The sequence below is a fragment of the Opisthocomus hoazin genome, chromosome 1 (assembly GCF_030867145.1).
Source record: "Opisthocomus hoazin isolate bOpiHoa1 chromosome 1, bOpiHoa1.hap1, whole genome shotgun sequence".
Taxonomy (NCBI): Eukaryota; Metazoa; Chordata; class Aves; order Opisthocomiformes; family Opisthocomidae; genus Opisthocomus; species Opisthocomus hoazin.
In genome coordinates this window covers 85,985,625-86,047,053 of record NC_134414.1, presented here as the reverse complement: position 1 = coordinate 86,047,053, position 61,429 = coordinate 85,985,625, and the positions used below count along the sequence as shown (strand labels likewise).

The following is a 61,429-nucleotide window of genomic DNA, read 5'->3' as shown; positions in this document are numbered from 1 at the left end:
GTTGGTGTGTTAAATACTTCTACAGTAAGTGGGCACACTACCTCTGCTTCTCATGCTTGAAGATAAACCCTCCATAAGTTTTTGAAAATGCGCCCCTCCAAAGAAGAGAAGCAATGACCTGTATTCTTCAGCTCAATGCCAGCTGAGGATACGAGGAATTCAAAATCAAGTCCACCCTGGCTGGATGTTCCCACACATGTGTGTCACATAGATGCGAGCCAAGAAAGTGATCTACCATCTAGTGAGGCAGCCTTGTGAAGTAGGATAGCTCTATTCCTGTAATGTGTGTCTCATTTCCATACGTCTATTTATTCCTCCTGTTAGCTCTAATATGTACAGGCAGCTGTAAACTGTCAGACTAGGAATCCAAACAGAGAAGACTTTATTTAGACAATACTATTTGTACCTTAGAAATGATTATCCTGCATTGAAAACCTGATTTATATGATTTTATGTAAGCTGATGACCATCAGATTATTGCTGCAATCACATGTCAAATTTACACGTGTATTTAGGTATGTATTTTTGGTAGGCAAGGTACCTAGCAAGATAATACAGTCAGAAGGAGGTAGGCACAGCACCCACTGAGATTTCTGTCTGAATTTCACTAAGCACATATGTACCTTAGGCAACACTGTAAATCCTTTCCCTGACCTGTTCTTAACCATTAAGAGAAAGGATGTTTCCCCTTAGGAACTTAAAGTCTGTATTAACAGACATTCCTGAAGGTGTAGAAAACTGTTGAGATTTCTTCCTACAAAGTCACCAAAATGAAGGGTGGGTTGCTGGGGGCAGGGAGGAAACTCAAAGAAGCATCTTCTCCTTTGTTCTCTTGTTCCAGCATGGCTGAGCAGTTGACTTGGTTTCCTTAACCAGCCCTGCTTCAATTTCCAGCTTGCATGATGTGGTGAAAGTTTCCTTTTATTTTTATAAATATTTTCTTTGAGAAAAATGACTCTTGGCTCAAATTCCAGTCCTCTGCATTCTGAAGCAGCAATTAAGCAATTAAATTACAGCCTGTAAATAGCAAATGTTTCCATCATAAAACCACTAGCAGCTCCACCTCTTTAAAAAGTCGTGCGATAAAAATGCCTCAGAAATTCTTTGAAAACAGATCTCTGACAAGTATCTAATCTTCATCTTTAAGATAATGGGAAGAACAGAGGTTATGCAAAATCCACGTATTCCTTCCAAACCAGAAAACACTCTGGTTTCTCAGCTACCTAAATTACCTTTGCAAAGTTTTATTTAGTATTGCCGTACTTAAGGCAGCACTAATATTCAGATGCTTCAGTGCCATCAACCTTGGTTTTGGTCACTTGAAGAAGACACATGTTAGTTCTTCTTTTTTCATCCCATCTACTTTGTGGTCTTTTCCATCTCTTTCATTACACTCCAGATGTAAACAGATTGTAGCTGCACAGCTTCTCTTCTTTTGGTTCTGCTTTTTTAAAACGGCAGCATTTTTGGCTTTGGCATCGACAGGAGGATAATTACCATGTGGTCTCCATTTGCTTGTAGGTTGAAGACCCCCACCCTAGATCAAAACCAATTTCAGTTGACTGAAACAGCATTTCCCAGCAAATGGAAATGATGCGTATCTGGCAACTTGTCAGTGTAAAATGAGTCATCAAAACACACTGAGTGTAAGCATCTTCACCCTTCCTTCCCCCAGCTCTTAATCCAATAATGGCTAAGCACGGAATAAAGCTTCATCTTCAGTATGTATACAAAATACTTAGGGGTACAGAGATAAACACTTGATTGCGAGGCAGTCATATAATGAAAAAGCATATAATTTGAGTCAGACTGGGCTGAAATTAAAATTGCAACAAACTGTTTGCTACAGATTCAAACTGTGGAGAGAAAATTCATTCTGTTCCTAAATTCTTTCCCATCCTCTCTCCCTCTCTCCCCTCCTCCCTCCTCTCAGTGTAGGAGTTCTGCATTGCCGCTTGTTTATTTGTTTATTTACTTTATTTACTTGATAAAAAAATAGATTGAAGAAATCCACTGCCACTCATTCTTCAAATGAAAAGCAAAATTTTAAAAAGAAAATGCTGTCAATGTTTCTTTAAAAACCTGAATGCTTAAATACAATCTGCTCTAGAATGGAAGTCAAAGTCGTTCTGTATCTGCAAAGTAATGGGGCAATACATGGAATCATTATATGGAAGAGGGAAGGGAAGGGAATGGTGCAAAAAGCTTTAAGGTTTAGGAAGAGAAATCAGGAACGTGCATATGCCACTTAAAAAAACTGAAATTTATATAAAAAAAGAATTCTTGGCATGGGTGCCTTAGTCTCTGGGCAAGTAAATGGCTACTGCTACTGTGTTAGACTCACACAGCAGTTCATTAGTTCGTTAGCCAGCAGAGCAGTGCCATCCCTGTAGATGACTCTCAGTTCCTAAGGAAGGACTGGGTGGGTGTCAGCTAGTGGTAGAAAAAGTGACCATTGGAGCCATACACAGCAAACAGGACACAGCAATGGGTGATGTTTCCAGCTCACCCCTGTTTCTAGCTTCCAGCTTTGGATGAGTTCATTATCAAGTTTGTGATAAATCAGTTCTGTAACTCTTCAGATTCCTGAAAGCTCTGATAGCAACTCAGGCAGAGAGGAGTGAGAAACCTGCAGTGGCTGTGGTGCAGGGAGGAGAACCGAGGGTCCTGGCTGATCCTTAGCCCCGTCAGGCACACTTACACCTTTGGTCTATTTGACATGCCTGCTGACTTTAGCCTTTTATAAAGAGGTCTGTGACGCACTCATCCTGCTCTGCATCAGAAGCCCTGTTGCCTTATTCGATGAGGACATCAACCTGCAGCGATGTCCAAAAGGAAGGTAGAGTCCTTGGCATGTGATTTTTTTGGCATTTTGTATTTGCCTTTTTACACTCGATCAACATAGTAATACAACTTACTAAAACTCAGTAATGATTGGGGAAAGCAGAAAAAAGGCTTTGCTGTATAATTTGGTCACTCCTTTAGAGCACATTAGCAAGTGCAGGGAAACTATTTGGCAAGAGATAAATAGACCTCATTATGCCACATACACATACACACGTACTTCGGTATCATCCAGTATCCTCAGCAGCAGCATGCACCCAAAAGCTTGCGGTGGTGGACAAGGAGTATAAGAATGCTGAGGCTGCTGCTTCCCTGCCTCTGACTCGCACCCTCTTCCGCAGACTGAGGTGCGGTTCCTTGGCGCGGGCTCCGAGGTGAAGAGAAGCTGTGTAGCTGCCGTAGCGCGGTGCCAGCCGCGGGCTGGTGGGCTTGCACTCTGCCTCCCAGCTGGATCTTCAGATGGCGTCCCTTGGCCCGCTGCCACCGAAGCCAGCAGAGCACTGCCAGCAAGCAGAGCACGGGATTTGGCCTTGCATTTTTAATGCGTGTAATTGGTTTAGACTACGAGACAGAAGCTGATGATCATCTGAACGCAGAAGCTGAGCATCTTAAAAGACGCCAGAGTGCAGAAAGTGTATCTGTAGAATTTTTAAGAAAGAGAGAGGATTGTTTTATTCTTTAATTCCCTCTTATCTTCCCTCTTTCCCAATCTGTAAACTTCTTTCAATTTAGCTGGCAAATCTGAGTTTACGGGCACTTTCATTTTTTTATTTAAATCTCTGTGCTTAGTTTTTAAATTACATATATATTTTTAAAATGTGTATCTCTTTGCAAGGCATAACTTTGCCTCAGACTACACTGGCATTTCGTGTTTTTTCTTGTTATGCCTCACACTCAGTGTCAGAACTACAAAAGCCGCTACTGTTAATTCACTTTTGAGGAAGGAACAAAGGGAGCTTTCTGCAGCCTGTGCACCTGGAATGTGAAGTGAGAATGGTGGCTTCTGCAGCCTGCTTCTGCCAGGTGGCAGTCCCTCACGACATCGCAAAACCAAGAAAAAAATCGTGAAAATGTTAAAGAGTTTGCTACAATCTATTTCAAGGCACTAACCTTGTTTCATGTTGATTGTATGTTTCGTTTTTAGATTTAGAACCCATACTGTTTGGAATTGCTGAGCCATCCATCAACACGAAGCAGCAGAACTGTCAGCTCCTGCAGGATTTCGCAGCAATGGTAAGCTAACACTAATTGTAAAGTTTCTGTAGAATTTGTGTTGTCGTGATGCAAAATGCAGACTGTACTTTTAACAGACAGAAAAGGAAAAGCTCCCTTAATAGGCTTAGATGAAACAAAAAGATATTAAAAATGCATTTGTGTTTCTGCCAAAGCTAAATACAAGAGTTACTTGTTTCCTCGAACAATACTTAACATTCATCTTTTTTCAAGGACTTTACGATAGTACGCAGCTATCACTTAGACAGTACTCAGAGCAGATTAGGTAAAAGGAATATGTAGAGACCCGTTGCCCTTGCTTATCCCCAAGAAGTAGTGCGATAGTAAAACCCAAGGGTACAATGTTTTCAAATGTGTTTACATTTATCCAAGTCTTATCTTCTCTTACAAAAGCATTGTACACTTGAGCTGACGGTTTTACACTACAATATTGGAAATAGCATCTAGCTCACCTTTCTGTTGAATGGGTACTGAAAAGAGCCTGCATGCCCCAAAAAGGCCAGAAAAACCCACTATGTGGTTTTAGAAAGCATGGTTGAGATCTGGCAGAAACAACGATCTAAGAACAGTCCTGGAAGCACTAGCAAAAGATTTTTACTTCAGTTCTGAGGAGACTGATGACTACAGAAAAATTAGAAAATACAGTATTTGGATAAATACAACTTCAGAATTGGTTCCCCAACAGCTTCTTGGGACCAAAGACAGAGAAACCTCTCCTGAATTCCCAAGATTAACATTTCATGTTACATTTAAAAAGTTCTGCCAGTGACTTTTATGCCTTCATGATCTAATTGGGTTTTTTTAATATTCTAAATCCCCTTTCAGGGAATAAGACTCTCCCAGTACTTCAAGTGGAAGCAAAATTTGCCTAAAACTGAATACATCTCATCAGTATCTTAAGCTTTATTTCCCCCAAATCAGCAGATAAATATCATCTTTCTCTGTTTACGTACTGTACTTGAATATCTGGAGTTGCTTAGATCTCCTACCAAGGCTTGATTCTGATTGCTTTTGAAAGACGGATTAAGGCTTTCCTCATTGTCTTCTGCTTGACAGAAACACAGATGTGTTATTTTAACAGCCTTTTGTGCCCTTCTGGACAGATAAAGCCCACCTGGTCTTCTGGGACTCTTCTTTTTCAGAGACTTTAATTTGCACCTGGGCTGAAATAGTCCCTGGGGGATAATCAGGTGTCTGGGAGCAGATCAAGTACCATGTGCTTTGGCTGCACCTATTCATGAGCATCTTCATCTCCAACAGCCGAGTGAATATGGGATAACTAGCCTTGTTCAAACACACTGTCCTCGTGCAGATGGGAAATCTGTCCAGGAGACCTGCCTGTCACCTTATCCTTTTATAGAGCTGGGACGATGTAAAGGGTGTGAAACTCCATATGCCACTGGTTAATATATTTCAAAACAGTCTGAGCAACATACAGTTTCTACCACAGCGATTTACAAGATTCCCTTTACAAGCCAGTTTATTTCCCCCCCCCCCTCCATCTACTTGTGTCTCTTTGAAAATGTCAGTCTTCACATTTAGCTGCTAAATTTTGTAGCTCCAGTGTGGTTTGGTCAAATCTGATTAGATGTGATGTGATGTTCAGATTCCCTCTGGATTCATATACTTTTATTTCTCCTATTTTCTTTGTCTCACTGCATGCATTTATAGTACGTAAAAAAAATTTTCCAGTGAACTCATTACTTCAGATTTTTTCAAACATTCTCCCATCTACTTCCCTTTTGACCACACACTGCCTGTTTCACCACTTCAAATTACTTCCCGCTTATCTCCTAATTTTAGCAACTGTTTCTTTTCTGCCTTTTGTTCACTTCTCTGTGACATGCCTCATACTCCACAGTGACCACGTTCACCTTTGTCTCAAATCTAAGTAAAGCTCCATGGCTTAGTCAACCTGTCCAGCTACGGTCAGGCAGTCCTTTAATTCAGCATAGTAATTCCTGTGGGAAAAGACATAGCCCACTGTGGAAATGGTCCTCTGCCACATGGTCCATCCCAGCACCACTCTTTGATTGCCATTACATTGGTTACATATTTTTCTCTTTGTCAGTTCAGATTTCACCACAATTTCTTGAATATGTTTTCATGTAATTCCAGTTGACTGTCTTCTCATTATCACGATTTTGATTTTCTATGCCCTGGACACTTTTGCTCATCCCCATCCCTTACTTCTACCCCGCTTCTTCGTTTACACACGTTTGTCTCCTCAACATCCGTATTTCATGCACTGCCCCTGAAAAGATTTTGCCTCAAGCAAAAAGCTTGAGCCGTGATCACAAGAAGCCTAAGTATGCTCATGGTCTGGCTGTTATTATTTTTATATCACCATCCCTTCAGTGCAAATCCTATTGGTTATGCAATGTTTATATCTATTTCGTGTATTCTTTCTGGGAAGTGTCTACAGAGTACCCAGCGTACCTTCAGGCACTGTGTAATTTACAGATCAGTACAAATGAGAACAAGCTAAAAAGTAATACCGTGTTGCCTTCTATTCCTCCTTAGTGATTATACCATCTTGCTTTTCTTGTCACCAGTAGCTCATCTATTCTTGCTAATCTTTCCTCTCTGCTATGCACAGCAGAGGCTCTCCCACTGTGAGGCTACTTTTCTAACAAATAATGGTCACAAAACATCTCAGGGATGAGCATTTCACCCTCTACGTTCTGCTCTTGCAATTTACCGTACCACTTTCCAAGCCCTACACAAATTCAGTGTACGCATGCATGTTTTATACATACATATGTGCATATGTATGTAAAGACAGATGCGTGTGTGTACACACACACACATACACACACAAAAGAAGGATGGAAGGTGTGAAATAAAGAGCTTGGAAGCCAGACCTGTCAGGCACCTGACACAAAGAGACACAGACATCTACTCTGTTTCAGTCCGCAGCACAGGAGGCATCTGTGCAGCACCACAAGGCACCTACTGGGTAAAAGGAGGGAACCGTAATAGAAAAAGAACAGGTGACACAACTTTCACCAGCTACTTCTCACCACGTTCCAATCCAGCCATTGTCTAAAAAGTCAGGCAACAAAAGCAGATTACAAAACAATAAACATAATTTACCCATTAATCCAGTCCTTCCCCTACCAAAGGTCCATGCAGCTTTAGCACAGAAACATATTTCTTTGGTTGCCAGACATATTAAATCACACTTTTTCATGCAAGTGACCACATTTACAACCGCCACATAATTAAATCACAAAAGGATAATGATTTATTTTGGTCTTGAAAAAAAAATTTTGGAACCTGTTTATAGAGAAAATGGATTTGATTTTTTGATCTTTGTTTTAAAGCCAACAGAAACCAGTGCCTTTAATTTTAGGTCTAGTCAGAATTGTGGAAACCAGCATCAGACTGGACTACAGCTTTATTACATTTAGTCGGAAAATATTGATATTTGTATTAACATTTTTTTCAGCAAATCATGCATTTTAATTTAAAAATGTTTTACTCTTTGGACTAAAAATGTATTATGTAGAACTACAGAATAGCTCAATCCACCAACACAACAGTCAGCAAGCTAAAATAGACTGGCACAAAATTAGAGTAAGAGACAGAAAGTAATAATTGCTTGACCTGTAGGTTAAAGAATAAAGAGTAAGAGATCAGCTCCAGTTATATGCTGTAAAGCTTCAAAAGCTTCCAATTGAATCTTAAGATTCGTAGGTTATTTTAAAAAATCAAATTTGGTTTATAAGACTTATTAGCTTGGAAACAGAGCAGTAATAAATAAAGACTTGCAGTAGACCAGAGGTGAACCAGGACTGAATACATTTCCCTTAATTTATATCAGTCAAAGCTGGTATTAAGCAGAGCTTTTGTCACCTCTGTGATTATTAAGATACAGGAGGAACTTTCAGGGGAAGCAGAGGAAGCTGTAAGCTTCCGGAGTTTAAAGTGGGAATGCGTGTACATCTGGCTATATACTGGTTTTCTCGGCTCATCTGCTGAGAGGAAGGTCAGCTCTAAGTCCTGCTGAAGGACAGAGGGCAGGTTAATACGCTGCAGGCTTCCTACATCCACCTCCTCAGCCCCTTTAAATGTTGCTCAAAATATTCAGTTGATTTGCCTTCTACTCTTTTGCCTGAAAAATATTCTGCTCCCAAAGGTGAGCACATTCAAACCAAAGACATGCTTTCATTTTTGCTACTGAACATAAATTTACTTCATTTACAAATACCGGTGATAGATGTGAAATTTTAGTCGAGATTTATCCCGTGAATAACATGGACAACTTGTGGTGTTATTCTATCTCCTCTGCCTTGGCAACCTGAGAAGGATCATGACTAAACGATGTATTTGTGCAATAAATTCCCCTTAAAAAGCAGAGAGCTCAAACAGCTGAGGAGGAAGAGGGAACAAAGGAAAACCAATACCGAACATTTATGAAATAAAGACATTTTTCCCCCTCTTCAACCCTCCTTCCTAACACTGGCTCTTAAGGGCTGTTTTCTTCGCAGATGCCAGGGCACAAACCTCTTCCTGGGCACCCTCCGTGGGCCGGAGAAGCCAGCTCAGGGCTTTCCAGGAGGCCGGGACACCGCGCTGCCGTGCAGTGCTGGCCCTCTGCACCAGGGCCACCCGCAGCCCCAGCCCCCATTTCGTGTCTCAGCCCCACTTGGGCACGTCCCGAGGCACCCCATCTCTCAGCACCACGAAGAAGCGCACCAAAGGCCATGCCCCATGCCACTGCAATCTGCAGCTCTGCCATCAGCTTACGCGGTGGTAGGGTCATTTCCACAGCAGGCATTTTCAAAAGGAAAGCCACTCATTTAAAGGTATGATAATCTTAATTCTGGAACACGGACACAGTTAACAGTCCTCCTATATCACCCCACAGAAGAACTGGACTGAAGATTGATAGTAACCTAGGTGGAAGAACAGCCTACTAAATTATACTCCTGGCATCTCTCTAGCAGCAAATTTCAAAACACTCTTCAGAGACTGTAGCAGGCTGCCCAGCACCAGCTCTTTAGTTAGGGCATGCAGTTGTGTGGCTACTCTTTAGTCAGGAAAAAACAACCCAGATCCAGACTGCAAAGAGTTTCTCCAGACCTTGCCAAGGTTCCAGATACGTCTCATCTTCTGCTCTTCTGCATGATATACCCTGCACAATTCCAGCCCCTCAGAAGTGCCTGCAGGCTGTACTCGTGACGGTGGTGTGCAAGCCACTGATGACACGCTGTTTTCCTACAAGCAGATTTCTGTAAAAATCCAGTAGTTCTGTAGCAGTTGTTCTAGAGATAGGAAACTCTCCAGACCATGGCTACAGCGGTGCTCGGTTAGGAAAATAGCTTTTTCCTAGGAAGCCTTCAGGTTAGGAAAAAGAGGTTACTGAGCTCATGCATCTGGAGCTCATTTACAGCTCAGCTGCAAGGTATATGAAGGAAGAAGGGAAGAGGGGTGTCTTACAGGGTGGGAGAAGGAAATGGAAATACAGGTGTGAAAGTAGGAGGCTAAGCTTTCATCTGGGTAAGAGGAGAGCTTTGTAGTGTTTTTGTTTGAATGCTGAAGAAAGGGAAAAGCGCAGGTTGCCTTTTTTTTTTTTTTCATATTTTATTCCAGTAAATAGAAGAAAGACACTGTACTAAACCAAGAAAACATTCAGGGTAACATTAAACCGCACAAGAGGAAAGCAAATGCTTTTTTCTATTTCTGAGTAAAGAGCTCAACCAGTGCCATTATACGTTTTTTTTTGGATCAAAGATACATGTATTGTCTGGAGTCATGCAATATATTACTAAGAGTTTGGCTCTGTTGGTAGTGTACTTTTAGAATGGAAAGATTGAGACAGTTTTCAAAGACACCAGAGCTGGGTGAAGTAAAGTTGAATTTGCTTTCAGTTGAATGAAATGTTCAAGTGAGACTTGTGAAGCGCTGCACTGGACCTTTACAAAAAGAATGAAAGATAAAAATAATGTACCCCCTCTATTTCTTCTTCATATACAAAATAATCTATAGGTTGGAATTTTTAGTGTAATCTTAGTTTCCATCTGCATGTTTCTACACCTCTTTTCCATCTAATGTATGGGAATCTGTTTCACTTCTATGCTTTGATGTGCACAGACAAACCCCGTCTGCTCTTGTTCTCTGCGCTGACGAGGGGTTTAGTTGCTGCATTCTGCTGTATCAAGTAACACGCCAGGAAAAGGAAATCTGAGGGAATAAATTTATGTGCAAAGTGCATATTCAGAAATAACTTGAGATTGAAATGTTACCCTCAGATCACCAAGATAAAATAAACAGTATTTATTGATGTGGTCTAATTACAGATCCGAATCATCCCTTAGAAAAATGTTTGGGTCGTGCTTACGCTTGGTGGCCAGAGACATGCTCAGGTTCTGTGGCTCTAGGCATCTGAGACGCTTCTCTCCCTTCCCCTTAGCCCCTGCCCACCCCCTCACCCCCCCGCTTTCTCTTCTGCCCCCTGCCTCAGGCTATGACATACACCTGCCCTTCATTTTTCCCTTTTTTGCCCATTTTTACCTGGTTTGTGCATCCAGCTACCCATCCTTCAGTTACATCTCCACTTGCTATCCGCCTATTCCTGTTCCTGGTGTCTCCACAGAGTTTTTTTCTTCTTGCCCCACATCCTTCTTTTTCTTTGTTCTTAACTATCTGCGTTTCTCACCCTCTGCATTTAATCAAGTTTCCACCTTCCTCCACCAAGTTAGTTACCGGAAGCACAGAGGTATGATAAGCACAAGAGACAACTCTTACTCTTAGTTTCAACATTAAGCATCACAGCAGTGGTAGTAGGTGTTGACAGCGGAAAAACCCGAGTTGCTGGGAAGGTACTTATGCTACACTCCTCTGTACATGCATATTCTACAGTGAAGGTCTGTGAGTTTTCAAGTAGCCAAGCTGGATCAGCATCTTGTTGGAATAATCAGAGAGGTCTCCTAGGCCCGTCTCCATGACACATTTTTAAGCCACTTCTCCACAGCATGGAATTGCAATGGACTTCAAGGAAACTCAGATAAGAACATATCTAAAATGGAAAAAACGAAGAGATCCCTTCATATTTCACTCTTGGGAAAGAAGAAGTTATGTTAGGTGAAACATCCCAAGAAAATTCCACTGAAATAAAGTTCAGCTAATGTTTTTGGTAAAAATTTTAACAAGTGAAAATAAAATCTTGACATGTGAAATGATGCATTACTTCTGTGCACATTCTGCAATAAAAGGCACACTGGTGCTGCACAGTGCAGTATGACATAGGTAGAAGACAGCTCAGAGCAGGTTTGGGTGGCAGAAGCAGAACAGCCACAGACGCGTTTCTCCCTCCCCTGCCTTACACTCCTTGCTTCCTGATGTTGTGAGTCCCGAAGAACAAACAGATTTTGCTCAAATGAACATTGTTTCTGTGTCAACATTGTGCAGTATAGAAACAGGACACTGTGGGTGAGATTTATTTGACCAAATGCAGGTATTTATGACTGAGCCGCTGTACGGATTTCCTTTATGGTTAGCGAGAAATATTATCATTTCGAGAGTGTGACTCACCTCATCCTAGTGTAGGTATCAACATTATTGTCTAGAACTGCCTCTCTTTTTGCACTGACTTTAAAGGAAGCTTATGGTGACTAGCTCAGACGTAGACACCTGAAGTGAAAAGAGACAGACCCCACCTTCTACCCACAGCATAGCAGTTCATACTGGAAGATGATTTTTACTCTCTGCAAACACACAGGAATCATGAAACGGTGCTGAGCCACCCTTGTGCAATAGAAGCTGGCTACAACCTTTGAGCATTCAAGTATCACAGATACACTTCACAAGAGCCCCCAAAACGCTGAAGAATGAAAAGAGTTGTGTCCTGAAATGAAAGAGCACAACTGCAATGCCAGCGTCCCCTCTTCCTTGTGTGAAATCACCAACACTTCTTAACGAAGAGAAAAAACAAACTATCCTTTACATGATGGCCATAGATGTCCAGACTTCAGGGGGACCAGCTTTCAAGGCCAGTTCACACAGAGCAGCAGCAGAATTTTAGAGTTTGGTTCTGCATAGCTCTCAGCTCCGAGCTGTGACCTCTGGGGAAACACAGCGGGAGGAGCTTCCCGTGGTATCTCTTGGTGTGTCTAATACCTTGGCTTGCTGCATTTTGTATATGCAAGTACTACATAAAAACAAATCACATTCTTACTCTTTATTTTTTTCTCCTTAGTGCAAGAGCATTCTTACTGGCTCTGGTAAAAAGGTTCTCAAGTGCATTGTAGGCAGAAGCAGGAAATCTGCTCTCACAGATCAAACAGAGTTAGCACTAATGATACAGCACAGGGAAAGGAGGAAGAAAGAAAAGAGAAAAAGAAACGTTTAACACTCAGCACTAGAGGAGAGTGAAAACAGAGCACACTTTGAAGCATTTCCTTGCTTCAGCATAGCCCTGCGTACGAGAGGCTCCACAGTCAGACTCGACATGTTTTGAAGTTTCTCTGTTTGCCTAATCTCCGGGTCAGGTTTTGGCACTGTGCTATGATTGACACAATGGAAAAGAATAAAGGCCCAAACAAGGCAAGGGGGAAAAAAATCCTTAAGAAAGTGTACTTAGTAAATCAAACCGTCTAAGAAGCAGAGCAAGGTAGGTGCTCTAAGGACTGGTGCAAAGTTGTGTCTTGGACCAGGAGAGCCGCATCTAGAGATAGTTCCTTTTCTAATAACCAAATGTCACGGCCTAGCTGGGAGCTAAGAAATGATCTCCTTAAAATCAATCCTAATTGCAGGGCTTGTGCGATGTGAGAAAACATTATTTTCCATAAAAAACAGAATAGAGCTAGAATGCTAAATGTTGCACAAACAGTCAGTGTAAACTCTCATTCTGAAAGTTTGTTACCACAATAATAATTTAATTAATGTGGTTATGTCACTGCAAATGCCTCTCTCCCAATTATGACTGAGGAGGATGTGAAAAACTGTGAAAATCCAAAATCTTCTCCCTTTCTTGGTAACAGAGACTCCCTTTATTGCCATTTTGGACTGCACATAGCCTGACAACTTGTGAACAAGTTCTAAGGAAAACTTGGACAAAACAAAGAGCGCTTCCCTACAAAAGCACAGATGTGCATTATAAGTGGAGCCCAAGCCCATGGTGTAAGGTGAACAATCCACCCCTTGTGAGCGCAAGGCATGAGCGCCCCAGAAGTGCATGGTCTCCCTGCAGAGACGTCGCAGTGCTCGCTCCAAGGCGGATTGCCAGGTATTCTCTCTTGTTTAAAAGCAGAGGGTGTGAGAGAAGATAAGAATGCGAAGTCCGGATCAGATGGAAACCTCACTGCGTCCAGTGACAGCAGCCTACTGCAGATGCCTAGGGAAGAATATATATGCAGCCAAAATATGCTAATATTTTGGCATAATGCAGACTGGCCCACAGATGTGTCATTTGAACCTGCTTTAGATAGAGGGGCAGGGCAGCTCAGGGAAGCGTAAAGCACAGAAGACAAAATTTTATTCATTAAGCAACAGGCTGAGTCACGATATATCACTAACATCCCATATCCTAAATCGGAAAGCAAATATCCAATACTAGCATTATCAAAGAGAATAGGAAACCTCCCATTGTCTTCAGAGTATACGAAATTTTATTGCAAGCCTAAAGTAAATAATAATAATAAAAAGTAAGCCTGCTTCATCTAGAGCATTTAATATACCTTGTTTCACCAGTGCAAAGAATTCTGGCTTTAGCTAAAGGCCATTCTTTGTCAATAATTATTTTTGACTATTGCATTACTCACTAAATTTAGTTACTGCATTTTTAAACTATATCAAAAAGGCAGTGCAGCAGATAAAATATAAGGAGATGGAACCTGTTAAACAGATATGTAATCAGTTTTTTACAAGGAAACACTTTGAATCAAGTACTATTAGGGTTTTTCACTTCACAAAGAATGTTAAAGTAAATGAAAAGTGAGGGTCAGCTCTGTTCATGTTTTTTTTTTTTTTTTTTTTTTTTTTTCAAATGGGACTGACTTAGTTTCTATTGTATCCAGGATATTACATTTCAAAGTTTAATAAAATAGAGTTTACATTTTATTTAAATCGCTATATGCTATTTTTACTCTCACTGTATATTTCTGACCTTGTCAGACCAGAAATACTTTTTAAAAATCAAAATACCATTACAGAGTCCAGAAGCTGTAATAAAGCTGCTGAACTCTGAAGTCACTACTGACATAACTAGAGCTACTATGAATTTACGTCAGTGTGGCATTGGGATTCGGCCCAACGCGTACATGTGGGAACTTTATTCTCTAACGCGAGCATTCAAAGAATCGATACGTTGTAAAAACCCAGATTCCAGATTCCAGACTGAAAAGATTGGAATGAATTACAACCACATTAGGACACTCAAAACCTTATTAGCGTGGTTCCAGGCAGTAGCAGGTTCTTTTCTCAGCCAATTCGCAGAACGACCCTCACCTTTTTACGGCTCAGTTGCAGCTCAGCCGGGGATTTGCACACAGTCAGGCTGTTTCCACCAACAGGGTGATGGCTTTCCACATCTCTGTTGTGTCAGCCTTGAGGTGATGACTAGCTGTGAGGAAATTATTATCTTAAGGTGGGGTAGGTTTGACGGATTTCCTTCCAGCAAAACAAAATCATATGGCGGCGCAGCTTTTGCTTAGGAGGAGGTACGCCAGGTAACAAGGGCAGCACCAGGAAACGGTGACAGAGAAACTTCCCCAGACCCCTGGCTTGGCTGTTCGCGCTGCCCCAGCCGACACGGCAGCAACCTCGCCGGGGCCTACTCGCTCCTCGGGGGCACAAAGCGAGGCAGAATTATTCGTTTATCTGACGATCCTCAGTGAAGGATGGCTGCGCAACAGTTGAGCACGTCACTCTTGGCCCAGAAAAAGGTCAAGCTGAACCTTTTGCACTCTTGGTGGCTCAGACAAAAGCAAAATTCCCAGCTAGAACCATTTTACGAAACTGTGTGTTTTGGAGGACAGGGCAGTCCTGGTTTCCACGTGATCTCACGCATACTGCTAGGACCAAAACCTACCCCTGGAACTAATTCACCACCACAGCAAAAATGTGTGGCAATGGCAAGAGCTGAAGCAGTTTCTATGAATTAAGAAAGCAATTTAATGTGCAGGTCATAATATTTTATATCACAAGATACACTTTATACCGTACAAATTAAATAAGCCATCTTTTCATAATTACAGACAATAAATGTTACATGCCAGTCAGAAGTTTTCATCCACCACTAAAAAGGGTAGTAACTCTTTTCAAATCCTAAATCTTCTACTTTTTACCTGATGACTGCATGTAACCAAACTACAGAAATAACGTTTTTATATTGTCCCCTTGGGTGATAGCTGCTTATGTCCATTTGTCTTTAGATTCACACCACCTTTTCTTTTTGACATGAGCCAATGGAGAGTATATTCCTCGGTCTGTTTTGGTTTCTACTGCAGGTTATAGTATAGTCACCCCATGACAGGGTGATCATGCAAGATACGTGTCTTATGCATCTGCTTGAAAGGGTGAATGAACGTGATCTACCAGGAAGCTGATCCTCAGCCATAATTCTACTGAAATAAACAGATTGCAGTTGAAATTTATGCTAGCAAAGGATTTTTATTCTGCATGCCTTCTCATTTCTGCCTAAAATGATCTTCTGCAAACTTTCCTTGACTCGTTTTTAAGGTAGGAATGAGCAAGACAGAGAGGAATGGTGTTTGTACGGCTGGGGTTTGTAATTTAGGCTCTAAAACAGATTATGAAGTTCAGAGAAATACAGACAATGCAATCAGAAATGTATCAGAGAGGGGAGACTGTCAAAAGAGAGAGAGAAAGAGAGGAGTCATTTAGTCACATCATCTACTCCAGCTGGATTACCACAAAGCTGGCAAAAGAGGTGGTAAAAAAATCTGTGTATAATAGAATATGAATTTACGATTCCTTACCTCACAGCTTAAAGTACAGGCCCACAGCTACTGCTTCAGGGGACTGCAGAAAGAGAAATAGCTGTGGTACCTACGAAACATTGCCTGCCTTTTTGGAGCAGCCAGCTGGAATTGGCTAAAACACAGAATGTCACATCAAATCTCACACAGATGAGAGGTTTGCTTGCTTTCCAGTAGAGATAACAATCGTGATGAGCCAGCAGAACTTCGTCTGCAGCAATATGAAAGACTCGACGCATGAACATTTACTAACTCTGAGTAACAGGATGAGCCAACCTGCAAGTGCGCCACACCTTTGCAGGGCCATGAATTCATTCATTCATTCATTTGAATTTTTTTTCATTTATAAAACAACACTAGGAGCAGGGCCTCTTTCTTCTCATCTTTTGTGGACCCAGTTCCCGGTCTGGGTCCTAACAACCACAGTTTCCAGAGAATATGGTGCGCTGGCACCATGACAGTTTGTTTTTTTTTTCTCTACAGCCTTGGAGAGCCTGAAAATTCCTTTCTTTTTTTTTTTTTTCTGAAACAGCTAGCTGGAGTGCAAGCAAAATCCTCCACAGATGGGGGACAAGCTTGAGAAACAGCAGTACATGAGGTAATATTTTATAAAGAAAATGATGAATGATTCCAAGAAAGAAATTAGGAAACAGAAGTCATCTCAGGCGTACGTGGAACAACACTGTGATGTAATGGAAAATTAACTGTATTACGACCGGTGGTTTGCTAACAAAGGGAAAGCTGTAAAGCTCATTTGTGACAATGCAAAAAAAATAAAAAAGACAGAGCGTGTTGATAATGAGCCCTGAATATTCTTTCTTTTCTCTTTCCCCCTATTTTGTCACCTTTCGTCTGCTTGGCATTCACCCAAACTAAAAGACTGACAGTTATTTCTCTTTAATAATCACTCTTGGAAACTCAAGAAGCACTCCTTTTTCAGCTCTGTCAACAGGGAATCATTAACACTGAAAAAAATATATATACACTTAATTGTTTTTACTGAAATAAACACTCTGGGTACCCCCTGCCGTTTAATGAACACGCGCTGGGTTAACTACAAGGGCTGCTACCACTGCCATCTTTGATTACTTGCTAGTGGCAGATGAAAGCTTAAAATACACATACTTTTTTGACAGTAAATATGATTTCACTTTTTTGGCTTCCACATCAACCCACCCCTTTCAAAGTAGGGCAGATTAGCAAAGCCTGTCAAAATAAGGCTAGCAAGTAAGTGGAGTAGCAGCTCTCCACAGAGTTTGATTATTCTTCTGTGAAAAAGCCTGTAAACAAAACCTTTAGGCTTTTGTCTACTAAACGGTGCTTAGAAATTCTTCCAGCCTAGCATTTTTAATATGTGGGAACATGACTGTAGTAGGATTCAAGAGCACTCAACATTTTTGAAAGGAAAGCAATTTATTTTTGTAACTATATGTGGTCTCAGAAGCCAAAATGCAGTCAAAAGGCCACTTTTTTTAAGGAAAAGAAATGCTTTGTGTGCATAGATCCTCTCAGCTGTCTGAAAGGCATCTTTCCCACGACTCCACTAAATGTACCGAGACAATAACAGAGCAAAAATTACTTTTGAGTATGAAAAAGTTTTAGTAGTTTAGTAATTTTGAATTTGGAAGTGAAATTTAACTGAAAACATGTATTCAGGTCTTATTTTTCACTTCCATTCTTTGTGCAGTGACAACAAGCCAGCTAGTCTGAGGCCCAATGTCCCTTCAACTAACAATCAGTTCTTTGAGACGGCTGGAACCTTTGGAACAAGCTACGCGCATTACAGGGCACGAAGACTCAAGTCTTCTCCACTCCTGGGAAAATATTTGGTCTAGGGTTGGGGGACGCTTCTCTTCACCAGATCAATCCACCAGTTTCTGAACACAGCCAGGAACTGGGTGCAAATTTCTGCATGCTTCAAAGCAGAAACCGATGCGATATTTCCATTGGAATTTCCCTCCCATATACCTAGGCCATGTCTATAAAAGTAAGTTAAATGTTCCCTGAACCATCCTTTGACCCTGCGGCCATACCCAAATCCATACCATTAAGCTCTTTTGGCCTCCAAGGCGTGTATCCACACCAATGCTGTCATGTGGAGACAGTCTCTGGTTTGTGCAAAGTCCTGAACTAAGCAAGGGAATTGTTTGGGATGGCGATGGTGGATCCAGACCCAAACCAAGCCAAAGACCACTCTGACTGTGTAAGAGAACAGATGATTTGAGTTCCAGTGCCTGGGAACTTCTCCTGACACAGTTAAAGTTATTAGTATGGATGTAGCCGTATGGATGTAGCCATATATGTGAAGGCAATTTAGACAGCAGCTGAGCCTGGAGTTTTTAACTGCTAGCTTTGCCTAAATATCAGCCTTAGGTGTGTAAAAGAGAAACCAGTTGCTTAACCGCACTTCTCAAATTTAGCTCCGAACGGCTGAGTAGTGGATATCGATCCTACAAGTTTTTTTGATAGGTTTTTGCTTGAGGTTGTAAAAGTTATTGCCAGTGTGATTTTGGTTTGCCTCCTACTATCTGAGGTCTGCTGATCACTTTGTCTCTAACATTGATGGCTATTTTTCAATCATCCTTTTTTTAAAAAAATTTTCCTTTAATTATTACACTACTAAGTGCAAGATACGCAATTACCAAAAGCAAGGCATAATGAAATCTTTAAAAAGTACGCACATTTGGATTCTTAGAAGGGACCAAATTTTATAATCTGGTTAGCTCTTCTTCACTTCAGAGACTTGGTGAAAATTAAGGATTACTGCATCGTCCTAGTGTTAGTCATCAATCCTATACACATCACTACTGTTACACCCACCTAGTAGGGACAGATTTAAGTCTCTCTCATAAAAATGTAAATATCAGCCAAACAATTTTCGCAGACCACAAATGCTGGTGACAATGAGCCCCCTCCCCGCCTCAGCTGTTTCTCCCAACCTTTTCAATGCTGCCAGACTGCTTCTGGCTTTGAATATGAGTAATTCTAGAGAGATGTTGGTATGATCAAAGAAACTTGCATAAGGCAGGAAGGACTAGAGCAATACATGTGTGTTGCTTATGGCCATGGCAACGCTGAAGTCTTAGCTGCCTTGCCACCTACTACAAGTGACTTCAACTAGTGTGACCGGGCAGCGGATGACTCTATGTTCACACCCACGTACACACGCACACCGCCCCCCTCATCCATTCCCCATCACTGGGAAAGAAGGACTTGTAAGACAAAACACAACTAACAACGCACATCTACATTAAGAAAACTCTTGGAAAGTAAAGATTAATATCATAGCTACCTTCTGCGGTCAATAAGTAAAAAGTAAAGTATACAGTTTTTGAAATATTCTTTAGCTGTCTATTATTTTTTAAAAATCTTACATATTTGCCTTTTAAATATGCAGGGGATAAATCTCTTAGATTTTATTGAAAGGACCAGGATTTTCCTTTGAGATTTTCCATACAAACATTCATGAAGCACAATTCTGTGTGATCTGAAGAGAAGGCATATGTTACTAACAGAATTGTTTGGAAATACTTTTTTGATGTAAAGTGAAATTTTCGTGGTTTTTATCATGTGATTTTTCATTGGAAAATCAAATGGACTCAAATTTTCCTGTTTTTTTCCCCAAATTTTCCCATTTCAACATCTTTTTGAGCAGTGTAAGCAAATGAAGACTGTACTTCACTCATATAGTTAAATGCCTTAAAGATCTCATACTTTAAAATAATGATTAGAGAAGATTACTATAAATTTTTGTGAGGGTATCAGGAGCTCACTATTGGAGAAATAATATCAAAATGGAGGCTGAAGCAAAAACCCTCCCTTGGCAAAAGGAGAGTAAACTGCAGGAGACTCCACCAGAGTCAGAAGAGCAGGTCTGCAGTCTGCAGTGCTCCTCGAAGCAGTGCAACAGTCTGCAGTCTCCCTGCCAGATGGGAAGATCTCTAGGGTGAAAGAAGACATTTCCAAGACTATCTTGCGGATGAGACGCTTATTTCACCATTAATAAAATAAAAATTTTTGCAAAAGCTGCGTCATGTTATTTGAATATTCTCTATGCTCTTATTCAATTCAGGACAAAAACATTTTATTGGAACAAGCAGAGGGGAGTTACATGAACACTAAGCAGTTCCTTCCTTCCTTCCATCTCCTAGTACGATGTGCATCTCAGGTATGTTCCACATACTGTATTGTGGCAGAAAGTGGATTTCTTTTGAAGATCCATTTCTTGGGCATATTGTTAGAGATCTAAAATCTCATCTGAAACATCCTTTGTCTTATTTTATTGCGATAGAACCTGAATCCTATTGCCAGCTGAGGCTCCTTTGCGTCATGCAGATGTTTTAACCAGGTGTTTTGAAAAGGATTCCTTATTCTCTTATTCTGTATCTGCTTTGTGTTATTTAGACATAGCACAATTAAGAGTTAGAAAGAGAGATGTTTTACATTTCCAGTTTCCAGCTGCAAGGCTTAGTATATAGAGACACTAACTGTGAGATCATGCAACCTTTGTCTTAATTGGGTAAACAGGGTGTTTGGAGTATCACACAGCAGGACTGGGCTAATTAAATATTGTTCAGATTTCTCACTGGGGAGTTTATGCAACCATTGAACTACACTCTGTAGTGTTGCAGCTCAGAAAATACGTAATTAAGGTAGATATTTTGGGGAATGTCTGCCCTGCCTTTCCTAAAGAAACGTTGTAATCAACCTGCAGTGTTTTGTTGAGATGGAGTAAAGACAATCTGACTGATCTGAGCTGTTTGTAGTATTATTTTGAAAACATCCTACATATTTCCCTTTTAAATATGCAGGGGATATATCTCTTGGATTTTATTGAAAGGACCAGGATTTTCCTTTGAGATTTTCCACGTAAATATTTTACAGATGTAAATACAGATGTTTCTGAACAAGCAAGTGAACTTTTAACTTACTAGGTTTTCAAGTGACAGCCTTTGAATAAGCACATTTGAAATTGTTATTTGGGGCTAAATTGCCATAGGTGAGTGAATTTTGTCATTTCAGTTGAATTTCTGTATGCTTGTGCTAGGAACCCTGAATGCCACCTTCCGGCTGGAGAACCCCAGGAAGATTCACAGCAGTATTATCACGCAGGGGCAGGCACGTCTGTGCTAGATGTTCATGCAGGAGGACAGAGACAATGGCAGAGAGCAACTCCCTCCTGCAAGACAGAAAATGGGAAACCAGAGGGCCACCGAAGGTAAGGCTGAGAGAATGAGCTCTTCTAGTGACACGTGGTTCTTCATTGCCTCACATGTCATTCTGCAGGTTTCTCCTGGCCTTATTACTTCAGGTAAGATAACATACAGGAGGAGGACCAAGAATACCAAGACCTTGACAAGAAACCCTCCTAAGTTGAGACATTTAGGCTACAAGTGAACTATGGACCTCATAAAACCACCCCAACTGCTCTGGTACATGAGTATCCTCCAGCTGCATTCCATCTGTGTACTCGGAGAGATGGGCGTGCTCACCATCCCGCTCTGCTTCCCAGGTCTCCCCTTCTGCGTTTAAAATCAGCTGTGCACACCCCAGCAGGTTCTCCAGATGGCATGATCTAGGAATGCAGATACACAGTAGAATGTACCTGCAGTGCAGTTTAGGTGGAGCTTTACAGACTGACTTGGCCCTTGGGGGTTCCCATGGGCCTCAACTGGGGTGCAGAGCTTCCTGATCCATGAGTGGACAATATCTTAATAGCAAATCTGAATCAAAAGATACAATGATGAACAAAGACATAATCCCACCAACGTGAGGACGTCTCTCCCACTCCTGTTCTCTTACTCCTGTGCTGAATGTTACACATGGACAGCAGAAACAAATTTAACTTACCAGCTAGAGTAACTCCCAAGTAACTAGATATAAGATCTGAAAGAAACATCTGGATGTACAGGTATTTGTTCGCCTTTGCACATGGCTCTCTCCAGAGCTCTGTGATAGCTTTATCTTAGATCAGGCACGTAGGAAAAAAGCAGGACAAGAGGCCATCCATTTCACATTTAAGCTGTCAAAGCTGGATATGGCACTCGAGGCTAAGTCATAGAGGCCAAGCTCAAAGCACTTGAATTTCTTGCAGTATTCATTGGAATTATCCTCATGTCACAAATACGATAAATTTCTGTTTGAATATACTGAAAGTTGCTATTTTCTTGATTTCAGCAACAGAAAACAGAGATAGGATGCATATCTAAATATCTAGAATAACTTCTCAGTTTTCACATTCAGATGCCTCCCAAAAGCATATTGCCATGAGACCTAAAAGCATATTATTCTCCCTTCCCCCAACCAGATATCCAATTAGAAAAAAACCTGAGTCGTTGGCTGGGGAGACAGCCATGGAGTGCTCTAACAGATCCACTGGTCTGGATGCTGTGCAGGGCAGGACTGTGGGTCATATCATAAGGCATGTATCTGCTCGAGAGTTTAGATGCACCCTAGAGATGGTCAACTCAGCTCTCAAAGGGGCTTAATCACGACGATGCTCGGGTGACTCTTAGAATATAAACAAAAAGCCAAAAATTTTATGCTGAAGTTTCACAGTACTTAGGAACAGCTAAGGGCCTGGGAGTGGGAATCACCCAGACAACGGGGTAGGTGCAAGGATGCTTAAGCTGCCAAACAGGACATGCTGAAGTCCTGCCTCTCTCCAAGTTTAGGTATCTCTGTAGAGGTCTGAGTTAGGTGCCAGTGTAGCATTAGCGTTCACAGCCTGTGCTTTGGTGTCTGAATGTCCCTTTGGGAATTTCTATTTTGTTCTTCTGTTTTAACACACGCCCTGCAAGAAACGAAAGGTAGATGCCTAATGAGTACTGGAAGCTGAGCTTAAATCCTTTACAGGTCTCACCGGCAATGAGCAGCAGTGGAAGTCCTTGATCTGTCTTCTGTGCATGCAGGAGTGCATCTTAACTAACCTGTGAATACTTTACCTTTGCTCACTGAGGATGATGATCTAATGAGATGGCCATTGGAATAGAGAACTGCTGTTCTGGAGTGCAGGAAGGACTGACTATCTTGTCCTCAGTTCCTTAGTGTTGCCATCTGTTTCTGGAGGCTCCTAAACAGAAAATGGGAAAAAAGCAATAGGATATTTTCCCTGCAGCAACTTCAGAACTGTCAATGATCAATTCTATGGCTGCAAGAGGACATCTAGAAAAGAGAAGACATCTCTTGCCGTGATAGCTGAACAGACCAAACGTGATGATAGTACCAAATTCATGTCACAGAAATCAAAGGTTTTTAACAAAGGTGGATCTTCATCTGCACTTGAAATGACTAGCAAATATTAAGTAAATATTTACTTGCAAGTGAAAACATTAACCCAAACTTTTGCTTTTATGCATTTTTAATAACCACTACAAGTTCAGATCTTTAGAGATTTGCCTTTGGCCTAGCTGAGATACTGCTATTTCCTCAAATACAAAGCTGCTTAAGAAATGGTATCAGGTACAGACTATGGATGGCTGATCCATAGTCCAGATGACTGACAGAGCAGTGTGGATGCTATTTATTTCTTTGCAAAATATTATTCATATGCAGATATATAACTTCATCATTTAAACTCCAGGACTGTGGACACTGCAAACTTCTCTGTTTCCTAAAAAAATAGTATTTTTTGTTATGGTTATTGTTAATTATGTTTTTGTTCTCCTTAATAATTTCTCGGTTCTTTTTATTCAAAGCAAACCTCCAGGCTAGTCTAAATAGGAGACCACAAGCCAAATTATGATCTCAGTCCAATGTAAGTCTGCTTTATTTGCCTCTGGTAGAGAGACTTCATGTTAATTGTGAGACAACTATATGAGTGAATCTGAGCCAAAACTACAATTTAAACTCTTTCTGTGAGATCTACAGTACCCTGTTAACCCTCAAGTACAGATTCATCTGGAAAAGTTGCTTTGCCTGGTGATCTCTTGTGCATTTAGATCATCATAAAAACCTGCTCTTTGCAAACCTAAGCCTAGATAATGCAGTCTGGTAGTTGAGGGAAGATTTTCCTCTGTGTATTTTACTTTTAGAACATATCTGTCTGCCCTTGAATTAGTTTGCTCTCTGAACCGTAATCTCTCTTATATCTGGCGAATACCTGAAATGTTGTTCAGTTTTAGCAGTGTATCCTGAATCCAACAGAGATTTCTTAATACACACAACAGATGAGAATTTGTTTCTACCCCTTTATTATACCTGGACCATACCTCAACAACCCCTTGACACTTCCTGTTTTGCTGACTCAAAAGTACTAACAGAGTGTAGCAAAAGAAATACCAGTAATTTGAGCTATTCGGGGACTCCAGAGCCTTACAGCAAGAAGGTCCTCCAGCTCGGAAAAAATGTGAACTTTGAATTTGCTGTCCACTACTGCTGGAAGGAGAGTTACAGTATGAAAAATAATTGTCTGTAGAGCTGTTAGGTATGTGTTCAACAACTGGAGATCATAACGTGGTTAGTGTGAAATTCACTGACAAATCATTTTTTTTTCATTTTCTCGGAATTTATAAAAACAGTTTTGTAAGTTACCACATTTTTAAATGCCATTCTGAGAGTGTGCCTACACTTCCCAACATGTTTTCCAATTGCATTTTGAATGTACTTCAAAACATTGTTTTAACAGAGATGAAAAAAATCCAGTAACAATAAATATAGATGAACTCTGAAAAATGTGCTGATCTTGCTTGTGTAAGGAGAATCCATTGCTATGAAAGTTAGAAATGATGAGGAACAGGATTAGATGGGGTAGGGAGCTCTTACTGCTGGTAAAAAAACAAAAAAGCAGTATGCAAAGGACGAAAGGACAATTTTGCAATAAAAAATAAATATGCGAGCAGCTGCTATCAATACTGATAGAAATAAAATGGAAGCCTAAGTGGGATTTTAAAAAACACTTGGCACTGGTTTGACTTACTTTCTGCTGCAGTGGACGGGACTTTTGCTGGTGAGGTTAGCCGGAGCCACGCTTATGAAAACACCACCCTGAAATCACCCCTACCTCTCCTGCTCCTTGATCCTGGAAAATATCCTTATCATCTTTAGAACAAAAACTTCAGGATGGAAAACGTTCGTTTGCTGTGTGACTTCGCAGCAGCAACCGTGCTGACACCGGAGCGGGGGTTTTATTTAGAACTTGGCCTCACGGATCATTCCCTCTCTGCCCCCCCCAGCAGACGTGTTGGATTTTGTTTCAGCTAAACCCTGTGAGCAGAGCCCGTCGGGCTGAGGCTCTGGGCCGGAAGAGAGTTGTTCATCTTTGACAGAACAAAACGCGTGCAGCTGAGCTGAAACTGTGAATCGAGTTTCATTTTCTCTTTGCTCTGCCCCTCTAAGGTAGTTCTGACCTGACCCCGTCCCCTCAGGGTGCCAGCCAGCCTCCGCTTTCTCCTCTCTTCGGCCAGGTGGTGGTCCAGCAGAGATCCAACCCTTCCCAGTTGCTTGGGACATCTGGTGTCCCAGCAGAAGTGGGGAGAGGAGGGCTGTCGAAGGAGGCATGCTAGCGGAAGTGTGGGCAGGTTTACAACCACACGGCTTTTTTTTTTTGTGGCACTATTAGGATTTCTATGTTACTGTACACTGCAGAAGGGCTTGACTGAACTGTGCATTGGCTGCACGGGGTGGCGGGGGAGTAACTTGGCCACCTCGAGCAGTTGTGGCAGCAGACATACTGTTTCTCAGGTCGTGGGACCTCTCTGAAGCAGAACGCCATCTGGCCTTGCTCTCCACGCAACCACAGCCCTCAGCCTGTTCGCCTCTAGCAGGCGAACTTCAGCTTTACCTTCCCTCCGAGCGGGATCACACCGCCGCGACCCAAGCAGGCGTTCGGCTTCACCGCTCCAGAGCGGACAGATGCGTCGAGGGTAAGGGCTCTCCCTCGGAAACGACGGGCGGGAAGAGTCCCGTGCTCTTCATTCCCTCCCTGAATTGAAGGATGGCAGGAAGCCAAGGAACAGCACAGTGTGCACACCTATGCAAATCGAGGGATGTAATTTCCGAATCCTCGGAGCAGCCCTTCACACGAGCCTAGGAGACTGCAGCCCGGCAGCTGGTAACAGTGTTTTCTCAAATACTCACCGGCGTAAAACCACGCACTCTGCATTTAAGCTCAAACTCACAGAAACGGTACTAATACAGAGCTTTCCATTTTTACTCATTTTTTTAAAGAAGAATCACACACATTTTGATTCTGGTAATGTGAATTCCTTTTTCATGTCCGCACCTCTGAAACTGTGGTTAGCAACAGCGTGATTTCACATTCAACACTTCTCTCTGATGGTTTCCTTTTACCATCTAGATCGTGAATTAGTCCTTCTTTCTCCATTTTCTAAGAGAAGAAAGCTTTCTTAAGGAGAGGTTAAAATTAAAATCAAAAAACTCTCTTCCTCTTTGCTACTCCCCGAATCTAATAATGAAAATTTGTTCTGTTTTAGTGCAACAGGCCAGTACTGTGATGAGGTCACTAGGCGTGCTCATGTTATTGCGTAAAATTAAAGATACATTACTAATTCTAACCTTAAGAAGAAACAGTTATAAAATTCCCACAGACTTGTCATACTGGGTGGATTCTGGAAAAATAATTTTAAAAAATTTCGATTTCCCCTTGAGTGAAAACCAAAAAATGCCCTAATTTAAACATGTGACTGATTCATGTTTGTAAAATGAGCAGCTTTTGTCCATAGGGATGTCATGACTTTTGTGCTGCAGTAGCTATCTGGATGTAGGCTGTTGAAAATGTGGCCCACATAGTATTAAGAATTAAGGTAAAGGAATAACCGCATCAAGAAATCATATGTGCCTTAATAGAATACGTGTGTGTGCCTGAAGTCCAAGTCTCTTAAGGTAAATGCATTACAGATCAGAGTTGGGCACAAAAGCGAATCGTGAGGCATCAAATATAATAAATTACCAGTGCTGAAGGTAACAAATTGACTCTGACTTGTGCAAGCAGTCCACACCATATGCCTTTCTATTCTAATGTTTCAGCGAATTGCTTGAGTAAATAAATTAATTGCACCATCGTGAGGAAACACACATGGAATTTGCTTTACCGCAAGGCAGAATGTTAACTCGGTAGGTGACCCACATGGATGAGCAACAGAGCTGTGGGGAGCTTCAGCGGAGTGTTTGGAAAGCCACCGTATTTGCTGCAACAGTAATTAGACAAGGGCTGGCAAGAGCTGATGGTGGTGCAGTTTTAAATAAAACTTGGTATTTATTAAAATGCTTTGGATGACGGTTGATACTCTTGTGCTCAATATTCTTCATTGTTTCAACAGCCCCAAAAGAAGAGTTGCAAGGACTCTGAAAAAGTTCCCATAGCAACAGCCAGGCGACAGGACTATTTCTCTCCTAGCCCGGGGCAAACAGCAACGACACCCAATTGTGGTAGAGAGGCCTGCACCAGGCGGACCTAACTCCGCTTTGCCACTTCACACAGAAGGGCAACATTTCCATTGCCCCCCCAAAAGACATGACAGCATTTTCTGATAAAATTATTGTATTATTTTCCCTCTAAGGAGGACAAAGGACCTCTTTTTATCCTCAGGAACAAGAACGATGAAACAGCTGCCTTCACACATGCATGTCCTAGACTGCAAATAAGGGCAGCGAGGAGGCTTGATGACCACCTCCTCACGGAAACTCCCTCAAATCCATGCCAAAGCAGGTGGGGACCACCCACGTGCAAGCCGTGGTTTTGCTCCCAGCCCTTGGAATATCCCCAAGGGGCTTCGTGTCTCTGCAGGGACTCTGGGGCACCCTACAGCCCCCTCGCTGCTGCTGGTGCCGTCAGCAGCGTGCAACTACCCCAGAGGATTCCCGGTGCATGGACTTACCCTTTCTACCGAAGCAGAGATGATGGGCCAGGCTACGAGATGAAGTGAAATGGCCTACTTGGACCTTCCCAGCTTAAGATGAGCCTGCCCGACCTTTCGAGTTGCCTTCAGGAATGCAACGGCTAACCACAGAACCTGCAAAAGTCGTCAGAATGGTCCTGAGGTTCACGCATTTCTCTGGGTATCGCGAACACTTTATCTACGACGAGCCTTTATGCATGAGAGTAGCAACACTTTCTAATGCAGATGTGTTGCAACAACAAAAAAACAGAGAACCAGCGATTCACGTATCTGTACTTTGACAAAGTCTTTCAGAATATCTGCCCTTTATTATTTCAGGATCTCCCATGACACGTAAATAAACTACTCCCTTCTTGAGAGCAAAATTTACTGAAAATACAAATGTACTCATTACAATTCACACGATCTATATGCACTGCATCTACACTCAGGCACTAGAGCTCTAACGCCGTGAAATATTTTTTATTTAATTTTCACTGCTATCCAAAAGGATCATTGATTTAATCAACTTTTTAACTAAGTAAGCACAGCTTCTGCTTACTCGATACATCAGTTGTCGCGGCTCTTCCCTCATCCAATACTTCCAACCGATTCCCTACATCAGAAGGTCTCTTTTTTGTTGGGGTTGCCAGCATTTCAGAACTGTGCTCACAAGACCAGTATGAATTCTTACACATCAAAATGTAGGAAATTGTTGGTCCCAGTATGCGCACGTTACATTCGGTGTGCCAGACCGGTGTTACTGCAGGCTCTAACTAGGCCTACACAAAGTCTTGCCCACATAGGTCGTCTTACCCGTTGTGCTAACTGGTACAATGGGCAGATCAGGCCCCGACCTGAGTGCAAAGCAGAGGGCACAGTAGCAGAAGACCCCTGTGCTCGGGGGTCTCCCTTCCGCTCCCCCTCTTGCTCTGGCTGGTGCGGTGGCCGCCCATCCTCGGTGGGAAAGGTTGACATCAAAGGCTGGCTGGTGCCTGTTGGAACTGCCTGATGATGCCAGGGGTTTCCTTAGCGCGGTTTTGCAAGCGTTTGGGGGTTTGTCTGGAATTTATTTCTGACAAGGAAAAAAGAATAAAGATTTAGATGAAAAACTGATTGTAAAAAAAATTATTTTCTGCCTTCAGAAACTGGAGTTGTTTTCAAAATGCCCTTTGTTTTAAAATTCCAAGAAATTAAACACAAGAAAACTTTTGCGGAATTTTTCACTTTTTAAAATTATTTTTATTTAAAAAGCTCTGATGAATTTACAGCCCTGTGAAACAGTTTATCTCAAAGGACTGACTCCTCTAGGAAGGTGCCTGCTTGCCAATTTCCGCTGGGGAAGACTGAACAGTGTAGGACCGACAAAACGCACGCATAGAGAAGCCTGTCAAAGGAAGTTCTAGCGGCTATCGACACTACAATATTATTTTATACAGAGCTGAGGAAACGTTTGCTCTCACATACCGCAGTCACTTCACCAGAGAACGGTGTCACAGTGGTGCAGCTTGTGCAAAAAGCAAGCCAGGCCCATACTCTGTGATTTTAAACGCCGATGTCAGAGATCAGCAGCGACTGAAAAATGAAGAAGTCGATGTATTAGCTGACGGATTTCAGGGAACCTCGCCAGAGTTAAGCCAGGCTTCAGAGTCCTCCCCTCCCTCCCCCCTCGCGTTTCTGTGTCCCCAAACAAGGGTGCTGAGGGGAGCTGGAGCCCTGCCGCCCCCTCCCCCCCAGTAACTGAGCGTGCCCCCGGCTCCCACAGAGCCAGCCTGCACCGCCCCGGGGGAGGCAGAGACCCCCATAGAGGGATCATTCCAGACCCCCGGGATGGGTTTATTTGGCACGCTACTCAAGCAAAAAAGGAGCCTGGCAATTGTTTTCCTTGACCTTTTAACCCGCTTTTCTTATCCCGGCAGAGGTCAGAGGAGAAGGGCCGGGCTCCCCTCTCCGCCCCGCCGGGACTCGGGGGGATGGGGGGGGGATGGGGGGGGATGGGTTAACCCCGGCGGCCGTGCGAGGGCTGGGGGAGGGGAGGGGGGCGCGGGGAAGGGGTCTGGAAGCTGGTGTTTGATTGATCATTAGGCCTGGGAGGGAGAGGAAAACCGAAGAAAGTTTTCCTGCCGGCAAGGGGGGGGGGGGGGGGAAGGACTCGGGCCCTTTGTGTGCCGGCGCTGCCGTCACCGCGCTCTGCGCCGCTGGTGTCGCGGGTCACGGCGATACCGCCCGAGGGCGGGCGGGGGACAGAGGAGAGGCGAGGAGCCTTCGTCCCCCTTGCATTTCCCCCACAGAAGCCAGAAATAACCCCGCGCTCTGTTCACCGCCCGCAGCACCCTCGGCTGCACCTCTCGGACGGGCAGGAGGAGGAAGGCCGCTCCGACACGGCGGCTGCCCTCACCGTCCCTGCCCCCCCAGCCCCGAGGGCTCGCCACCGGAGCGGCAGTGGCCACAGCCGCCCCTCACACTGCCCAGGCCGAACGCGCCGTCCCTGCCGCCGGTGGCGGGGCACAAAATGGAGGCGCCAGATGGGAGCTGCTGGGGCGGGGGGGGGTGGTGAGCACCCAGGCACCGCAAGGGCCCGAAGGGCGCTGGGGCTGTTCGCTGGTGCAGGAGGCCGGGGCGGTGTGCAGGCTGGCTGTCCCCCGGCGGCCCGAGCAGCGTGCGGGGCAGGCCGCGGGGGCCGCACTTCCCGGGGCAGCGCCCACAAACCGCGACCCCCGGGGGCTCTCCCCTCCGCGGTGGAAGGCCCGCGCCCGGGCCCGGGCGGGGAGTGCCCCTCTCTTCGAAGGTTGTCGGTACCCGCCCGGCGCGGCAGGAGCCGGCGCTGACCTCGCCACAAAGAGCGGGTGCGCTCCGCCGCCCCTCCCGGAGCACGTGACCCGCCGGGGGGTGGGGGAGGGGCGCAGCGCCTCGCGGGGAGGCGAGTGTGTTTATTTTCCGAGCAGACCGCTTGAATTTACAGTTTCCTTTGGCGGCCGGGCGGGCGGCGGGGCAGCGCGCCGCCGGGGAGCGGGGGACGCCGCGGGAAGGGAAACAGCCCCTGGGAAGAGGCGCCGCTGCCGCCCGGGGCCGGGGTGGCCGCCATCTTCCCTGCCCGGCCGGCCGCGGGGTTTCCCCGCAGCCTCCCGCGCCTTGCCCGGCCGCAGGGAGGGCCTGTGGGCGGCGGGGAGGGTTTTCAAGAAAATAAGGGGGAAAACGGGCGAGGGAGGGGTCGGGGGCCACCCTGGGGCTGCCTGGCAGCCAGAGCCTCCTCGTCCGCTGTGGCGTGGGCCTCCCTTGGCCCGTCGGGCCCGTGTCCGGGCGGTCCTGCGAGGCACCCAGGCGGGTGGTGCTGAGGGGCGTTCAGGGTGCTGGAGTGCCACTGTCAGTTGGGTCCGAACCAGAGTGCCTGGCTTTGGTCCCAAACCGAAGTGGAAGAAATGGGTGTTTCTGCAACCGGGTGTAGCAGCTCTTTCTGCATCCCTGTAACTTACCGCTTGCGCTGTGGGTGCTGCAAAAATGTCCGAAGTAAACGTTTTGAGGCCAAGAAAACCATGCATTTGATAGGTTGTGTTTACATTCACAAACCGCTGCTTATACGTTAGCGTATTTCTAAATTTTTGAGCTTAATGAGGAGGTGGGTAAAAGGGAAGATGCTCCGGAAACCTTGATTTAAGGTGTGGGAGGCAAGCCGTGAATGCCCCGCCAGCCTGGATGGCGATGGTGCGTAGGTACTGCATCGCTTTGTGCACTGAGAACAGGGAAGATCCCTCACTGGTCAGCCACACCTGGATCATTCGGGGATTTTAGGCAGTGGGAGCTTAAAAGCGTTCGGACCGGGTGAGGTCCCATCCTTCCCTCACCAGATCACGGCAAGGACTGTAGCCCATTGACCTCTGAGGTGACTTCTCTGACACATAGTGGTGAAACAGCCATCTCACCCTCCTCATGCCAGTTGCGCTGGGCAGTACCAAAGCCTGTGAGCCCTACTCCATCTTTTCTGCACCATGATCTTCCATGCCAGAAGGAGCTGGCAGAAGAAACGGTGCGCTGAGCCTCCTGTCGTCACGGGACCTGCCGGCAGTGGTACAGCTGCAGTGTCCTCTGCAACCTCAGTCAAAACAACAAAAAAAGCGATGTCGTTTCTTTGTGACACCAGTGCGTCACCTCTTGTCTTTCCTGAATTTTTTTGTAAATGTTCACTAAACTAAGACAAAAAAAGAAAAAGGGAAAAGCCAAAGTCTGTCAGATGCTGTCTGGAGTGAAGAGATTGAAGGAGGTCTCTCCAGAGACCTTGGGATGGTTACACGGCGAAGTAAATGATGGTATGAAGCTGCGCTGCATGAGAGCGCTGTGAAACTCATTCCAAGGGTAAAAGCCAGACTGATGTGAGTGATGTGGTATTTCATGGGGCTGTAAAATTAGGATACATGCAGAGGGCCAGTTTCTCTGCTGACCTAATCTAATGCCATTCCGGTAATCTCAGAAAATTGCACTGATTAATACAAGAAGTGACTCTGATCCTGGAACGATGAGAGCAGTATTTCAGTAAAAGCAAGTAAAGGCGACTGTAAAATTCAGGCCTGGCGTAAACCGATGTTTACTTGAAACAGTAATCATGTCCATAATTAACATAGCATCAGTTCAGCTTGTGAGAAGTTATCGGTGTGATTTAAAAGCTTCTGGAATTAGCTTTGAGCATTAGAGTGGCACCGGTGGAAAAATGTAAACGTCTACTCCTTTTCTTACTAATTTAAACTTGCTATACCCATCTTGCATCACAGCTGAATTTGGCAAGTTAGCTTTTGTTGGACTGTTTTAACACATTTCAAGAATCCTAAATATAATTCTAGTGTATCAACTCTTTTTAAGAATAAGGAAAAGCAAAGCTTTTTTTGTGTGCTTGAGAAACCTGAAATGGCTATCATGAGTCTAGCATTCGTATTATACATTCTGATAAACCATCTTTTGTGGAAATAATTATTAAAACATATTTTTATTTTTGTAGACTGTTTGATTTCTTTTGCTGCTGGAGGTATGTTGCCCAGTCTGTTGTCTGAAAGAAACTCGTGACAAAATGGGCAAACTGACAGGAAAATAAGACCTAATGATGGAGAAAATCCAAATGGAAGGCCTGCTGCAATTTGACAAGGATCCACCAGAATCACTGGACACATTACAAACACCACTAGTGCTTGCAATCCCAACTGAAGTAATAAAATACTTTTTTTTAAAGGGCTATTGAAAATGCATTGTGTAGCTAAATGAAATACAATTATTCTATCCCGCATTGTCTGGAATTTTATTATTCATCTTGCCTCACTAATGCATATGCAGTCTTGTTTATCTAAACTAGAATGTCAATAAGCTTCAGTTTTTACCCAGGATTTTTTCATGAGCAGTTGCTGTGTAGTGGAGTGAAGCGGGGAGGCCAGAACTGCAGGGACCTAGGCGTTCTCTCGCTGCCTAAGTAAGATTAAGTACTCCCAGTAGCCTATCAGGAAGACTAAAAAGGAAAATATGCAACTGCGTCAGTCATGGTTATGGATTGAGTCGTGTTTGTATGCACGTGTGTGTAAGCGTGTACTGCCGTAAGTGTTAACGTGTTTAGTTCTGTACAGAACTTTCCTGCTACACCATAACAGGCAAGTGCATCGCCGTTGGTACTGGGAGTCGTCTGATAGCAGAAAACAGAAGCCTTCCCAGCAGGTGGTCGCTGCTTTTAAAAATGTATCAATTGGTATTCCTTTGGAATGAGAAAGGTTTCTTATCACAGGGGAAATACAGGTTCTCTTAGATTTGTTGGGCTTAGTTGCATCAAGTCCATAGCGCCCTTGGTGGATATTTATTCCAAGAGAAGGCAAGAAACGTGATTATTATTTTCCCTTTGAATTTTGTTGTGATGATGTGAGCATTCATAAATAGCTTAAGATCCCATTTATTCTGTAATATTCTGGGTAGTTATGGTGGGGTATGCTGAACCATCAGATCCTTCGGTCACCCTGCTATCTTCCTTTCCCCAAATAGCATCTTGTTTGTAACGCTGTCTTAGCCCATCTCTCTCTTACTCTGCGTGAGAGAGGTTTTGATTTTATTTCGCCGCGGGCCGTATATTGCAACTCATCATTGTATTGGCACGGGAGCAGAGTACTGAAACGTTGGGGTGCAGCTGGCTCTCGGTGTGAACGCTGGATAACGTGCAGTGGTGCCTGACTTCTAAGTATGTACTGAAATCTCACATAGAACAGGCAGAGCTAATATTTCGTTCTGTTTATGACTGAAATTAAAGCCTTCTTGTTTTCAGCAAGCATTCCTCATTTCTTCTGTTCAAAGCCATAAGGATTGTTGACCTACTTTTCAGGTGGAAAAAAGAGACACGGACGCAGCAAGCTGTTTTGTAATATACTGTAAAATGATTTCCCTTCACAAGTACACAAACAGTTATTTACATTCAAATATGATTGGCCTTCCAAATCTGAGTATCTCCTTTGTGTCCTCATACGTTGCTTTTAAAAGTGAGTGGTCATGGGTTTAGAGGAATGCAGCATTTGCTCCTTTAAAACATTTCTTTCGCATGTCTGTTTTTTCCTGCTTATTTGAAAGCAGATTTGTGGTTGGTTTTCCGGACTTGTATTTTGGGGGTGTTCAGACCAGGGCTCGGATACATATGTGATCCTTCAGCCTCCAGGCCAAGACGAGTTTAATCGTGGTGCATTTACGAGACCTGTGGGTGTGATCAAGAAGTAGGTTTTCAGAATCAATTAAACAGTGGCATGGTGTGCTGGAGAGGGAGGCAGAGGATCTGAACGGGATCTCTGTGCGGCTGATGGCGTTTGGAAGGGGTCTCTGCGGCAGAGGATCAGCAGCCTGTCATTCACCGCCTCCCACTTCAGTTTCACCCCATCAGTAGAGAAGTCAGAGTCTGGAACGCAAAAGCTCCTTTCTCAGATTTCCCCCTGACATCCAGTACTGAATGTACCTTCTGTGTCTGAACTGAAAATTTCATCACCTTTTTATTCTTCTGATTTTGCTCTCCCTGTTTCGTTCCTTACATAAAGCAGCAAACACACAGGAGGACAAGCAGCCAGAAGGTCCCTTGGTCTAGAGGGCGGCTGGGATGTTGTTCGGGACAATTGCTCTGGGATGCTGTGTAGCTATGCAATAGCAAAGCCAAGGGAGCCCTGGGGAATTACATCAGCTTTTATTGGGTTTTTTTTCCTCCTAAGGGGAAAAATCCTGAATAGTGTTATGAGCTGTCTAACTCTAACCAGTGCTGTCCCATTTCACAGCAAAGCGTGCAGAATGAACCAAGAGCAGAGCGCACAGAGCTGCTGCAGCGCACGGTTTTCAAAAACCAAGGCACGTAATTCCCTGTGAAGCCCTGAAGAGTGGCAGGGATAATACGGAACGCAGGCTCTTTCCTGGTAATCCTCTCTGTCTACGCTCTGTTTCACCTTCGGTCTCCCTTTGTCTGCCCGCTGCGGTTCGTGACTCAGCATCGCCTTTCGTGAGGGCCCCGTGCCTCTCTCTGCCGCGCTGTCAGACAGCCGGGCTGCGGGCCTGCTCCCTTTGTCTGCCCCAGCGGCCTGACTGGCGCTGCTTGCACTCTGGCCTTTGCCACTCGCTTCCTGACAGTACCGAATACCACACTGGGTCCAAAATAAATTAAATAAAAGAAATTTCCACTCGAGGCCGTTGGTGCTGTAGGATGCCTCAGCTGGTTGCAACGCCAGCTGAGCGGCGGGTTTCAGCCGCGCCAGGAGCGGGTACCTCCCGGCCGTGTCTCCCAGGGCCCTGCGAGAGGGCTGGCGGCTGAGCGGCGCTTCGGCCCCTGCTGAAAGCGCCGTCCTCCCTCCTGCAGCGCTGTGCCACCCGCACAGCTGGACGGAAAAGCCCCAAACCCCTTCATCTCTCCTGCTGAGCGGTGGCAGCGCCCGCTGCTAGTGTTTTCTTTTGCTTCCACATCACTTGGAGCGCCGTCTCCGCAGGGCCGACATTTTGCTTCCCTTTGTGATTATCCAGCACCCCCCCACCCGTGACAATAACGAAATATTTAAGCAGTTGCCAGCCTAATGGTTCTGACACGCAGACAAAATGAAATAACTCAGAGTGGAGCTGGAAACCAGGAAACTTCAGAAACAAATTGATCTGGCAAGGAGTTTTCATTAGGCTTCAGGGAACAGGTTGATCTGACAAAAACAGAAGTTGGCAAATAGAGTGGCTCTTGGAAAACGGCACAGCGAGGTGGTGCAGTGAGATGAGGGGCGGTGTCTCATCCGGCTCCAGGAGGTAGGGTTGGCTGGCTCGGCTTCGTGGAGACAAGGAGATGGAGCCCTCTTTGGAACAGAGATTTTTGTCATTTGCGTGTTTCGTAGACCACCGTGCAGGCTCGCTCCCGCGGCTCCTGCCGCAGTCAGGAGGCTCTGCCAGCACCCATCAGCCCTGACGCTCTGCAACTCCTGCTGCTCTCGCTCGACACCGGCACGGTGTCTGCCTTCTTCTGACCTTTCCTTGCCCCATCTCCCGGGCCTCTGCTCCGCCTCGGCTTCCCTCCTGAACGTGGCCACGGAGGGTGAGGAGCCCTGGAGGAGATTTTGCCTAAATTGCCCAGTGGTGGTAGCTGCTGTCACATGTACCATATGTTTTTATACCTGCAAAGCATCCAAATGTTTAATGCCAGGAGAGAAGCGGCTGTTTATAACCTGATATATAAGCCTCTAGTGTTGCTGATAGGGACACCAGGCCTCCAAAACGGTTAAAAGATTTTTACTGTGCACAAAGATGTCTGTATCAAACATGCAAATCGTTCATTCTCTTGAAAAAAAAATTCCCCTTACATTTCTACTAGCTAAAAATAAATTCTCTGTCTCCACTTGTGAGTATAATCTTCTTAAAAGTAGCCTGTTCTTTCTGCATATGCTTCCTGTCAGCTCTCTCTCGTGGTTTTTTTTTTTTTAACGATTCATCTTTCAGCTACTCACTGTTACCTTATATGGTCTCCCTATACATCTGGGCTTTTTCTTAATGAATGGTATTCTCCGTACTCTGTTTTGATGCTTGATAAGAATAATAATTTCTTACTATTTTATGATAGTACAGGCATGAAGGGTTTTAAAAAAAATCAGCCAGTATGATGTTTTCCGCAGAACAAGTACCATCAACTAAATGATTTAGCTCAGTTGCATAAAAGAATAAATCTAGGTCTCAGAAGTTGATCAGAAGTCCTTGGATATACTTTGGGAAAAATGCTGCATACTTATTGCATGGGACATACAGACATTTTCCTACGTATATAAAGATGGAAAAATATGAAATAAAAAATTCTTACAGAAATATTACCTTGTTTGTCTTTTGCTATGGTCATAATGATGTATCCCGGTTAACATGAATGCACTATAGTCAAAACTAGTGCACATCACAGTCAATGCATTGCTGCAGGCCCCTTATTCATAATTTGTGAAGCTCTGTGGACCCTTATACTTCCCTGCTAGGATAAGAATATACATTTCCAGGACAGTAAGCATTCACAAGGATGACAGAAGAGGAGTATAGTAGATCAAACACAGCCTATATATAGGAACTCTTGCAATTTTTGCGTTTTCTCCTTTTCTTACCGTCTTTGTGACAATTTCATGGTTTCCTGCTGGCAATCCATCTGTTGCTCTTTAAGTTAAGGTGATGTATAAATCTTGCAGTAGTTATGGAAGCATTACAAGGGAAGGGTTTATTTTTGATTTCTTAAGTTATAAGGCAGTTTGGAAAACACACAAATAAAAATGCCTAATAGATAATGATGACAAGCTGTTAAAATAATAAACACAAACACATTATTCTACCAGGAAAACTTCACAAATATATTTCAGTTGTGTGCAACTGATAGTAACGAGTTGTCCAGGTCAACGACATCTAGATTTTTTGTGTTATAATTAGCGTGCAATCCAGTCATGGTTCTGAACACTTTAAATTGTTTCTTTTAATTCACATTATCTAAATGCCAGGTGCCCACCAAAACCGCTCTATCACTCCCCCTTCTCAGCTGGACAGGGGAGAGGAAATATGACGAAAGGCTCGAGGGTCGAGACAAGGACAGGGCGAGACCACTCACCAGTTACTGTCACGGACAGAACAGACTGAACTTGGGGAGAAAAGGGAGTTTCATTCATCACCAATCAAATCAGAGTTGGGTAATGAGAACTAAAACTACATCTTAGAACACCTTCCCCCCATCCCTCCCTTCTTCCCGGGCTCAGCTTCACTCCCGTTTCTCTCCTTCCTCCCCTCGAGCAGCGCAGGGGGACAGGGAATGGGGGTTATGGTCAGTTCATCACACGTTGTCTCTGCTGCTCCTTCCTCCTCAGCGGGAGGACTCATCACACTCTGCCCCTGCTCCAGTGTGAGGTTCCTCTCACGGGATTCAGTTCTCCACAAATTTCTCCAACGTGAGTCCTTCCCATGGGCTGCAGATCTTCATGAACTGCCCCAGCATGGGTCCTTCTCACGGGGTGCAATCCTTCAGGAACAGGCTGCTCCAGCGTGGGTCCCCCACGGGGTCACAAGCCCTGCCAGCAAACCTGCTGCAGCGTGGGGTCCCTTCCACGGGCTACAGGTGGATATCTGCTCCACTGTGGACCTCCATGGACTGCAGGGGGACAAGCTGCCTCACCATGGTCTTCATCACGAGCTGCAAGGGAAGACTCTCTGCTCCCGCATCTCGAGCACCTCCTCCCCCTCCTTCTTCACTGACCTTGGTGTCTGCAGAGTTGTTTCTTTCACATCATCTCACTCCTCTCTCTTGACTGCCATTTCTCCACAGTTTTTTCTTCCCCTTCTTAAATATGTTATCACAGAGGAGCTATCACCATCGCTGATGGGCTTGGCCTTGGCCAGCGGTGGGTCCGTCTTAGAGCCACCTGGCACTGGCTTTATCAGACATGGGGAAATCTTCTGGCAGCTTCTTACAGAAGCCATCCCTGTAGCCCCCTTCCCCGCTACCAAAATCTTGCCATGCAAACCCATAACAACTAGTTGATATGAATGCTACTGTATTTTTGTCCAAACTGCAGCTTCTAGAATTCCTCATGAGTCTGAGATTGATGAATCTAAATAATTTTGTATGAATTGGGAGAAAATAAGCCACATATTTCTTTTGTTTAAAAATGCTATCTTATTCTTGGTTTTAGTCTTTAGTTCAAATCAAACTGAATTACTTCTAATCAGTGCACTGATTATATGTAAACGGTTAGTCATAGAGAATTTCCTAGGTCTGGGGATGCTTGAGGTATTACATGCCGCAGTTTAACTCAAGGTTTATTAGCCATTCTGTGAAAACAAATCGAGTTCGCCTGAAATATTGTGGATTCAACATCGGCCATGATGGGTAACTACAGAACAATTATATACTTGCAGTCGGTTGAGTCATAAACTAGGCTGAGGTCGTGTATTTCATGAAAAATACCTTGTGAACATAAATTACTATGGGCGATGAGGACTGCAGTATGATTTAGAGTTTGAGACATTGCAAAAGCTTGATGAAGAGACTTACATTTCGCAAGGTGGCTTTGCTTTACCTTCTGTTGTCTTTAAAGCCAATCTGAAGAATCACTGAATCAAAAAAAGGAACGCTTAATTTTCTCTCGCTCTTCCATTTGTTCTTCCTATCTCCCTTCCTCTTCCCATTTCCCTTTCCTGTTTCCCATTTCCGTTTTCCTTCACCAAAAGTGAAAAAAGCTACTTTTTATGCAGAAAGAAGTATATCCTTCTTCCTTTCTGACCTGAATCAAGACCAGCAAGAGACTATCTGAGTTAGTGTATGTCATATTAGTAAATACAATATAGTATGAGTCAATGGAGGGTGAACAGACGAGGGGAAAGAACAGAGTCAAGCCATTCCTGCAGTGAACTCCATCAGCTGAGACGTGGGTGAGCTGGGGACTCTTTCCATTCTTAAACCACCTTTCCTGAGAAGAAAGAAAGCTTGTGAGCTTTAAACAGATACGCGTATTTTTAAATAATTACCTTGACTATTTTCTGTATTCCAGTTGTTCATTACCCAGATCTTTCTGAGATTACAAGGAAACGTTTCATCACTATGCTGTCTCTTTTGGAAGTTTTTGCAGCCTATTCTTTGCAATATGACTTTCATTTTCACATTGCTGGGGAAAAACATTTCAGTTTCCTTTGCCCAAAAATTTTAAGGGTGTATTTTTTCAGAGGAATGAATTTGTGTTCAGTCATAGGCAAAAAGGAGCCTGAAATGTTATGCTTTCATGAAAATGTGAAGAAAAGAATTTTGTTCTTCATTTTGATTCTCCTGAAATTTCTCAGGCAAATCTTATTGTGTGGTTAGTGCTACTAACAAAGGAATGAAGCAGTATGAAAAGAATAAGGCAGGAGGGGAGGGAAGGAAGAGGAGGTGGTTGATTATGAATGTGAAAGCTTTATTTGCACACACACGCACGGACAATCAGCAGCTTTGAAAAAAGAATGCAGAAAAAAGCACACGCACACATTTTTTACATTTCTGTATGCATAATGGCCCTCTGAAAGAATCAACCAGTTTGGAAATTTTACTCCACAGAGGATTTGTTATGCTTGTAAAGAGGCCGCATTTTGAATGACGCTATGTTTTTTCTTCTTTATGCTTAGTACTCATGAGATTAAGTTCACAGCAGGGGGATTTTTTTCCTGTAGTCATTCAGCACTCAGCGTGGTGTGAGGCTGGTTTGGAGGGAAGACGCAGGGCAGTTTTACCTTGTAAAAAAGGTAAAGGTGCATCGACAGACACAAGCTGGGTTAAACATCGTTCCACTGACGGATCTCAGAAGCAGCCCACGAAGGGGAGACATGAGCGAGTGGTGGTGGAAGCAGAGCGACACATTGTGCTACTCTTGCGCTGCCAGGAGCAGGTCAGCCCTCACCCACCCACTGCTGCCTCCCAATCATCCCGCGCCCACAGATTTGGAGGCTTCCCCTCCAGGTGGTGGCCGTGGTGGTGGCCGTGGCCTCTATCGTCTGTAGCACACGGCAGCTTCCCCTCAGGTCTTGGGGGTGCTGTGGGCTGAGGTGCAGTCCTCCACGGGTAGGTCCCCAGTGTGCACTTTGTCCTGCAAGTTGGGTGTCAGCTGGCAGTTGGCCGAGAAGAAAGCGGTTTAGTGAATTGCGATCAATGAAATTTGCTGCATTGTCTGAATCACTGGGCTCAGCAAAAAACTGAATGCAGGGCAATGACCATCCATACAACAGCACATTAAAAGCATTAATAAGAGGCGATGAAGATAAGGATTACATCTGTGCTTTTTGGTTTTTTTGCTTTTCTTTTTCCTGAAGAAACTTCATGGTTTTGCCAGTATTGATGCTACTTTGTCGCTGGTGGTGGTGGGGTGGCTGATGTAGGCTGATGCAAGCTTTTTAATCAGTGCAGTAGTCAAGGCTGGCAGTATGCTTATGCCAGCAGCACAACTGAGATGAAGAAGCCTAGCACAGGCACGGTGTAATGTCAGTGGATCAACATTTTCAGCTTGTGTATTAAATGCAAGCTGAGGGAAGAAGATTGAGATTGAGAGTTAACCCCCCCTATCACTATTCTCCTTTTGCCCCACTTTGCTGGGGGAAAAGCCTGCTTGGAAAGGCTTCCAAATAATCCCTTCATGAATATGTGTGTGTGTGTGTATGTGTGGGTATGGGGGGGAGGGGGTGCACATGTGTGTGTGTGGAGGGGTATCCACCTGCCAGAATCTTGCTTCCTTCCTTCTGGGTTGGGAGTCAAGGGGAGAATGAGACTCCTGGTTGTTAAATCCGACTGGAAGTCCTTTGGAAAGACCCTTGCTTGACCTGCTTTGGACCCTCTCGAAATTAGGAGGGTCAGGCCTGAGCAATTCTGGAAATTTCTGCTAGGGAAGGGGAAAGGCTGGAGGAATCAAGAATCTGCATGCGTGTGTGTGCGTGCACGTACACGATCTCAGCTGTGTTCCTCAATACGAGGTTTCTCATTAGAGGCAGGTTTCCCTCTGTTCTGCCTATCTATCTGCTGTCACCTTGATTTGCAGTGAGGGCTGGAAAATCTATACACGTGGAGCGAGTGTGGGTGGGTGTTGTGCAGGGCACGCTGCTATCCGTAACGATGCACTGTTAATTTTGTCGGGTGCCCGCGCCAGGCTGTGGCTAGGCAGGCACCTTTCACTGCTTGCCTGTGGCAGGGTCTTGACGTAGGTCCGAGGTGGCCCATGACCTGTGCTCCCAGCCGCAGGACCCTGTTTCAGAGTGTCAAAGGGCAGGCTGTATTTCTTCTGTGCCAAACACCTTGCCTGGCTTCTAGATAATCCCAGGGCACACTGGGATGTTATTTTTTGATGGCTGAGTGTAAGAGTTGCTTCCCACCCTTAGTTCTTGTGACAGCAAGACCAAGGGGCTCCCACTGGGCTGCGCTGGCTGCATTGCATCCCTGGTTTTCCACTCTCCTGTGAGAAACAGTGTGTATGTTTAGAGCAGGTGAAGCTGGAAAAATCCATTACAATTTCAGTGAAATTTTACTGCATTCATGTCACTGCTTTAGATATTGTCAAATATACAACTTATTTATTAATTGCTGCAACAGTATGCAGAGTTAGGAAGTATGTGGGTAAAATAAAATGAGTTAATATTTGCCTTTGTTTAAAAATGCAGCATTGCAATTGGAATGCAATTGGAGTTGCATGTGTCTCCAGAGGGAATCTAACCTTTTATTTAAAAATGCCTTCTACTCAATTTTTTAAGTCCTTTCTATGAATTTATCTAGAATGTTAAAAATAATATAATGCTATGTTAGTTACAGCACCTAATCTTTATTTTGGTATTTGTTACGTTATGGTGAAGACAAGTGGTACTCCAGTGGTATATAGCAGAAGAAAATACGTATTATGCAAAATCTGCTGTGAAGGGTGGACGCTAAGAATACTAAACATTTTCTACTGTAGTTCCTGTCATGACAAAACATCTCTCTTACTGATGAGGTCTGGATAAATATTTAAAACTGAAATGTTTTCCGTGGAAAGATGCAGATTCAGTGGCATGAAAATAGTCTATGGACTTGTGAGACTTTGTTGAATTTTATGCTGAAAAAAATCCAACACATGCCAAAATAATCTGAATATTTTGCTTTGACTTTCAAAATGAAACTTTCAGTTTTTTATTTCAAACTGATTTTGTGCCCAGAACTCTGCTTTCATTAAAAAAAAAAGCTCGAAATTGATGTGTGCAACACTGACAGGATTTTCAGTTCAGTGACAACTGCTTTTTCTGTCCTTGTTCCCTACTCCTCCCCCAGTGGATTTTTCAGAATTGCCATCAACTAAAAATATCTGTGATATTCATAGGTCTATGTCTGACTACTCTACTTTCAAGATCTTCCCTTCGCACTGTGTCACTTCCACAGCTATCCCACACTTCTTAAACATTGATTTTCAAAATTTTCAGAATTGCCAGTAGTTTGTCTTACCTCCGTCACACTGAGATACCTTTTCTCTGTATCTTAAATCAAGAGACAGAGTTAGAGAAAACTGTGGGAGAAACTTATTTCCATCAGTTTGTTCAGGTTTTTCTCTACCTTCCCGAGGCTTTGGGTTTAGATCCTGCCCGCTGTGAAATGTGCTGTTTCTTGGCCAGTTTCCCCATGTGTTTCACAATATCAGCAAGGCTGGGGTGGTGCCTCCAAAATATCAGAAGTCCCCTTCCAGTGTTTGAAACGCCGGAAACTTTTTTTTGTGGCTCAAGGACCACTTTCCTTCTCCTTTCCACCTGAAACATGGGGCCATTGCAGGGCCGGGGGGCAGCATTCCCAGCTGCTTCAGCTGACAGCAGAGTTTGGAGGTGCTGGAAGCCCGGCTCTCCATTTCTATGCAGAAGGTACAAATATTGTAGCAAAATGGCTCGTTGGAGCGAGCGCAGGTCTGCTGCAAGTCCCCCACACGGCTGTGCCACGCAGCAGAGCGGTTTTGCAATCAGAAGCAGCTTAAGCAGCGCATGGGTTGATGCCATCAGTGAATTTGCAGTGAGACGGGCACCTACCTGTCACCGCCTGTGTCTGGTGTTACTTCACTCTCATCTCACCTGTTGGAAGGGTGCGCTGGTTGAACGGGGCGCTGTACCTCAGCAGAATGGCCTTGGCTGACGGCTAATTGCTGCAGAGCAGAGGGAAAATGACAAGAAAATGCTGGAAAGTGGTTCTTTGTATACACATTAAACTCCACAGCAGGTGATTCATTACAGGTTCATGATGTGAAAGGCCCAAGACCTTCTTACTCTAAAGCAATGTCGTTTCACAGATTTCAGTGGGAAAATGCTTATTTTCAACTCTCTAGAATCTCATCACTCACAGAGACTTGAAGTGGCAGTCTAGATCCCAAACCTTGCACTCCAGCGAGAGCAGACTTCAATCACAGACGTAGAAGGGGGCTCGATAAATCACTGTGTAAGGGCTCACGTGCAGCAGGAGGATGGACCGACTCCAGATGACTGTAGTTTGTTCGCTGCTGCGCACTGCAATTCTGACGTGGGGTCGTTCCCTGAATGGGAAAATTGATTATTTTGCATCAACACAAGCCAGGTTACAACAGCCTTTTCCTCTCAGACATGTCTCCTTTGCAGAGAACCAAGAAATGGCTGCGCCTGTCCTGCTGCGTTTGGAGGTTTCTTCAGAAAAACGTGCTTCTGAAGGTGGCTTGTGCTGCCCAGGCGCGCTGAAGCCGCCGTGTCAGAGCGGAGAGCGGTGCCCGGCCCGCAGGAGCTCCCATGAGGGGCACCCAGCACGTGCCCCATCCCTGCGGTCAGCTCGGCACCCGTCTCAAAGCCTAGCGAGCTGGTACCTGCTGGGGAGACCCAGGTGACCGATCTCTAGGCTGTCTGGGAGGGCTACGCAGCCTCTGAAACACACAGCTTTCTTTAGCCCTAGGAAGAACTTTGGCAGCGGACATCCACCCTTAGCTGAGCTCTCTAGTTCGCCGTCGCTTTGCATCGGTGCACGCAACTTTCAGTCACACCTTCAGACTGTGGCGTGAACCGGCCCAAATGTGTCTTTGTCACAAAGCCATCAAGGCACCACGCAGGAGCGTGCCGGTGGTTGATGGCAGGGCAGCTTGGGGCACCGGGGCAGCCCCAGCCCCGGGCGTAGGGCATCTCCCTGGGGACGGGGACTGGCCAAGGCCTGACCAGGTCGTGGGCCTGCGGGGGGGCCCAGCTCAGCAGGGCCCGTGGCCGGGCAGGGCAGGGCTGTGGGGAGCTGGAGACCGGCCCTGTTGTGGCATCGCTGGGGCAGGGGCTGACGGCCCCAGGGGGCTGACGTGGGGTCCTGGGGCATGGGCAGGGTGGGGGGAGCCCCGGGGTGGGAGTGGGGGGGGCTGGTGGTGCCCTGGGGGATATGAAGGGAAGCAGGCAGGTGGGCAGACGCGGTTGTCTCCTGCAGGTGATTTCGTGATGGGTTTATAGTAGCAGATAGAAAGAGCAAATAGCAAGTCTCAGAAGGCTTTTAATATACATCGTCTTATTTAGTCATTTTAGTTAAATCATTTATTTATGCGGACTGAAGTTTGGCCCTTTAACTGTAATGCGTGGGTCTGGCACATGATCTGCTGTGCAGAATATCTGACTCTCCAGGCAGAGTTGTTTATATTCCAGGATAATCTAGGTTTCTCTAAGCTGTTTCTAACATATCATTGTTAGATGGATTACGCATTTTATTTCTCATTCCTAACAGTGAAATACAAACCTCATAGTTAGGCATTTCCCACAAAGCAAAAACCCTCTGCAACTTAGAAGTGTTGAATGCTGATTTACTGTTCATGTGTGAACAAATAAATTCCCCTGAAATCTGCTGCTGGGAGCGCAGGGCGCGCAGCTTGCCTCTGCAGCTGTGTGCCGTGCGGATGAGGTCATCCCCTCCACAGAGCCAGCTCTGTCTGCAGGCCCGCTGCCGAAAAAAGCCCCAGACAGCCTGGAAGAGGAAGGGAAAGCATGCATGGAGGGTCAAGGACGGCGGTTTTCGTTATGATAATATTCTGACTCGCAATTGCAAGCTGTGGGGTTTGTGGTGTGGTCCTCCTCAGCAGCGACACTTCCAAAGCACTTTCTCACCTGGCTGAAGAGAATGTGAGCAGCGGTCTCTTGGAAAGATGGAAAAATAGATCAAAGCAAACTGCTTGAATGTGTACGTTAAGAAAACGCATATGAAAATGCAAATAGAGATGCATTGTCATTACTCTTGATCTATAATGGGCTATCCGGTCCAGTTGTAGAAACAGAATGGGCTTTTGGTGACTATTTTTTGAGCGGTTGTCCTGGTTTTGGCTGGGATAGAGTTAATTTTCTTCCCAGTAGCTGCTCTGTTTTGGGTTTAATATGAGATGAATGTTGGTAACACACTCATGTTTTCAGTTGTTACTAAGAAATCAAGGACTTTTTTCCATTTCTGATGTTCAGCTAATGAGCAGGTGTGCAGGAGCTGGGGGGGAGCACAGACAGACAGATAGCCCAAGCTGGTTAACAGAAATATTCTATACCATAGACGTCATGCTCAGCATATACATGGCAGTTGGCTGTAGGGCAGAAAACCTGTTTCCATGAGTTCGATCCTTTTCTGTGAGTTCGGTGAAATCCGTGAGTTCCGTGAGTTCTGCGATTGCTTCTTGGGGACTGGCTGCGCAATCGGTTGTTGGGTGGTGAGAAAGTTGTATTGTGTATCTCTTATTTTGCATATTCATTATTATTATTATGATTTCTTTTGTTGTCTTATTAAACTGTCTTTATCTGAACCTACAAGTTTTACTTTTTGTTCATTCTCCTCCTCATCCCACTGAGGGGGGAGGAGTGAGTGAGTGGCTGTTTGGTGCTTAGTTGCCGACTGTGAGGTTAAACCCCGACAGTGGTATTTAAAGAAGATCCACAGGAGCCTGCTGCAGAACCTAGGCTAAAGTCCAAGACGTTACAAACTTTGCAGCTTTTGACACAAATCGGTATGTAAACATAGGAACGTACAGATGTTAATGTCTTTGTGTAAAGATGTTAACATATTTAACATTTTGTGCAACTTTATGCAGCCTTTCTACACATTATAGTCATATAATTATGACAAAAATTTTTATCTGCCCAGAAGCTTTGGGAACAAGCTCATTGAACTGTGACAGTGAATTTCTGAACTCTCTAATGCAGAATATGATAAATTATTAGTAAAAAAAAGGAAATACTTTATGCTGTTAGTACTATTGGCAGTCTGGGAAGCTTCAGTTCCTTGGGCATGCCAACTGAAAAAGAGATGACAAATTTTCTTTCTGCCTCTCTCTTTTCATTTTTAAGCCCAAAACACAAAGTAGAATTACCCGTAAAGCTGAATAAAAACAGTGTGCATGGAGCCCAAAGGATAATTAAAAAAAAAAAAAAAAGTAAAAAAGAAGATTAGTAACGCGCTGTATTGCAAATGGAAAAATCAACAAAAGAGAAAACTTACTAAAATAGATTTAGACATGCCACAGTAAAGGAAAAACTGAAGAAAAAATGAGATCCCAAAGAATCTGCCCGTGCGTCAAGTCACATCCCACAAAGCACTGTGGGTGAGACTGGCATTAAGGCAGGATTTTGCATGTTGCTGTCAATAAAATAACATCTGAATTGTCTGCTGCACCATACAGAAGAAGAGATATTTCCAAAATATCATGGTTCCCAGGACTTTTTGTTGAAACAATCACCGAAGAACAAAATATCAACATTTGTGAATGATGTTTTGTCCAGTAATGCAACTGGAAGAAAATCCAGCATTTCCTGGAAGTATATTGGTCTTTGTGAAAATGTTCATTACTTTTTTGCAGGATGCATAGCTGTTCATAACAAAAGTGACTGGAATAGCTGATAGCTTGATGGCTGTAGCACTTACACATGGTATGAAAACTTACGGTTCTTCACTCCTCATTATTCTGGGCTTGCCTTTCTTGCTTCTGTACAAAAAATTATAAGTCTCCTTTTTGTCGCATGATGGAATGAAAATGCTTTCTAACACCTTTATTTTACCTGAAAGTTTTCTTTTTGCAGTGGCCCACTTTTGACTTTTTAATTACAAAAATTGTCAGATCAGATCCTATTTGCTCTCTCGTTAAAATATAAAAACTATCTTATTATAAGGAAAAAGATGGGTAAATCAATTTTACATGCTCGTGGTCCAACATTTTTCTCTGTCTGAACTATTGCCTCCCATGTTTATTCACAATAATACATGAGGTTGATTCCTGGAGAGTTAGGAGTCTGCAGAGCTGTGGAGAATAAGCATGTTTAATTTAGATCACAGCTCTGTGTACATTAATCCTGGATCTGTGCACTGTCAGACTAGACAGCAAATATAAATTAATCTGGATGAGGCATGAGCACACCATCATATTTCTGCTAAATCATCCAACACAAGCAACATGGTGTTTACCCACAGTTAGGCTGTATTCTGACTCAGGGAAGGCAAAAGACATCTGATCCATCATTAATCTGCCAAGACAAATTTATTTCTTAAAAAAAAAACCGAGAACAAACTGAACAAATATGAACTTTGACTTTAGCAAAGCCTATGGCATGGTCTACCATACTATCCTCCTAGACAAACTGGTGAAGGATGAACTGGCCAAGTGGCCAAGAAGGTCGGTTGAAGATTGGTTATAGCGTCAGGCCAAAAGGGTAGAGATAGTCACGTGAATTCCAAGTGGCTGTCAGTTCCTAATGGTGTCTCACAGGTGTCGACGCTGGCACCACTATTGGTTGATGTCTTCATTAGTGACCTGCATACTGAGAACTGGTTTGCAGATGTTTCCAAACTGGGGGGGGGGGGGCTGGTACACTGGAGGGTGGGGGATGCCATTCGGAGAGACTTTGGCAGGCTGGAGAAGTGGTCTGAGAGGAACTGAATGAAGTTCAGCAAAGCCAAGTGGAAAATCCTGCGTCTGGGATGGAGTAATCCCACGCACCAGTATCGGCTGGGGACTGACTGGCAGGAAAGCAGCTTTGCACAAAAAGACCTGTTGGGTGACAAGCTGAACATGAGCCAGCAGTGTGAATTTGCTGCAAAGGTGACCAGCCCCACCTTGGGCTGAGGGGGCTTAGCCAGCAGGTTGGGTGATTTTTTGCCCCTCTATTCAGCACTTGTGAAACTGCATTTGGGGAACTGTGCCCTGGTTTGGGCTTGCCAGTACAAGAAAGACACCAACATACTGGAGTGAGTCCAGTGAAGGTTGACTGAGCAGACTGGGAGGCTGGGTTAGCTGTTCTAACTGGCTCTGCCTGGAGCAGGGGCTTGGACCGGGTGACCTGCAACCTGCGCGAGTCTACCGTTCTGTGCTGCAGAGTTTGCGCTGGTTGAGCACTTCGTGTCAGATGTGTGCAAACCCTTAAACTGGATTTGCTGTGCTGTGGAACCATGGCCTCATTTTCTTCAGCTGTGCTACTACGACTGTTTTCCCAGGGTTTTAGAGGAACTGGAAATCCTATGCATTCATGCATGTCAGCTCTGCCAGTTTCACAGGCTGAAGGATTTACTGCAACCTGAAGAACGTGCTGCCTTTCATCGCTGAGCTAAGGACCAAATATGCACGGAGATGTGCATGCACATTTTCTGTGTAGTGAAAAATGAGTATGTGTCTGGGATTAAGGGAGTTCAGGAAGAAGTATCAACACTGTCTTCAAGGCAAGCTAAGAAAAATGCTTTAAAATGACAAGGAAATCTAGGTATTATAATTACCTTTTAGTTACAGTGCACTATCTTAGAAATTGTTACGGATTTTTGAAAATGTTATATTGAACATAAATACGGTGTAGGAAATGCACAACCTGTTTGTAACATGGCCATAGTTTTGCAGGGGGTTGTTAACTGTTATCACTGAAATGCTTTCCAAATTACGCAAGGGAGTGGTTCCTGCAGTGACCAGTAGGATGCAACTAACTGAACAGGTGAGTATTTCTAATTTTGTTCCTGAATTCTGCTGCAGGATGAGGAAGGGATCATTTGCGTTGTCTTTCCTATATGCTGACTTCGAGACAGTTTTCCCTGTCAGGTAGATGTATTCTCTGAGTGCAGATGGGGGTTGATTCTGAGAATATGAAAATTCAATTTCCTTTTTAATCTCATATATTTAGTTGGCATGTGTTGTCTTACAATATGCTTCTTCTTGTTTACTCCCATTTGTGCAGTATTGGACTTGTCCTGAGGAAGTGGCAGTATGTCAGAGATTGGTACCAATAAGTAGGTGGATTTACCCAACACAAATCAGCCAGATAAGCTTCCAGGAATTTTTAGAGCTACTTATAATATAGCTCAACACAATTCCTCTTTTATACAGCATTCTTTCTTCTTTTAATGATTCTGTCAGTAGAGAAAAAAATGGAATCTTATCTTTACTTTAAACATCACCTCAAAATTTAGGTTTTTGTGACAGAAGATTAAAATCGAGATACGGAACTGGACTTTGATATCCGGACCTGAGGGTGCTTTATTCCATGATGAACGTATGTGCACTTACAGGAAAAGGTTTAGGAATATCGGCCCATTTTCATTTTCCCAAGACTGAAAACTTCACAGTATTGAAGCATTCCTGAAGGATACTTATACCCTAACAAGACTAAGAACATTTGTTTTCTTTGCAACACATTTATTGTGAGTATTCAAGATTTTTAAGTATTTGCTCACTGGAGTATCGCTCACTGAATTTTCTTTTGGTGTACAAATATTCAGAATTACTCAAGGGAAAAGGAGTATTACATAGAATATTGTGAAGGAATTCCTTGAAATGTTTTTACTACTGCTTGAGGTATTTTTAGAAATAACCAGAGAATCATCTGACTCGGAAAAGCTTCCTCCCAAGCCAAGCAGACCATGTTCCTGTGCTGTGGCAGAGCTGGATAATTCTGTGCAATGGAGGAAACGTGGGCCGACACTTGCCAGTGAGTTTCCTGTGATTATCCCAGCTGTGCAGAGCTGTGGTCACTGCGCGCTGTCATAGGAAAAGCCTTTGTATATAACAGTATCACAGTATGCTGCGTGGTTAGCAAAGAGGAGTCTGTCCACTCTGACCCGTTAGATCCCTCACAGTCCCAGTCCTATAAGGATCCGCTCCCATAAGCCTGACTCTTGGTGTAAAGATTTCAGTGGGGAAAGTAGTCCCCTTGTGCTTTCTAATTCCACTGCAAATTCACTGAAGTATTCATTTGGTTTCCATCACACCAGTAAATGAGCGGGAATGAATTACTGTGAGAAGAGGAAGAGGACGCAAATCTATTTTAGGTCTTAAAGAAATTAATTAATTTAATCTGCTATGGTTCCTTCTAACCAACACATACTGGCTACCATTTCACATCACCTCATCAAAGCATAAAGTTGTTTACAAATGGGCAGAATCATTAACAATTTGCCAGCTGACTAGCTAAGCTGCTTAGACTTTAACTGTTGAAGCTCCATTTTTCTGTGTGTCTCTATTATGTGTATTAGAAAAGATATATTGATATTAAGTATAATAGACAGCAATTTTAGCCTGGTTTAGTCCTACAAGGTGTATGCAAAACTCTGTATGCCTGAGAATACGGCTGCAGTGGGGTTCTGCTGGTACACGGAAATGTTTACTATAGGAAACAAAAAGAAAGGTAGGTTAAAATATTTACCATTTGTCCATTGACATTGAGGTAGTTCCTAGATCAGAGATCAGTTAAAAAGCCTTAGGAGACATGACATGTTTTCTAAATAATAAGCTGTGCTTTGCTGGCCTGGCAGCAATGTGTCCGTGCTTATTCCATGCAGGAACTGGAGCTACAGCAGTTTACCAGTAACCTCACCCACATGCAGGGATCATTACGCTGCTTCTGAATTACCTAGGGCTTCACACCAGTGAACTGACGAGTTTTTATGAGATCCGTTTGGTCTACACTGTGGTAAAGCTGCTGGAATGACATCAGTGATTATTTCCTAGTAATCTGTTGAAAGTGCACACTGGAAGGGGAAATGTTTATTGCAAGTAATGTTTATTGCAGCTCAAGTAAGGAACTGTTTTTGGAAGATATTCAAACTTGGATAACATGCTTCAGAAGAAATATGCAGAGAGACTGATTAATCTCCTGACACTGGAGAGCGGAGAGACAATGGAGAGTGTTAAGTAGCTCCATGAATTAATAGTTTCTTTGAGCTGAGACTGTTTATTGCTTTGGGAAAAAATAGTTCTCTTTCAGCAGCAGGAGTGTCTTGAGTCCTAACACCTCCCCCCCCCCCCCCCCCCATGTTGGAGTGTTTGTTTTTAACTCAGACTGTTTCTGTCTGAACTGACTCATCTGGAAATTGAGTTGTGAGGTTGCTTTGTACCTTGGAGATTTTGTTGTGAGAAGGAATTTATGTTGTAACAAGGAAATGTGTGGAGACAGGGAAACACAATGAAATCCTATGTGTTCTTTTGATGGATTTAATGATGAGTTTTCTTTAAGGAACCACACAATAAGATAATCTTGGGATAGACAAACTCTTAACTTACTTTTTTCAACTGAGTTTGTTTTGATTTGATCGATTTTGGATGAATGCCCCTTTGCTGGAGGCTTCATATTATTTAGACTTGGCTTTCAAAACTGATTTGGGAAGGTTTTTTTCCCTCAGAGTACAGCAAATACATTCTGTATATATTTGGGCTAACTTCTTTCCGTATATTTATTTTCTTTTTTAACTGTTGATTTTTCAGTCTTCAAAATGACGTTCGAAGACCTGTGCGTGTATGCGTTTGTGTGCATGCATGATGGGTCTACATTTGTCATTCTTACAAAGCAAAAATCATTTGTAATTAGGGATTCATGTGAACCAGTACTGTAATTTGCATGTTGCCCTGTGGTAAACCAAGTCAGGTGTTTTTCTGCCACACTGTCTGCAAAGTTTCATATTGTTTTGGGTCTAGCATAAAAAATTTCCATTGTGTTTGTCAGTACTTTATTTAGTTTCATCTTTGAATATATTCTCATCTCAGTATATTGATACAGGGCTTGCAGTGCTAGGTCTCGTCTTGCTCGGTGCAGTTCATTTATTTGCAAGAGCAGAGTGGAGAAATGGGCATAGCTAAAGACAGCTGGGAAACATCAGATCCCCCGTGCAGAATTAGGTGGATTAATGATCCATTCAGTGTAAGATCCAGACTTGGGCAACAACTGAAACTGAATGAATTCAAAAAAAGAAAAAGTGCTTCCTTTCAGCCCTGATAAGAACCACAAAGACTTTTGGTGTCATCATGTTGGTAGCGGTTACAGACAACTTACCTACTGAAATCAGGTAAGGAAACACAGGTAACCTGTCATGAAGGCAGAGATGTGAGGAACAGTGAGAGAAAGGAGAAGAGACCAAGAGATCAGAACAAGAGCAAGGATGAGTTGAAGGACACTTTTGGCTGTTGGGCCAGTGTTCCATTTGTTCTAAGTAGTAAGTAATGTGTTACAAATGAGACGGGGAACTGAGGAAAGGTAAAGATTACTATTTTCGGCAGGGCAAGTGAATGTTGTTACAAATACCTGATTGTTAATGTATTAAGGACACTGTTCTGAACTTATCTATTGATTCTGGTTTCATTCTTTGATAGGTCTGTTTGTTTGGTACATGTGTGTCTTCAGCATGGCTATTGATACTATCCAGCTTGAAACTTTTTCTAAGTGATTTCATGAAATTTGTTCTCAGAGAGATAGCCTAGGCTGGAAAAGCCTTACTAGAGGGTTGTCAGCATTTCATTGCAAATATGGAACGATGCTTCAAATGAGGACTTGCCATGGTTCGCTCTGGACTATGGTCTTTTAAAAAGAAGTTCTTTAATAACATGCATGATGGAGCAATTAACGTATTTAAAACTGTGAAAACTTGCTAGAGTAACGTAAGTTTAGAGGAAAAATCAGAATTCAAAACATGTTTGGAAAGTAAGAGAGATGGCCCAAATTGTTGCAATGGAATTTGATAAGGAGAAGATCCCAGTGCTCTATTTAGGAGAATGAAATTAAATCACAGATACACAATGGGAAATAACTAATGATATACCAATCATATCACAACAAATTGCCACAAAATCAGAGTCCCTTACAGAGTCTGGAGAAGAAGAGCTTAGCTGGCACAGAATGGGTTGTACCTGGTGGCGAGTCTCCTGTGGTGATATGCTCTCGGTATGCAAGTTCTCATGCTCCTGCAAACAAAAATCTGGAGTTAGTGTAGAAATGGTGTAGAAAAGGTTAGAAACTGGGACATGTGGGTGTAGCAGGAGAGGTCTACAGAGACTATAGATCCCCATGGTTAGAAACGTCCCTGCCGTGCAAACATTACGATTACACCCATCCTTTTCAGCTCTTCCTGAATGCCAAGGCACTCTTTGCTAGCCCCAGTGACTGGAACAAGCAGGGATACACTCATGGTGCTGCCTTTACAGCACAGAGTTTGTCTAATGATTTTCTTTCTGCAATGATCCTTTCCCGCGAAGCCGGGCAAATGCTATTAGACCTGTTCTGTGAGATAAATCTTGGGCTGCAAATCCATCTGTGAAACTGGGTGAATAGTTGAGTGACTAAAAAGTCATCTCTGCCTTGACTGAAAAAACTAAAAGACTCAGTTTAAAAGGAGGTTAGAGCATGTCTGCAGGAATTTCAGTGACAGCAGTTTGGACAGAGAAAATGCTAGGATTTTCTTGCAGGCTTATGGCCAAAATCTACACTTTTCTGGAATTCTCTGAAAGTATAAAGCAAATGCATGCACATACTTGGAAATATGTGCAACATAGACGACTGCACCCCTCTTGGCTCCCTCCTCCTAAATGAGACAATGTGGTCAGGAAAAAAAAAAAGAGATGTAAGTTTTTCTTCTTATATGGATATTAGTTACAGAGTTGTTGCTCCCCAGTGGAGTTATAAACAAACTGAATAGACATAAAGAGTTCTTTTGTTATTTCTCGTAACTGCAGAAGCAGATGAATCTCTGTATTTTGGAAGAGAGAGTTATCTTGACTGGATTTCAGCTGTTATATTCACCCATCTAAACTTACAGCTCCCTTTTTCGTTCACTCTGTACTTGGGGTTTTATGAGAGAGTATTCTCTCACATTTCTCCTAACACCCTCCTGCACACAGACTTTCACAGACTGTCTGACTTAGTGGTATAGCACTAGACAAGAATGGGGCTTAACATTAGCACTGACGTTTGTTATCTTCAAAATGTGGTCTTTCTATTTTCCACTTGAGATATTAATAAACTTTGAAAGCTACATTCAATCTGAAATAAAAAGCTCCAGGGATATCCTTAACTATGTCGACACTGCTGCTGCATCTTGATGATAATCTTATCATGCAAAGATGGAAAAAAAAGGCTGATCTATAAAACATGTGCAGCACAAGCCACTGCAATTTCAAACTACAGTTGTCTGGGTATTGACCCCTGGATCATTTCAATTACTTGCTTCTGTAGATATGCATGATCCACCACCAGCCTACCACAATTTGATTCAGATAGTGCATAGGCGAGTGGAGACAAATGTTTCCTTTAAACTGTTGACATGCTGTCTGATAAGTAAATGCTTGAATGATGTCATGGTGGCTTGCTGTGATGTGATGGAAAGCAACAGTATGAACCACGTACGCAACAGAGAAAAAGACAAGGTTGTTTTCTGAGATATCGTCATGCCTGCAGCAGGAAGTGACGGTGCCGCAGAGTTGAGTCGTCAGTACTGGAGTTGATCCATCAACAGTCTGGAGGGAAAAAGGGGACAAGCATTGAAGGCAGCTAATTTGCAGAATTTCTGCTCTTAAATTTCTGTAAGACAATGGGTGAATTCAATAGAAAGAAGAACTACTGCAAGTTTAAATAATTAAACACACTTTGGGAAATACTTAGTCCTTTTTGGGAAAGTGTAAGTGATGGCTCTTGCCTTGATGCAAGGCTGTGTTTTAAGTCATGGTGCAAATATGATGTGATGGAAATGCAAATGAAGACAAAATGAGCAATTCTTTTTTAAAATTTTTATTTGTGTACCTGTTTGAAGAGAAGCTCAGTCACTTTTTCATTTGTTTTCAAATGGCCTCTGCACAGACGTGATTTAGGGTTAAAAGTCCCATCAATCCAGCCACAGTAGTTAAAGATCCAGGCTGGTGCTGACAGTAGTTTATCTTCAAACACTGATAAAAATTCCAGTGGTCATTCCTACCGCCGCTGATTGAAGTTAACCCCTGTTCCACGTGTTGTTCCCAGTTCCTGATGAAGTAAATAATGTCTGATGAAGGTTCAGTCTGCTTTATAATGATAGAAAAAGACCTCATCAGTGGCAATACAAAATATAGTACAGGCTTGGCTTCAGAGATGTGGAAAAACTGCCAACCTTAAACAGTTTAAATGAAAAGTACAGAGCAAAGTTATAGATACATATAAAACAACACACGTACATGTATAAATAAACCCCCTCTGTTTATATACATTTGTATAATGAAACCCCTTATGTCTTCCTCCTTTCAGTTCAGCTAAGCCAGTTGCTGAAATGGGGCTGTTTCCAAGCGCAGACAGGGCTGAGGCATGCATTATTGACTAAAACACTCCATTCTGGTCTCCTGAGGCATATAAGCATTTCCAAACCATTCATAATAACGGAGCCCAATCCTATGCTGCAGGGCAAATGACTCTGCATCAAATGGCCAGGACAAAGCAGCCAGCCACGGCGCATCGTGTTGCCTCCAGCTGCTCCTCCCCCACGCTGTTTGTGTAGGAAGTGTGGTCCAACAGTTTTTATGCAGAATCCAACTGTGGAAAACTTGACACATCTATATCCCGAGCTATGTTACATGCTCGTTAGCCACAGTGAAAGATTTGGTGAAAAATATGTGCTTTCAGCTCATAAAAGTGTCTAAAACTGGCTCATGTACTTGTTTAGATTTCCTATTGAGCTGCCCTCCCCCAAAACAGAGGTTTATAGGAAATCCTGGTAAAGCCATAATTGTAATCATAAACAAATGGCTCTCTACAGTGCTGACCTCCTTCTCCAGAGCTCTCCTAAATTTTAATGGCAGGGCTAGAGATCTATATTAGGCACTGTGACAGCAGGAAGAAATCTGGCAGTCTTACAGTGTCATTTTGTGGAAAATACATTGGAGCTGCTTCTGGAATAAATTTACATGAGAGCAAAGAGGAATTAAATAGAGACGAAAGCACAGATTTGCTTGCGATGATGTGGATGAGGATGGCAATTGCACAGAATGTTTAGTTGTATGTCTCCCTTCTGTTATTGTGCTTCTGAATGATCAGCAGATGTCACTGGTGATGGGTGACATGAAGCCTGTCTCCATTCTTTGGATCAAAAAAGAATTGTCACAGCATTTCTATTCCTTGGTGGCTTGGGAGTGAGGCAGCTAAATGGCAGAAGTTTCACTGCAAATGACCACATATCTTCAGCTAATTACGTGTGCTTGTGTAGCTAATGCACTGGAAGATTGGATATTCTTGTCACTACAATTGTCCCTAATACATTTAAGCAGACTATATGCAAATATACATATATACACACATACACACACATGCATATATGTGTAGATACATGTATATATATAAATTCCCAGGTACTGGAGGGGGAAACAGAGAGACTATGTGCATCTCAGCATGGTGTCTTAACTGCTGTTTATGAGCTTCTCTTTCTGTTGTCTTAGGTCCTCTGAAATGCTCCAGAGCGGCATAACCATGGAGACCTCTACCTACACACTAGAAAAAATATAACTTTTTGATTCCAGGATCAAAAAGAAGATAAAACAGGTGTCTGAAAAAGTATTCAGTGACACAGTTGATTGATTGAAGCGAATCCGAAAATATCTGGGGGACACCAAAGAACCTTCTTGTATTAGGGGATGAAAACTCCCACCAGTCTGCTTTGGAAGAAACTAAAAGCCAAGTAAACATAAAGACTATGTCAAAGAAAGGGAAAAACATAGCAGTGAATGTACTTTCCAGAAATCACAGAAAGCTAAATATCCAGAGGCTTCATGTCAGACGGATGTGAGTAAAAGAACCATCTTTGCAAATAAATGGAAGCTTTGCAGACCAACCCTCATCCAGATACGTAATTGCTCTGCTGCTTATATGATATAGAAGGAAACGCCTAAATTATGGCTGGTGTTAAATTACCGTTTCTGAAAAGTTTTGTGAATTGTAATGTGAAGAGACTCAAAATATTACCATCTTGCGTAACACTCTTTGCAAAGCGCTAAGCATTATCTCAGTTGTAAACATTTTGCAGTGCTTTAAAATCTACAGGCCAAAATGTTTTTCTTTGATCAGTCTGCAGCGATGTATATAAAATGACAGACTTCACAGAGACAGCTCTCAGTGTACTGGTTCAGAAACGCTTAAGAAGATCTTGGCTTATTACTGTGTTTATTTATTGCTGGATTCACTAACAGGTCTGTAGCTGAGCTGAGATAGACCAGCTGTAAAAATTCTGCAAAACAGGAGAGGTGCTGCTATACAGCTGATTTTTTAATCTGTGGCAAGTATCGGTTACATAGAAAAACCACATATTAGGGGCTGCTTAGAGTTCGAGAGAAAAAACCTACACTGAAGATGATTGGTTTGCAATTCTGCAGTGAAACTGTGAACACACACTGTTCCAGAGGCTTGGGTTGTTGTGGATCAATAACCTCTGGGTCTGAAAAATAATCACCATACAGACTTTGAGTTTACTCATATTAGGTCTTAGGAAGCATAGATAACTACTTTTTTTACTAATGCCTTTGAGACTGCAGCCTACTTTGTTCGGAAACAATTTCATTACCCAGAGACAAGCAAGGAAGTGAAGGCAAAAATCTGAAATTATCTGTGCCTTAAGTCAGGCCTCTAAATAGGGAAGAGTCTATTATTACTGATAATGCTTTTACAGAGATCCTGCCAGGGAAAATTTATGTGCATATAAGATAGCTGTGCTGAGAGAGGATAGATTGCTGTTTGGAGCAGAAAACTTAGAAAATGCAATGATCTAAGTCACAGCCCTTAAAAACCATTCCAGTCCCTTTGTTGGAACTTCAACATTATGGCTAGCAGGTCCAAAGATAAATATTTCTGAGCCCTTGGAGGCAAAGATGAAGAGAAATCATATCAAGTCACTGGAAACTGCCACGGCAAGTTTGGATGTCAGATTTTTTTAAGCTACCGCAGCCATTTTTCACAGAACTTTAGCACCTTGCCTTGACATAGTAGCTGCGTGATAAAAAAAGAAGTTCCATTCTGGCAATGTAAAAAGCGACACTTTGCTAGCGCGTTTTTACGCTGGTATTGAGTGGAGAAAAAAAGCATAATACCCTAAAAACAGTAGATGCTTCTAAAATTACACATAAGTGCTATCAAATCTACAACACATGGTAGTGCAACAGGTCAGCTTAACAAAGCTTTTCGCCAACAGGCAACCTGCTTTCCAGGATCCGTTGCTTTAGGGGGAGAGACTGTCTCGCTGCCTTTGGGTTCTGCAGCTCTGGAATGTGGGCTTTTTACCGTGATGGAAAGAAAATCAAATCTTATGTTACGCTGCATTATGTTACACTGTGTTGTGGAGAATTGCTTGAGTTCATTGCAAAAATACAGATATTCCAATATGTGGAACTCGGGGACAGTAAAGTGGCTTAGACTGTCTGAATGTGAATACACAGACACACGTGCACATTGTACAGCCGTGTGCAGTTCCCTGACAGCGGAAATAAATATCCAGGCTATTCTAAATTTGGAGAAATGTAAGTTTGTATTTGAAAAAAACATGATAGTGTGAGGAGGGTCTGAAAACCAGTCAGGCTCTGAGTCAACAAAAGCGAAGTTACAAGTTTATGCGTGGTTTTCCAGAAGTCCCTTGTCATCAAGAACATAACCTTCTCTTTAGTTAGGACTCTCTTGTAGTTTTTCATGTAGAATCATGGAATCGTTCAGGTAGGAAGCAATCTCTGGAGATTATCTAGTCCCACTCCCTCTTTGAAATACTATCAATATTGACTTCAGGACTTCCTCTCTTTCTTCCCAAACTGGAGAGTTCAACATTACCTTTGTTAAATTTATTCCTAACAGTGCTAAAACTTTATTTCTGTCATGTTTTTTCCCCAGCATGCAGTACTGATAAGACAGCTGTAAATGACAGAATTTCTATGTGTTGTTCCTTAGCTTAGCATTGTATTAATTTGTGTCTGCTCTCTAAACCTGCACCCCTTCTCATGGTCTAAGAGTGGAGGACATGTAAAGCCTAATAGTTATCTCACTGTATGTTCTCACCTAAAATTCATTCTTTTCTGGAGAAGGACGTCTGGGGAGTAAGCGTGGGTCTGCTGCTTCTTGCAACAAAGTGAATAATTGATTTACCTTTGTGATTCATGGATCTTAAGAGAAAGCCTTAAGGGATGACGAAGGGCATGGCGTTTCTTTAAGAAACTTACTCCTTCTACTTCACCTGTTGCTCCCTAAACCCAACGATGCTTTGAGAACCTTTCTTACTATTACTCCCCCATCGTAAGACATGACAAGCAAGCAGTGGAAAACTCTTTTCTGTGGAAAATGTGCACTGAAATTGATGTAGCTTTATTATTCTGAGTAAGACTGTTATACCGTACTCATTACTATAGTATGTGAGTACTTCCCAGTAGCATTTAAAGAACATGACTAACATCTGTCATACACTCATCTACTCCTTGGGTGGGGCAGAGAAGCACTTGTGTAAAGTTTCTGGTGTTCTTTTAACACATATGCTATGCATTACTGTTAGTGAGGGCAAGGTCAAAGAAATGCGCCTTATGTTCGGCAGGCGTTGCGGGTTGTGAATGTTCTTATCCACTCCACAACTGTAGTTCAGTTCCTGAAATGGTCTATGCCCTCCTTGTAGAGCACAGCTACTAAATTTGTTTTTACAAATAATTGGTTGCTTTCTGAGGTTCACTGGTTTTTATAGAGGTCTGCTTAGTAATTTTCATGAGAGTCACCGAGCAGTAACTAGTGGATTGCTTCCACCTTTACAGAGACAGCATTATTCTTTGGAAACAGGGGAGTAGTTCTTGCCAGTGACCAGGGGAATGGTGAGCAATAGAGGCTCTGCCATAGGAACATGAAGCTATCAAATATGTGGGATCATGGCAAGATCTGCTGAAAACGTAACCAGTGGCACACATCTGGAGTTGTGTGCCTCTGCTACAGATAGTTCTTCTATGGCAAGGAAGCAAATGTTAAAGAACTATCCTGAAACTTTAGGTGATTTTTTTCCTGGTTGTCTGCAACCTGGAGAATCCTTACAAAAATGACCATAATGATAGCCGTGACTGCAAATATTCTGGGAAGCTAAGATAGACAGAGGAGATAAAATTTTATGTGATTGTGGTGGTGTAAGTGGGTGAAGAGATGTTCCAGCACTTTGTTTTAGATGGATTTCCATAGACACTGGTGTTTTATGCTGGGATATACTGTGTATTGTGGTAATTGAGAAACACTGAGTTATTGCAGTTGTCACCAGGAAGAGCTAGAGTTTTCTTGCCAACCTGGTACAACAATCTTGTTAGAGCATGGCCTTACCACACTCTTCAGTGTTGGTGAGAAATCCCAAATTACTCAAATATAGATGTC

The 61,429-nt window shown here is 43.3% G+C and overlaps 1 long non-coding RNA gene across 1 annotated transcript; it reads left to right on the top strand.

Annotated features, from left to right (window-relative positions):
* Positions 1–3,950: 3,950 nt before the first annotated feature.
* On the top strand, positions 3,951–24,502 carry LOC142363879 (uncharacterized). The gene is made up of 4 exons (XR_012766021.1): positions 3,951–4,077; positions 20,095–20,190; positions 21,070–21,240; positions 22,878–24,502. It is a non-coding gene; the product is annotated as an uncharacterized LOC142363879 (long non-coding RNA).
* Positions 24,503–61,429: the final 36,927 nt, after the last annotated feature.